At 49.4% G+C, this 71,751-nt stretch overlaps 2 long non-coding RNA genes across 2 annotated transcripts; one reads left to right on the forward strand and one right to left on the reverse strand.

The window, feature by feature from the left end:
• Positions 1–9,513: 9,513 nt before the first annotated feature.
• On the forward strand, positions 9,514–37,303 carry LOC110742794. Its single transcript, XR_002520880.2, has 3 exons — positions 9,514–9,917; positions 35,125–35,201; positions 37,071–37,303. It is a non-coding gene; the product is annotated as an uncharacterized LOC110742794 (long non-coding RNA).
• On the reverse strand, positions 14,107–24,491 carry LOC116274565. The gene is made up of 3 exons (XR_004183334.1): positions 24,315–24,491; positions 14,319–14,433; positions 14,107–14,237 (listed from the first exon to the last, which is right to left on the reverse strand). It is a non-coding gene; the product is annotated as an uncharacterized LOC116274565 (long non-coding RNA).
• Positions 37,304–71,751: the final 34,448 nt, after the last annotated feature.

The following is a 71,751-nucleotide window of genomic DNA, read 5'->3' on the forward strand; positions in this document are numbered from 1 at the left end:
CCAGTGGCACCCATGCCTTCTTCAATGTCCTCTTCCTCTTCCTTGGTGGCAGGGGGCTCAGGCCCAAGTGTCCTCTGCACTGTGTCACGTTCACTCTGGGACATCACAGACCTCCGTCGCCTTTTTGCGATGGTCTCTAGAAGCTACCGGCAAACGTGTGGCCCACGCTGGTGCCTGGACGGGAACTAACTGACTTCATTCTGTAGCTGCTACCTAGGGACGCAGGGTTTATCTACCTCTACTTCCCTCACCCAGATTCCCGCAGGTTTGTGCAGCTTTGCTTCGTATCACATGCCTTTCTCCCAGGGACAGACCCATTTGGAACGAGGTGGGGCACCCAACAGACCAGCTCAGTTCCCGCCCCAGAAAGAAGGGCTGCTGCTGAGACCTGAAAGGTCTGCTGGAAGGGAACAGCGCTGATGATAAAAACCTTCACACCAAAACTCATATTTCATAGGCTCTTCCTGAAGAAAAGTGAAACAAAGTAGGTTTAACTGGATCCACGCCTGCTGGATCCGATGCACACAGCAGCTGTATTTGTTACCAAAAGGGGGCTGGCGAGGGAAGGTGGTCTAGTGGGAGGAGGGAAGCCGTTATGACTGGGAATGTCAATGAATCCGCAGTGTCACAGAATTTTCTAAGAGATATGGACCAATTTGGTGGCTGGGCTCAGAAGTGGCAAAAAGGCAACAGCCATCGACTACCTCCCGCCAGCACTGCACCTCCCTGCGGTGGCCACAGCTACCCTGTCTGGAAATCCTGGGGCCTCTGCACTGCCAGGCCCTTCTCCACCCGCTCCAGCTTTGCTCAGTGCACGTGGGTAAGCGCGTTAGGGTCCGTGACATGCATGCGGGAATACCGGCCCAGAGCTCCCGGAAGCCTCCGCGCACATGAGGTGATGAGAACGCTGGAGGTCCAGCAGCCACGCCGGCCGGAAGCGTGGAAGCCGTGAGCAGGGATGTGCGGCCCAGAAGCAGAAGAGCTCCTGGCCCTGGAGCCCCTGCGAGCTTCACGCTGGCTGCAAGTGCCAGCCGCCATGTTTCTTGTGCGTGGAAGACGACGCACTCCGTCTTGTTTTACCCACTGCGAGCTTCACGCTGGCTGCAAGTGCCAGCCACCACGTTTCCTGTGCCTGGAAGACGACGCGCCCCGTCTTGTTTTACCCACCGCGATTTGGGTTTCTGCTGAGGCAGCTGAACGTAATCACAGAGAATACACCGAACACCACTGCCAAGTGCCCCAGTGATGACACAGCAGCTCCCGCAGTGCAGCGTCTCACGGCCCACGTCAGCTCCCTCTGTGATGTCCCAGGGTTCGCCGTGGCTGCCGGTCCCCAGGCCGCTGTTTCAGGAGAGAGTGGCTGAGGACGTCGAGGCAGCTCTCATGGCCCAGTAAAATCCACAACAGGTATCTTTGGTCTCTCAACATTCCCTAGCTTGTCACCGTTGTCCCCAACCCTGTGAACTGAAGTGGAATATTATTCCCATCGTATCAGTTGCAGACAAGTCAGTCGCACAGCATGGCACCACATCCATCCCTCCCCTGCTGGTGTCTGGGAAACCACGGTCTGTGCTCGCCACGTAAGAGCTCCTGGCCCAAGCCTTTCGAGCATGGCCCTTCCAGGCTGCTTGTCACACGGAGAGATGAACAGAAACAGACCTGGGTAGGCAGGCGTCTCCAGGGACACCTGGCAGAGGGACGGTGCGGCTGCCATCTGGCCGGGTTTGCAAGAGGCTCTTCCCCTGCAGCGTCTCACATGTGCCTCACAGGAGCCCCTGGAGGTGGGCATCCTCGCCCCAGCTTTGCAGATAAAAAGGAGGCAGCCTGCCATGGTCACCCAACAGGTGCTCTGCCCGTCGGATGTGAATTCGTGTCTGCCTGAGCCTAAGCCTCTGCCTGTTCTCTGGAACGTCACTCTGTGTGGACAGGCTGTGACCAGGAGCCACTACAGCCCGGCCCAGGTGTGCCGTAAACCCAGCTGGGCCTTCCATTTCCAGGCTCTCTGAGGGATGTGCCATTGGCCTCTGAGGCCCTGAGCTCCACGTGGGGAGACCTCAGCCCCAGGCTGGCACCTGCCAGAAGCAACCACGGCCCCCAAAGACAAGATGCCCTGCACAGCAGGCAGGTCCGCAGGCCTTGAGGCCTGGCCACATATATGAAGGAAAAAGAAACGAAGCACTGCCCAGAAAATCCATGCCCTTGGGCTAACATTTACTGGAAGAGGCCAGGCAATCCTTCCGGACCGTTTGTGCCACAACAATTAAGCAGTTGGCTTAGAAAGCATCAAGCCCGGGATCTCGGTGATAGCCTCGCTTTCACTGAAATGCATAAGCTGGTCCGTCGCTCGTAATAATCTAACGATGAGTCTTCTGTCGTGTTTACAGCTTGAGAAAGACAGGACAGCAAGTGACAGGTCTTGGTAACGTCTCCAGTAACGTTTCTTTCTTCCGTTGCATCCCTGTGGAGGGTGCAGAGTCGGTGGGGAAGAGGCGAAGCGCTCCTTCAGCTGCTGATGGACGCGAATGGGAGCCTGTAGAGGCTGTTTTTTCATTCCAAGAGAAAAGGAAAAAGAAGAATCAGAAAGCCCCCTGTCCCCTCCCTCCCTCCAGGCCCGACTGTGTCCCGAAAGGAGGCTGGCCACGGCCCCTTGGCTTGTGGGATGGCCACTGGTTGCCTTCCGGGGGATCTTCATCTGCGGTCTCTCCCTCTGACATCTCCAGGTGTTCTAGGACCCTGCAAGCCAAATCCACTCCCGGAAAACAGCTCCTGTGTTTGCAGGGGGCTCTATTCAGAGACAGCTCCGGAAAATCCCTCCTGCGCCGTGAGGCTCTCCAGGCTGATTTCACCACCTCTGTTCCAGGGGAGGGAGGCCTCTGAGGCAGCGAGCAGCCCAGCCCAGGCGTTTGCAGAGGTGACCACTGGGTCCTGTGTAGGGCCAACCTTCTGCCACCTTCAGGAGTGCCCCAAATCCGTGTCCTCCAGCCCAGACAACCCCACACGTCCCATGAAAAAAAGCGCCCCACCGAGGTGCGGGCTGGAAGCCTGTTCAACACTGTCCAGCTCCTGCTACAGAAACCTCTCAGGTCCAGCGGAGCGCAGTGCGGAGTGGAGCAGGTCCGGGACCAGAGCAGGGCGGAGGGTACAGACGGGCCATGGCCGCCCTGGATGGCGGCTGCAGGTGGAGTTCTGGAAAATTATCAGGATGATGACAGACCAGGGCCGGTGGCCACGGTTGAGGACCAGCCCCCAGAGAATGCTGAGGAGAAAGAAACTGTGACGTCGACTGTATTTTACTCTCAGTCACTGCAGCCTCCTGTTCTTCCCATTTCAACGGCCTTATTAACTAGCTAATTCCCAGGTTAAGCCAAGTAACCCGGCAGGTGATGGGAGAGCTGAAGGTTCCACGCCTGCTCCAATTAATGTCTTCTTAGGATGGACTGGAGAGTTCAGATTCACTCTCTAAAGTGACTTGGGGACAGAAAATTCACTGACTTACGAAAAGGTGGGTCTCCATGACTGACAGCTTCATATCACAAAGAAAGGCATTTGCAGAGCAGAGACACTTGATCACTGGGAATTACTGACTCCCAAGCCCAGAAAATGCCACTTGATACACCGGCAAAGGACCTCCATCAGAGCAAAGGGAATCAGACGGCACTGGTGGGATTAGCAGTTCCAGTGGCTCCCAGAGCTCAGAGCTCCCAGCCAGGGCAGCCACGCGTGAGGGACTTCTCACCAAACGAAGGTGAGCTTTCCGCTAAGGCTTCAGAAACAAACCGGTTTTACAGGCAGGCTTTAGGTTAATGGTACACTTTTAAAAATGAAATAAAACATGAAACTACTTTGTATTGGCTCGTATGAGGGATCTGGAGTCATCAACCTCTTGCATTGGTTTTACGTCTGCAAACATAAAATGGCGTGGTTATCTCAGGGTCAAGCTTAAATTGGTAATTCTGGGTCAGTCCCTCTGGCCTTTCTAGAAGTATTTGAAAATACCGATGTGATCCTCACAGGACTTCTCAGATCTCCTGAGGGCAGCGTCCTCGGCTAGGACGTGCTCAGGGAAGACCACACGAGCATCTGTCGAATAAATCAGTGATTTCCCACAATTAGCCTAAGAGTTAACTATAATCCAACTACACAAACCAGGTGTACCACGAAGTAAGTAAACCTCCTTAGAAAGCAGCTGAACGTGATGACCAATATTTGAAACTGTGGTATCTGTATAATTGCAGTAATACTGCAATAGTCAATATCTGTATAATTGCAATACACAACCTACAGTAATTTGATGTAATCAATGAAGATTTTACCTAGTGGGTAAAAAGCAGCATGTGCTGGTAATATATGGGCTGGTAAACATTTCACAGCTGGATCTCAGGAACAAAAACACATGCATGTGTGTACATGGATAAGTTTATTATAAATTTTAGTGAAATAAAGTGTCTGCAGCGTACAGTTTACAAATGTAGCATACGGTACTCATTTTTGTAAATGGTATGTGACCAATTGATTCTCGCAGAAGACGTCTGTTCATGTCTAGCAAACCTGTATCTGCAGGGAGCCTATAGCCGTATTTGACCAGGGAGGGCAGGCCCTACGCAAATGTTGGTGAATGTTCTCATTTGCATTAATGAGTAAGACAAACCAAAACAACAAAACAGTCAGTGTGAGCTCTTGTTTGTCAGCGACTTCTCTGCTGAATTGAGTCATTGTGTTTAAACGCCGGAAGATTTCCTTAATTTTTTCACTCTCACAGCGTAATGGCTTCAACACTTTCAAGTCTCATCTGCATCATTAACGTCTTCTCCACCACTCTGAGTTAAAGGCCAGCTCTGGTTTGCAGCACTTGCTGACGTCTGCAGTGTCAATGCACCCACCGCGACCCACTCCAAGCTTCCACCTCGGCAGGGCCGAACAGGAGCAGGTGGCCTGGGACGCCTAAGAAAGGAGATGTCTCCTGTGGACCGTCCAGGCTGCTCTCAGGGAGGCTGGCCTGTGGACTTCATCCATGGGCTTCCACGGCCTCTGGCTTCCAGTCCTGTTTTGCCATTGGCGATCCCTGGCAGGGACTGGCAGGAGGCAGGAGGATGAGGTCCAGGTCTTATTCTCCTATGGGGTCGTCTTAGTATCTCTCTGGCCCTCGGTGAAGGTCATGGCATCTTTCGAGGTGACTCTGTGCCACTTGACTTCCAGAATCCATTAACTGCTCCTCCCTCTTCCCTTCAGACCAGGGTGAGAAGAGCTCTGCTATTATTAGGCCCAGAACACGGCATTTTTCTGGTAGTTTTCCAGCACTCTGCCTATGTCTCTGCAAACAGTCCCCTTACCAAGCCCTCTGGGGATGACACTAAAGTGCCCGGCATTCCCGCTGGGACACCGACACAGACAGAACCCAGAGAACAGCAGAACTCCCCAGAGGACAGCCTCACGGCATGCACAGTGAACAGCCCGTTCAGGTGCTCCAAGACATTAGAGGGGTCCCAGACAGAGTTCTCCAGAAAAAAATAACAATTCCACGTAGCTGCTAGCGTGAGACGCCGGATCAGCCCGAGCGCGTGGGGGACGGCACCTCATGCTTTGCCATGGTGTGAATGTTTGCAGCCCCCGAATTCCTGTGTTGAAATCCTCACCCACAAGGTGATGGTCTTAAGGGGTGGGGGCTTTCCGAGGTGAGTAAGTTGGGTCCTCACGATGGGATGAGTGCCCTTATAAATGGGGCCCGAGCTGGAGGGCACTGTGAGGCATGGGCCCTCCCCAGATGGCACCTTGGTCTTGGACTTCCCAGTCCCCAGAAATGTGACAGATGAATGTCTGTTATTTTAAGCTTCCCAGTCAGTTACAGCAGCCAGACAAACTTCTACCAAAAAGAATAAAAGAACAGCAATTAGAAGTTTAAGAAATAAAAGATTTTAGTTTAAATACAAATACACTTCAATGTGGCAGGATTTTTAAAGAAATAATGGAGTACAAGGAAAAAGCACATCTGACCTTAAGGCTGGGAATGATCCCTTTGAGTGGCTCAGGGGTCATGGTCCTGGGCCTCAGGGAGGGACATATTCTCCCAGCAGATGGCTCAGCCCTGGGGCACACTCTTCACACAGACATGCACCAGGGGAAATTCAGTTACGGTCACAGGGCTAAATACATACTTCATCAGCTATAAAAGTAATCCTCTGATAGCATCTGGGAGATGAAAGAGGGAGTGCGGAGGGAAGGGTGGGGTTGGAACCTCCTGGCATTAGAGGGTAGTGACCATCGGCCACTGTCAGAAACGATGCAACAAGAAATGGCCTAGAGTACATTCATCTAAAGCAACAAAGGCAACCACAGACAAGCCAGGCCTACTCCCACCACTGCCACTGCTGGCTGCGAGGGAGCAGGCCAGCAGAGCCCGAGTCCCTGGTGTGGCAGTGCCCCTGTGCTGCTGGTCCCTGCTCACCTCTGCCTCGTTTTCCGGCTGTTTGTCCTAACACCTGTGCCTCTCACTTGGTGGTCTTTCCTCCAACCCTTCTTGTTTGCCAAGCCTCTCTTACAATGTAGCACTTTAAAACAGCTTTTCATTGTGGAAATCTGTTTATTCCAAAGCTCTTGGGCAGTCTTATAAATATTGGTTTAAAACATTAGCCAAGGGATTATTGATAAAATATAAAACAGAAACTATTTCCCAAGGAAACTTCATCTAAAAATACACCAGTTTCCCCTCACCTCACTTGAGTAGAGGGACCAGAGGGCGCGCCTGAAGGTCACTTCCTCACGCCTCTTCCACATGCTTCCCAGGAATCCCCCTGAGAATGGCTTGGAAAAAAAAAATCTGTGACAATGGAGAAGAGTTGCCCCAAAGAAATGTGCATATAAACAGGTCTTCCAGGTAGAGAAAAAAAGTTCTGCATAAATAATTCAGATTGCTGAGCTTGGTGGCTCATGCCTGTAATCCCAGCACCTTGGGAGGCTGAGGCAGCAGTTTGAGACCAACCTGGACAAGACAGAGAAACCTGGTCTCTACAAAAAATACAAAACATTAGCCAGGCATGGTGGCGCCTGCCTGTGGTCCCAGCTACTCAGGAGGCTGAGGTGGGAGGATCGCCTGAGCCTGGGAGGTCAAGTGAGCCATGATCACACCATTGCACTCCAGTCTTGGCAATGGACTGAGACCCTGTCTCAGTGATCAATAATAATAATAACTCAGACAAACCAGGTCGAAAGGTGTCCTGAGATGGGGAACTCAGGACCCAGCTACCTGGGGTGGACACTGTGGCTGATGGATCCGGAAAGGGCAACACCAAAGGACTCTAAGAGGTGTCTTATTTCTTGCTGTTGTTACTCCCCTTGACTGCTGAAAGCCTTTCTGCTCCCCAGAATTGAGTAAGGAGCTCCCGGACAGAAGTGGGGAAGGAGCCCCAGTGACCAGGTCTTCCTGCCCAGGGCCATGTTACTTAACTCCATTTAAGTGAGGGAGCATGAACAGGTCACGTTACTGTCACATGCACCCGATTTCATTCTCCATCTGCAACAATGAAAACTGCGTAACGACACCGTTAAATACCCCAGAACTATAATTAATTCTTACTAGCCAACAGAATCTGAGTGCACTAAAATCTCTATTAGCCGGGACTGATGTAGCCACAATGGCCATGCTGTAGAGGCCGGGCACAGTGGCTCACGCCTGTAATCCCAGCATTTTGGGAGGCCGAGGTGGGCGGATCACGACGTCAGGAGTTTGAGACTAGCCTGGCTAACATGATGAAACCCCGTCTCTACCAAAAATACAAAAATTAGCTGGGTGTGGTGGCACACACCTGTAATCCCAGCTATTTGGGAGCCTGAGGCAGGAGAATTGTTTGAACCCGGGAGGCAGAGGTTGCAGGGAGCCGAGATCGCGCCAGCACACTCCCGCCTGGGTGACAGAGCCAGACTCCATCTTGGGCCGGGGTGGTGGGGGGGGGCGCGAGGAGGAAGAGAAGGAGAGAGACCAAGACGCAGTATCATCTATAACAAATTAAATATCATCTATAACAAATTACAATCCAAATTCTAGGTGGTGTTCTGGGACTGGTTCACATCCAGCTTGGTCTGGCCTTGCCACTCCCATAGGGCAGGACACACTGAGGTCTGCCCAGCGGGTCCTGCTCTGAGTGCCGGGCTCCCACCTTTCTGCAGGCCAGGTGCCCCTATTCCTGCAGCCCCTTCTAGACCCAGCCTGTCCTCATCTGAAATTCGGGGCTGCTGGCCTGGGCATGATCCCTTCACTGTTTCTCACTAATACATCACTCTCGCCTCTTAAAAGATGACAAAGACCCTCTCCTTTTACACACTCAAGTCAGGCTCCTCTGAGCCCTCCCTGTGACCAGTCCCTGACCTTGGCCGGTTTAGGCCGATTTAGCAAGAATCCTGCTGAGTCGGTTTAGTGAAAATCCCCTACCCTTGGTCCCTGATCAAAGTCCTCAACTCCCACCCTTGGTCTGTGACCACGCTGCCTGCCTTCGGCAAAACTCCTGTCTATGCAGCCAGAACCCACCTTGCCTCTGACCCTTCCTCTTAGTAATTTTCTCTCCATCCCCGACCCTACGCCTGGGATGTCAAGTCCCACTTTTTCCATGTGGAGTTGAGCTGGATCTGCCTCTCCTAACCCAACATCTCGCTTTAGCAGCCCCCCTTAAATAAAGGCGGCCTTGCCCTCTTGAACAAGCGCAGTCTGGGACAGGACATCCCCCTTCATCCCAGCGCCCATGCACCCTCAGCCACAGTCCTCAGACCTCAAGAAACCCAGCGGGTGACAGGCGTGGGTGTCACCGGGGCCGGGACTGCTGGTGGGAGCACAGCAGCCCGGGAGCACTTTGCAGGTGAGCAGGGCCTGGACAGGGGCTTCTCTGCCGCCCGTCCCTGGGGAGGACTCTAGGCCCCCGCCCTGGACCGAATAACTCGTTTTGCTGTTGCCCTGCGGTCTCCGCGACCTTGGGGCTCCACTTAGCACCCCCAGGCCAACACCTTGCCTCTCCATGCACCCACACCTGGCCTCTCCTAGTCCCCGGCCTGCCTGTGTCTGGACTGTGGGTCACCTAGCGTGCACGTGGGCCTCGGAGGCTGCCCTGTGGAGCCCGAGGGCCCAGGGAGGAGCAAAGGGGGCCAAGTTCACACTCAGCTTCCACTGCCCCAGCGTCCCTGTCCCCTTCTCCCCTCCACGGCCCCCAGGGCCTGCGTCCCCATCTGCAAGGGGCAGGGTGCCCGCGCCCTCCGAAGCGCGCTCTCCAGGAGCCCCCGTCCTGCTCCCTCCCCCTGCACAGCCCTAGTCCAGCCTGCTCGCTGCCCTCAGGACCACCAGTGGGGACCGGCCAGGGCGGTCAGGCCCGGTCCGGGGGGGGGGGGGGGCTAGGTCCCGCGCCCCGCCGAGGCCAGGCAGGGAGCCCCGAGATGACCGGCGGTGCCCACGCGCCGGGAGAAAACCTAAAGGACGAACCTTCCCCAGTACATATAAGGACGGTTACTATTTATTTCACAACTTGCTCTTTTTTTTTACTTGCTAAAGAGGAAAACCTTACGCTAAACATAAAACGACTAAGAGCCCTTGTCCCTGCGTGGGTGGTGGGCGCGCCTTTAAACCTGAGGCCACGGGCGCTCAGCCCCGCACCCGCGCAGGGCGGCTCCTGCGCATGCGTAGGGTCCTGCGCATGCGTAAACAGAAGGGGTCGACGCCAGGCCCAAGACGGCGTCAAGGGAGCGGACCGGCGGGGGAGGAGGGGGGCTCTGCGCAGGCGCAGAGAGGAGCGAGCGACTCCTGCGCATGCGCGGAGTGAAGTGCCGGGAACAGCGGAGCGTGTGAGGAAGTCGTTGGGGGAGGATCCCGAGGCGGCCTCTGGGAGCCGACAGGAACACGTGGTCGACCAGAGAGAGACTCGCATGTGCACGGAGCAGATGAGGTGACTGGGGCGTTGCGCAGGCGTGCTGCAGAGGAGGGTTGTCATCGGCGCAGGCGCGGTGTGGAGGAATCCCCCGCCGGCGCTATGTGGAGGCGGCCGGACTCGGCGCAAGCGCGGTGCGGAGGAGGCGCCGGCGCAGGTGCAGACGCAGGCGGGGCAATGGCCGCCGAGTCCCTAGGGCCGCCCTGCGCTCCTCTCCCGCGTCTCGTGGGCCGCCCTGCCCTCCTCCCCCGCGTGCTCGTGGGCCTTCCTGCTCTCCTCCCCCGCGTCTCAACGGCTGGGCCTGCGGGTCTCTTTCTGGCAGGTGCCGTCTCTGGCAGGTGCCCTCGCGTCGCTTGGGGGCCTGGCCATGTCCTCCCGCCTGGCCACGCCCTTCTGCGCCCCTTTTTTTGTTGAGATTTCCATCCCCTGCACAGAAAGTGTCCTTTAATTACTCCAGTGTTTTTCTACTTTTTAAGAAACAGTGTGCGCTTTTTGAAACAGAAGAGTGTCAAAAAAAAAAAAAGTTTAACCTTCTTCAGGTTATATTTTAGTGACTGATACTAATATATATTCCAAAGTTGTATGGGATTTCTAAAATTCTAATTTGTCTGAGTATATGCTACCAATCGTAATTATGGTTATTAAGTTGTTATTGTGAACCACAGAAATAACCAAATTTCCTTGTCAAGTGTGTCTTTATGAGTATTTACAGTAATTTCCGCAGTTAATTGCTTCATGCTGATATAGTTTCTGAAAATTTCACAAGCACACGAAATCCTAGAACATGGTGTCTTTTAGGAGGTTCATGAAAGGATGGGAAGGACCCTGAAAAGCACTGTTGAATACAGGTTTCTAGTAACTTCAGAATCCCATCATTTGGACTGGGTGAGAATTGCTGAAACTTTAATGAAAAGACTGGCTTATAAAACTGCTAACCCAAATAGAATAAAAGTTAATTGAATACCGAGGAAATACTTCACCAGGTTTGCATACTAAATCAGCCAATACTGAAGTTGTTTAGATATACAATTTGAATGAACTCCATGGTCTAAGTCAAATTACCTGTGGTAACCCATCAGTTATCCACGGTATGCACCCAATTTGGAGAAACAACTGGCATCCAAGAGCACATAAGTCTGATGTTAGTCATGGACTCATGGAGAACCAGAACGGCCACCTTGTCCTTCCTGAGTCCTTAAAGCTTTTGTTATTAAAAGTTATGCATTCCATGACTCATCCTGGAAAAGATAAAATGATCCAAATTAAATGCATTGGTGTGGTGACTTATAAATGGTTAAAATAGTATATAACCAATGTTTTGTTTGTCAAGCCTATATTCCTGGGAAGACAAAGCTTTATGTACATTTGGCTACCTGGTGAGCCATTTAAACATTTATAAAGGGATTTTGTTCAGTTGTCATTTTAAATGTATGTGTTCTGGTTGTATGAAAGCTTTCCCATGCTTCAGTGTATTTCACCAGGTAAAGAGCTTTTTTTTTTTTTTTTTTTTTTGAGACAGTGTCTCGCTCTCTTGCCCAGGCTGGGGTGCAGTGGCATGATCTCAGCTCACTGCAAGCTCTGCCTCCCAGTTTCACACCATTCTCCTGCCTCAACCTCCTGAGTAGATGGGAGTACAGGTGCCTGCCACCACGCCCAGCTAATTTTTTGTAATTTTAGTAGAGACGGGATTTCACCGTGTTAGCCAGGATGGTCTCCATCTCCCGACCTCGTGATCCACCTGCCTCAGCCTCCGAAAGTGCTGGGATTACAGGCCTGAGCCACCGTGCTTGGCATAAAGAGCTTTTTATGGTTCACTGAGGACAATCAACCCCTTTACAGTCTAGAACCCAAAGATGGGATCTTCTGAGAACATCAGAAAAACTGCCCTTGGCATCCACACTGCAACAAAACCTCAGGATCTTGAAACTTGGGGTCGTAATCTCACAACTGAGCAGGGTCGCTCCACACTCTTGGAACTGTACATCCATTGAAACCATTAAGGTAGAGTTAACCAGGGAAGTTTCTCCCCAGAAGAAGATGGCATCCTTGATGTGAGCAGCTCTTTCCGAAGGTCATGGATCAAGACTTCTTACTGTCATGAGAACAATAGAAGTGAGAAGGGGGTCTGTTGTGTGCACCTATGGGTTATGCTTTTATTTGTGAAGGATTTTGCAGCCAGCTTTATACATGGATAATCTTATAACTTGATAGATAAAAGATGAAGGCCCAATGTGTCATAGGTGAGAAACTTAAATGGTACATACGGTGCCTCATAATCATTCAGAAACAGAACATTGGTCCGCTCCTCTTAACCCACGCCATGGGTTACGGAGAACATTGAATCATTCAGAAACAGAACATTGGTCCGCTCCTCTTAACCCACGCCATGAGTTAAAGAGAACATTGCCGGGAGGCCTTCCCTCTTCTAGAAGGGCATCATTTTTTAGGTCCTTTTTCCATGGTTTGGAACACAAAAGGCAATGACTAGAAACGTGTCCCTCAAGATAGACTCTGTAGCAGATTCTACTGCAATGGCTACACAGCAGATGTTAAATTCTCTTGTGAAAGTTACACTAAATAATAGAATTGGCTAAACAGGAAAGTATCTGTGCAGCTGCTAGCACTTAGGACCTATGGAGAAAACATCAGGTATTACAGAGATTCTGTTGTAGGGAATTAACGAAAAGATCACTGAGTTATCAAAGAATGAGCTTTATCTAGCTCATTCGTTGGTCTATTTGAGTTGAGGTGGTTTGGTTTACGGGGACCCTGGGTAAGGAGCATCTTCCAAATCCTTGGTGTTGCCCTCTCAGTAGTCATAATGTCTCCCTGGTGCACTGGATTCTCTCAAAGTTTTTAAATGTTTGCGTGAAGCCATCTTTAGAATGTCAAATGGTGTCTCTTCCACTGGAATGACAAGAGCTGAAAGAAATATGTGACCACGAGGACACCATAACCCATGAGTGACATGCTGAGACCGGAAACCCAAAATGATAGTAACGGAGAGTGGCGCTGACACCCTAAGTTTTGGTCACTCTCTTGCCTAAGTGAGAACCTGACCAAAAGGGGGGAATTTTTAAAACAAAATGGTGGGAGGCCATTGTTTCGGACTGAGCACTAGGTCCCAGCAGACCAAACCAAACCAAAATGGCGTCATTCGTGCTAAATGTGACATAATTTAATTAAGACTTTAAGGAAACATGTGGGTCCTAGAACAGACCAGGTTTTGTTTTTCTGTTGCAAACAGGGCTTTCCAGCATAAGGTGGTATCTTCCACTCAGTCCTTGTTCCTACCTTTGCAAAACTCGCTGTTCTGCTGCTTCCTAGTGAGTTTCAAGACCAATGGTGATAGTGACATCAATAACTCATGTTATGGTCAATCTCTCAAAACTGAGAAAATGACCAAAAAGGGGGAATTGTTAAAGCGAACTAAATATGGCCCAAGAAGGACTCCGTACTTCTGTATTGGAGTCCTTGTGGACAAACTGAGGCTAACTTAAAAGGCAGACAAGATTGAAAACCTAAATTAGGAATACGCACTTGTCACAATCGCTGAGTCTTGGCCAGTCCCAGCAGCCATACTTCAGTCACTCACACACTGCTGAATGTTCAAACTGTGTTTAAATGAGGCAAATGCCAACCTGTAACCGATCCAGGTGCTTCTGTACCTCACTTCCCTTTCTTTGTCTATAAATCTTCCACCACGTGGCTGCACTGGAGTCTCGCTGAATCTGCTGTAATTCTGGGGGCTGCCCGATTTACAAATCATTCATTGCTCAGTTAAACACCTTTACATTTAATTCAGCTGAAGTTTTCTTTTAACAAGAGTAAGATAAGAACGTGTGTTCTTATCGCCCAGAATGGACAGATCAGTAGCGTTCCTTGTCATTCTTTTGTGGCAGGTTTTACGTAAACATTTTGTGTGTATTATAATAGAATTCTATTTTAATGAATATACTTTAAAAGCAACTTTTTTTTACTCTTCCTCACCATGAAGATGGAGAAAAGTAAGAAGGGCTGTCTTCCTTTTCTGGACAGTAAGAAGGGCTGTTTTCTGGTTCCGTTTCTTTTCTGGATAGTAAGAAGGGCTGTCTTGCGGTTCCGTTTCTTTTCTGATAGTGTAAGAAGGGCTAAGCTTGGTTCCGCTTTTCTGGATAGTAAGAAGGGCTGTCTTCTGGTTCCATTTCTTTTCTGGATAGTTAGAAGGGCTGTCTCTGTCTCCATTTCTTCTGGATAGTAAGAAGGGCTGTCTTCTGGTTCTGTTTCTTTTCTGGATAGTAAGGATGTTTATCTTACTGTGTCTTCATTGTCCTCAAACCTCAAGTAGTCACTGATATCCTGGGGATGACAGTTTTAATCGTAGTGTTAAAAGGCAGATTTATTTACTTGGCAAACATTGTCAAGTCTCAAAAAAATTACCCCATGGTCTTGCCTTCTTTCCTCGTGAATTGCCTTCCTCTGATGGAGAGGATTTGATCTGTTCCCTGCTTGTCAGTGTTTCTAGCTTCTTTGGGATGTCCGCTCTGCATATCTCCTGGGGAATTAAGAAATAATGGCTTCAGCAAGAAGCAAGGCAGGAAAGTGCAGTACCTGGGAACCATCCAGGGAAGGGGCTGTCCCCAGTGAGAATGGCCCTGGGCAGGCGTTCTCGCTGTACTGCACTCAGACCAGACCACCCTGACCTTTTCATCACCATGCCTCAGTGAAGTCAGTCGTTGATCCTCTGATCCGTTACTGAATCATCATGAAATCTCCCTCGTATGAGAGTTGCAGAACTCTGCCGTGTGAATCATGCAGGGTTTGGGAGAGAGGACTTTCTACCTCCCTGCTTTTCCTGTACCTAAATGGAACGAAAATCAGAACTGTTGCTTAGTCTTTAAATTCAAATTCCTGTATCCAAACCAGTGTTACAAAAGGACTCCAGTTTGCCCCCCAAATTGGTCTACTGAGAATATAATGATGACTCTTCCTCCAAATCCCACAATATGAGCTTTTCTAAAATAACTCTAGAAACAAGTATGACAATATTCCAGAATTCCTGCGCTCGGGCTTTATTTTGAATTAGAGTTATTTGTGTATCCAATTTGTATCCCCTGAAGGATGATGAGCCACTTGAGGCCAGGTCCAGCCATGGCATGTATGCCAGAGCACCTGCGAGAATGTCTCACGGGCAGTGCATCTCTCCTGAATGTGAAGGGATGAGCACCCACCGTGAGCCACCATCCATGTGACCGGCCCGTGACTGCCTCCAGCTCACAGAACCTCTGCACACAACAGAGAAAGGCCTTCCCTGGGTGAATGGGGTGGGAAACGTGTGCTCCTCCAGGCGGCTGGTGAGCAAAGTGCTCCGCTCGGCAGGGTATGACTTGTTCAGCTCCGCCAGGGGCCCTGTGACGAGACAGGCTTCGACCCTGCCCTCTTGCAGCTGGTGTGTACGACGGGTAGCCCAATAAATCAATAAGCAAATCCATGCTGTCATTTCAGGTATTAGCTAGAGCTTTGGAGGAAAAGCAGGCTGAGGGGAGGGAATGACGCAGACAGCAGGCCAGGGAGGGGCCGAGTAGGGAGTAATAGGCCGTGCCATGTGTGAAACATTAAAAAGTGTGGGCCGGGCGCGGTGGCTCAAGCCTGTAATCCCAGCACTTTGGGAGGCCGAGACGGGTGGATCACGAGGTCAGGAGATCGAGACCATCCTGACTAACACGGTGAAACCCCGTCTCTACTAAAAAATACAAAAAACTAGCCGGGCGAGGTGGCAGGGTAGGCGGAGGCAGGAGAATGGCGTAAACCTGGGAGGCGGAGCTTGCAGTGAGCTGAGATCCGGCCACTGCACTCCAGCCTGGGCGACAGAGCGAGACTCCGTCTCAAAAAAAAAAAAAAAAAAAAAGTGTGAAAACCAATTTTACATGCCGAGTAGTTAATATTTCCGCTTGTTCCCCATGTTGGTTTTAGTTCATTCTAGGTTTCTTTTGAGTTTCTGCATTTCTTTGTCACTAGTTTTGTGCCGGGTCCGACCAGCCCAGGTGAGTCCCCCTGTGTGGCTGCTTTGGGTGAAGATTAAAGCCTTCCCTCCAGAGGCTGCAGCACCGGTCTCTGTGTGTGGCCTGACCACAGCACTCAGGCAACTCTGGCCAGCAAGAGTGTCTTGGGGTCGCTGGTTCTTCCCTCAGGCCTCTGACTTGCTGGGCCTGCCTGGGCGGCCGAGGGGCTGCATGTGTCTGCACGTACAGTGTGAACACAGTGTCTGAGGGCACTCCAGGTTCCTCGACAGACTTCAGGAGAAGATTCTCTAAGCAAAGCTCACAAAGAAGCAATTGGACTGAGGCAGGGTAGGGGAAATGGGTTGATACCAAAATACAGGGAGAAGTGCCCTCGTGTGCTGAGGGTGCTTTGGAAAGATTTCAGGTGACGCAGCCGCGGTCAGGCATCTTGTGAAGACGGGATAACTGTGGGCCTTTCTGCAGCGTGGACAGCAGGTTCCCTCTCCTGGCTGTTCCCTTGCCTTCGGATTTGGGGGGTTTCCCCTGGCAGGACTGGGCCCCCTTGCAGACAGTGGGGACCTTCCAGAGTCTGGGAAAATAAACCAGACCAGGTACTGGGACGCAGGTCACCAGGAGCCTGCCGCGTGGGGCCCCACGGTGAGGCCCTTCCTGGGCCTGTGGCCTCCTCAGTACTGTGAGGCAGCCAGGCTGAGAGTTTCTTTCCAATCTGAAGTCCTGCACTAGAGAACTCAGGAAAACCTGCACCCATGTGGTCTCCTGGTCTCCTTGGGTGTGGTGAGGGCAGAGACCCCTCTACAGGCCACAGAGGATTCCACTAAGGCTCACCCAGACCTGTTGCTCCAAGGGCCCACCCAGTCCCTAGGGTTTGTCCTTGAAGCAGTCACTGCCCACACGTGCATCCTGCCCACGCTACGCTCACACGTGTCACACGCCTGGCCTTCCTTCCACACACGAGTGCTCCCACGTGCTGAGAATTAGCCTGTCCTATGAAGGGCCACGAGTTCTCGTCCATCCTCCTGCCGTCAGACATTTGATGCAATTGGGGCTTGGAGATATTGTGAATAAGGCTGATAAACATTCTTTTACAGACACGATTTTTATTTCTCTTAGAGAAATACCCAGGAGCGTGGTCGCTGGGCACTATCGGGAGAGTGGCTGTTCCGTTTTGCACTCCCAGCCGCGGGGAATGAGAGTTCCAGCCCCTCCGCGTCCTTCCCAACGTGCTGTTGCCAGCCTCTCGCTTTCCAAAATCATGTTGCTAGTGGGTGTGAAATACACCCAATTTCTGTTTATTTTAAGCTCAATTCCTTTGAATGTTTCCTTCGTAGTCCCCAGAGTGGCTTCTGTCCCCGAACGCAGGTGTGAACGGTGCCGAGCACTGGACCACCGAACGCAGGTGTGAACGGTGCTGAGCACTGGACCACCGAACGCAGGTGAGAACGGTGCCGAGCACTGGACCGCAGGGTTAACTCCGGTGGGAGGGTTTCGACCATGGAAATGAGTATTTGAATTAGGCCCAGACTGCAGAGTCAGGAATTGCTGGCACAGCCTGTCTGCATTTTGTTTTGGCTTCGAACTTTACAACATTCATTTTAAGTTCTGAGGCCTTAGGTCCTAAGAAAAAGTGTTATCTGGAACAAATGCAGCTGCCAAAATCTACGATGCCTTTGCTTTGCGCCAGACCCTGGAATGACCGTTCCTGGTTCACAGATGTCTGTCGGGCTTGCCCAGGGACTGGACCCCGTGCTGTGGACTCTGACCCATGCAGGAAGCCGCAGAGCCTGCCTGCCCCGCCTGGCTGGCGTCTGCCCCAGCGCCGTACCGGAGCCCTGCTGCACATGCAAACACAGCGCCCTTGGCTCTTGGCAGGCCGGTGTCTGCTCATCACAGACAAACCTCTAGTCCAGATTGAGGAACATGTGGCCCCACTGTCATCTTCCACCCCCAGCACAGGTCTCAGTGACTGATCATGGCTGTTGCTGCTGTGAGCATGGACGCGGCTCTGCTTCCAGCAAACAGAAACCACTCAGCAGGAGAGACTCACCCCAACAGACACAACCCCAAAACCACCCCACCCCCTGGGAGGCTCCCCATTCAAACACAACCCCAAAACCCATTTCTTCCAGTGGGAGGGGCTCCTCCCAAAGGCTCACAACCCTCAGAGCCCGCTACTTTGGGAGGGGCCCCCTGGGCAGGACACCATTTGGACACCCCACCACTTCCACACAGGAGGATATGCCCCCAAAACAGAACTGCTTCAGACACCTTAAAAGCTCCTGGCCAGGGAATACCCCGTGAGACACAACATCAGTTTGCATGCCAAACTTGGGAGGGCTCCCCTGACAGAGCGACCTCAGAGAGGCAAAACACCAGCAGAGAGGAACTCCCCACAGGCAACACTATCTCAGAACCAGCTTCCAGTGGAGGACTTCCTGACGGGAACACGTTCGACATTCATTTAGTGGATGCTTTAAAGGACGAAAGCACGCCTGAACTGCTGAACGTCCATGCATGGCTGGAGTGGGTGACATTCTGTAATAATGGCAACCTGTGCATAGTGACGGCCTTGAGGTGGGTTCACAGCTCAACGTCCAGGCTGCAACTCCTTCTTTTGCCTTCAAGGGACACCTGCAGTTGGTGGTCTGCGTCAGAAACGTTCTTGCGACCTGAAAGCCACATCAAGCCTTCCTGTTCAAGTCTTTTCTCTGTGTAATTGGAAACCAAACTCCTAAAATATTTTTGAAAGTTTCTTTCTGAGCCAATGGTGACACAATAGACAGACACAGTCCATGAATCCTGAAGAAACATTAAGCCAGGAGGAGAGATGGGATTGCAGTTTGGTTTTTAGCGGCGATCTCAGGGAGGGGAGCAGGAGTCCCCAGACAAAAAGACATACAGCCATGCATGGCAGGTCCAGGCTGGCTCGGCCTGTGGAGATGGGACATCTTGAAGGGTACTTACAGGATGCAGGTGGATCCAGAGACTCTGAGTTCCTGTTGATGAGAGGAGCAAGGCTCTGTCTAAAACTTGACACGTTTAGGTTAAGATAAGGGTGTTGTTGGTGAAACCCCGTCTCTACTAAAAAGTACAAAAATTAGCTGGGTGAGGTGGCGGGCGCCTGTAGTCCCAGCTACTCGGGAGGCTGAGGCAGGAGAATGGCATAAACCCGGGAGGTGGAGCTTGCAGTGAGCTGGAGATCTGGGCCACTGCACTCCAGCCTGGCGATAGAGCTAGACCTGCCCCAAAAAAAAAAAAAAAAAAAAAAAAAGATAAGGGTGTTGTCTAGCAGGATCCATAGCCTACAGGTGTGGCCTCAGGTCCTGTTATAATTTGGTACCTTATGGCCACCAAGAGTCTGCTCTGTCCGTCTTAAGATCTCTGTTTTAACATTCCTGCTGGTCAGTTGTGTCTGAACTCCGAAAGGGAGGGAGTGTGACGAGGCGTGTCTGACCCCCCTGCCTGTTAGGGCCTGGAACTCAGCTTTTCAGGTTTCTCTGGGTCTCCTTGACCAAGAAGGGGCCGTTCAGTCAGTGTTGGGGGATTCAGGGTTCTATTTTTAGTTCACCCTCCAAAACAGGAGGTTACCTTTTAAAACGAAGTAATCACCAGGGATGTGAAAATCGGAGTTGACTTGAAAACCAGACAATGATGGGTGCTTCCGAAAGGCTCAGACCTTTGCATCCCCACCTGCCTCCCATGCTCAGCACTAAAGAGAAGGAGCACAGGAGGAGCCTGACGAGCTGCACGGGGCGGGTGGGGGCCCCTGCCCTTCTCTAGGAGACAGTCAGGGATGCATGGCAGGGTGTGGGGGCACCTGCAGAGGACACCTGCGCAAGCCTTGCCCGAGAGGCGCGGAGGGATGGGGACAGGGCTCCCCGTCAGCCCACCAGGCGGCCGTAGCGCCAGGGTTTGTGAAGGGCTTTCTGCCTTCCCTGGGGCTGGGCACTCCCTCCAGGCTGCAGCTGAGTAGGTGGCACAGCTACAGCGAGTGGTCAGACTTCCCCTCCTTATGGACAGGGCTGGGCTCACAGTCTCCTGCAGGAGCGCTCCAGCCTCAACTCACGCAGCAGGGCTGTCCATCAGATTCCCCTGACCCCCAGTCGTGCCCGAATCCCTGCAGGATGGAAGACCCGTGGGAGACTTTGCTGCAGCTGCCGTAAGTCAAGATCAGCCAGGGCCATGAGGGCCCGACCGGCCAGCGTTCTGGCGGAGGCGCCCAGACACCAAGGCCGCCCGGGCCTCCAGAGCAGCAGCCAACTGCCCCTCATCCCGCTGCCTCACTCACAAACAGCCTTCACCCAGACAGCCTTGCCCTGTGCACCGCGGCTGGGGCTGGAGCGGAGGCAGTGGCCGTCTCCCGTGTGTGCACTGGACGCCCAGACTCTCAACAGCACTCACGCTGGAACTTGGAGGGCTCCCAGGGAAACCCATGGAAACACAGTCGTGCCTCTGGCTGCCTGGAGCCCGCCCCAGTTCCTCCCTGGCAGTCCTCCGTGAGAGAAAGCTGCAATCACCCATTAACAGGCTTTATCACAGAAAACGAAATGTAAATCGGGCCTCCCCTCCCCCTTGGGGGGTCTGGGAGCCCCACTGGGAGGCCTGGGAACAGAAGGTGGGAGGAAGATAAGAGGGAACAAAGAGAAACCCTGCAGATCAGCTGCAGCCAGAGGCTGCAGGTGCAGGACTGAAATTGTATCACCGCCATGCCAACAGGAGGGGCCTGCCTGGAGTTACCCACCCTTCCAGGGAGCACAGGCTGGGTGCCCTCTCCAGGCCCAGGCAGGCCCCTCCTCTGGGGTCCTGGGGTCCCGGTAAGAGCAGGAGTTGGAGAGGGTGGGCTCCTCGCCTCTGCTTTCTCTGTCCTGTTAGATTCTAAAGGGTGGGGCATTTTCTGTAAGTTAGGGAAAGCTCCAGAAGATTTGTGTGACCTTAACTTCAGCTAAATTTCTAATAGGGAAAGTTGGTAAGCTAAACAAAACCCTAAGCCCTTAAACAACCAAAAGGGGTCCCAGAGAAGCCTGAAAAGCTGAGTTCCCAGCCTTGATGGGAAGGGAGGTCCGCCAGGCTTCGTTACACCCCTTCCCTTTTGTAGTTTAGATGCAGCCACGGACCAGCGTTAAAGTTCACAGAGATCTTGAGCCTGACAGACGGACCCTTTGTCGCAATAAGACACCAAATTAGAAACAGGATTCATGCAAGCAAGGGTTAAGTCACAGTTGCAGGTCATCAGTCTTGCTACCCAGCATCCAAGTGTTAGACAGAACCTTCCTCCAACCAAATGCAAATTGAAGAATCTCTGAATCCTGGAAGCCCCTCTTTGAGATGTCCGGCCCTCTCAGGTCAAACCAACGTCGACCTTCTGAGCCTTGCTGTAGGTCTTTGCCTGTGACTCTTGCCTCCCTGAAATGTTAAAACCAAACTGCGGCCGAGCGCAGCGGCTCACACCCCTCATCCCAGCACTTCGGGAGGCCGAGGCGGGTGGATCACAAGGTCAGGAGATCGAGACCATCCTGGCTAACATGGTGAAACCCCATCTCTACTAAAAATACAAAAAATTAGCCGGGCATGGTGGCGGCGCCTGTGGTCCCAGCTACTTGGGAGGCTGAGGCAGGAGAATGGTGTGAACCCGGGAGGCAGAGGTTGCAGTGAGCCGAGATGGCGCTGCTCACTCTAGCCTGGGGACAGGGCGAGACTCTGTCTCAAAAAATGGATCCCTTGGAGCCTGTCTCCCAGGCTGTGGTAGCTGCTATTGGCTCAGAAATAACCTCTTTAAAACATTTTACAGAGTTCGCTTTTTCCATCAGCAAGTTTTTACTGTAAAGTGGACGTTGTTTTCCTTTCATACGGAGCTGGGGCTTCCCGGATGATAATGACAAAATTAAATTTAAATGTTATTTAAAATACGTTTCTTCTTTCATTATGAAAGTAACAAATGGAAGAACACTTTTCCAAAGACATCATGGTTTGTCAGTTAATTTTTAAAACTGGTGAAAATGGGTTAAAAAGGGAGCAAACGTATTTTACATATATTTTTAACTTGAAAACTTATACGTAGCTACTCATTACTTTCTGAAGTAAGCTTATTGAGGTGTAATTTTCATACAGTTGAGAAGAGGAAATCAACTGTGCTGAGGAACGCGAGTCCTTTTAAATCATCGGGCCCAGAGAGGCGCTCAGATGGGGCAGCAGTGACTTCCCACTCCCCGCCTGGGAGCGGCGTTTTGTTTTGGCCTCAGGTTAACCTCCTGCAGACACTGCAGCTCACACCCTATGGCTTAACCATGCAGAGCCAGTCGACAGATTATGTTATTTTAACATAAACTCTTGGTCAACAACTTGGAACTGGCTCTTCTTTCCCTTGAAAAACCCACCTGTAACAGCTGCTAATGGGCGGTGTATTCAGGGCCACTCGAATCTACGTTTCTGGATGGCAGTCCTCAAGCTTCGGCCAAAATCCCTCCGTACATGAATTTTGCCTCAGGTCTTGCCTTTTAGTCCAATTCAACGTAATGTTCAGTTTTCAGTCATACATGTTGACGAGTTGTGACCAATGTAAGCCGTGCAGCCACCGTCCTGGCCAAGATGCACGAGGCTTCCACGACTCCAGAGAGGCCCTCCCACCCCTTCGTAGCCACCTCCCCAGTCCCGGGCCTCCAACCCTCCCTCTGGTCGTCACCATCTGGCCACTTCTGGCTCCATTCATGAATATTCCCACCCCTTCCTAGCCAACGCCCCAGTCCCGGGCCTCCAGCCCTCCCTCTGGTCATCACCTTCTGGCCACTTCTGGCTCCATTCATGAATATTCCCACCCCTTCCTAGCCAACGCCCCAGTCCTGGGCCTCCAGCCCTCCCTCTGGTCGTCACCATCTGGCCACTTCTGGCTCCATTCCTGAATCTAGATATTTCCATATAGGGACAAGCTGTATTTAGCATTGGTCTACTGATTGAAGTTCTTCTTCTTTTTTAGTATAAACCCCAGTCTTCACTCTCCTTCCTAGCCACCCAATTTCATATTTTTTAAAGTGGACCAAGAAGTTGGGCACATTTCAAAACAATCTAAGACCAGAATTTCTCCAAACGTTCAGCAATTATTTTTCATTTTTATGAGTCATCTAGTCTATACCTAATTCAAAAGCAATTTTTAAAGCAGCCTCAACTTGCCTGGATCTTGATTTCCCAAATCATTTATCCAGGTTTATGTAGAAACAACTTTCATTTTGCATTGATGTGTAAAAGGTTACATAATGTTGAATTAAGTTTCACAATGTTACTGGAACAGGGTCCCGATCCAGACCCCGAGAAAGGGGGTTCTTAAACCTCGTGCAAGAAAGAATTTGGGGTGAGTCCACAAAGTGAAAGCAAGTTTATGAAGAAAGTAAAGGAATGAAAGAACAGCTACTCTGTAGGCAAAGCAGTGGTGTGGGCTCCAAACCAAATACACTTACAGTTATTTCTTGATGATATTTCTTGATAACAAGGGGTGGGTCATTCATGAGTTTGCTGGGAAAGTGGTGGGTAATTCCTGTAACTGAGGGCTGCTCCCCTTTTTAGACCACATAGGGTAGCTTCCTGACACTGCCATGCTCGTGCGTTATAATTAGTGTATAATGAGGAGTGAGGGTGACCAGAGAACACTTTCATCACCGTCTTGGTTTCAGCCAGCTTCGTTACCATATTCTGTTTTATCAGCAGGGTCTTTGTGACCTATATCTCCTGCCGACCTCCTACTCATCCTGTGACTAAGAACGCTTAACTTCCTGGGGATGCAGCCCACAGTTCTCAGCCTCATTTCACCCAGCCCCTGTTCAAGACGGAGTCGCTCTGGTTCAAATGCCTCTGACACTAGTAAGGATCACAGGTGGCATCAACAGGTTTGGAGCAAACCTGAGGGTCTTTTGGTCGGTCACATCTCCACTGACGAAATTCACAACCAGCAGAGAGCAGGCTCCTCGGCCCCCTGGGGCTCACTGAGTCATCCAGCCCATTTTGACCAAGATTATGTGAGTTGTGGGAGCAGAGGTTGGTTGATGGAGCTCCCGCTGTTTGTAATCACAGTGTCTTGCAAAAAATAAATTAAAAAACACAAGAATACACTCCCGTGCATGATCCTACAGCCCAGAGGCATCCACTTCCTACATTTTGCGTATAGTTTTCCAGTTACTGACAAATACTTTAATGTACTTACAGTCAACATCGTTGCAGGGATAGAGGGAACCGTCATCCACAAACTGCCCTCAGTTCTGCACCAGTTACAAGGGTAGGGGTCTCCAAGACCACCCTCAGGTTTGATAATTCACTAGAAAAACTCACTGAAAGCTGATATACTCATGGTCACGGCTTAGCACAGGAGCAGGACACAGACAAAAATCAACCCAGGGGAAGGGGCTCAGGCTAGAGTCCAGGAAGTTCCCACCTGCAGAGTGTCCTGTTGTCCCTTCCCATGGAGCTGTGGACGGTGTCCTTTCTGGCACCCAGGCAGGATCACCCGAGCTTAGTGTCCCAGAGCCTTTACTGGGGCCCCGTGGTTGACTGCCCAGGCGGATGGAGGTCTCCAGCTCACTTGGGAGGGTGAGCCGATTACAACGCCCACCTAGTGAAAGACTAGTGAAAGATTAGTGAAAGACTAACGTGGCAAAGACCAAAAATAAAAATGAAAACAGTCTCCAGTTGTCCCGTTGGCTCACCGTGTCCTGGCCCTCTCCCCGGCTTGGCAGAGTCTGTGAGGCCTTCCGTTGTCCCTAAACTGTGTCACTTCTTCAGTTGTGGAAGACACAGAGTGCACATGGTCCTTATCCACTGAAATGCAAGTGAGTGTCGTCTTAGGATGCAGCTGGTTATTGCCTTGTAGGTATTGGCCAGTTTTACGTCTGTCTGTAAATCCATCTCAGCATTCTGATTGCCAGTAAGTGAGAGTGTGCCAGTCCTTGTTGAACTGACTGTAACATCTGACTGGTTTCCTCGTTCACTCACAAGTAAAACCAAATATTTGGTGTGTGTCCATTTTATATTTGTATGAGAATCACGATGTCAGTTTGAAAAATATTCTTTTCCTGTCCCCGTCAGCCCATTGCCTAGAGTCCCTCGTGAAAAGGCGCAGAGCAGCTTCCCTTGTCTTTATTTTTCCTTCTCCTGAAATGCAGCACATTTTGACGGCTTGTTCACTGGACTCCAGGCTCATGAGAGAAGAATCCTCTCAGTCTGGCTTTCTGCTGAATCCTCAACCCCAGAAAAGTTTCTGGCATGAAATGGGGATGTGAAGTGCATTTGCTGAGTGAAGCCTGCGGCCTCAGTCTCGTTTCTGCCTCAGCCCAATCCCAGTGAACCTGGGATCTTCTCTTCCCTTCCTCTCCCTCCCCTTCCCCTTCCCCTTCCCCTTCCCTTCCCCTCTCCTCCCTTCCCTTCCCTTCCCTTCCCTTCCCTCCCCTCCCCTTCCCTCCCCTTCCCTCCCCCTCCCTTCCCTTCCCCTCCCTTCCCTTTCCCCTCCCCTCCCTCCCCTCCCTCCCCTTCCCTGTCTTCTTTTCTTCCTGGTGGCCCACATTTGCTCATTTATATTGTTCATTTCACAGAACAGTTTCACAAAACACCCACATTCCAGCATTCCTCAATGCTGCCTTTTATCTTGGAATACAACAAAAACAGAAGACAGGAAGAATTTGTATCTATAACCTCAAGGTTAAAACAGAGCACAGGCAAGCAAACAAAAGACATAGAGCAATGACCTGGTGGGACTGTACAGTCAAGGTTTACATAGAAAGGTTAAATCCTCTTATTTATTGATCGAGACAGGGCCTCACTCTGTCACTCAGGCTGGAGTGCAGTGGTGTGATCCAGGCTCACTGCAGCCTTGATTCCCAGGCTCAAGCAATCCTCCCACCTCAGCCTCCTGAGTAGCTGAGACCACAGGCTTGCACCACACCCCCCCGCTAATTTTATTTATTTATTTATTTATTTATTTATTTATTTATTTATCTATAGAGATGGGATCTCACTATGTTGCCCAGGCTGGTCTTGAACTCTTGGGCTCAGGTGATCCTCAGGCCTCAGCCTCCCAAAGTTCTGGGATTACAGGTATGAGTCACCATGCGCAGCCATGAATATCCTCAATGAGGATCGAAAAACACCTCAGCAGCAGCAAAATGGACAGAATACTTGAACTGATGAGTTGCAAATGAGGACATGGAGGTGACCACTCAACCGGGGAAAAGTGTTCAGCCTCACAAGTCATCGGATAAATGCAAATTAAAACGACGTTTTTTCTCCCATCAGAGTAGTGATGAACGGCGTCATCACACCCCGTTCGCGGAAAAAATGTAAATGGGCGTTCTGACCGGAGCTTCCGAAGGCTGCCCCCTGTCATTCTGGGTTCCCTGCCTTGGCACAGTCATGACGAGAAACATTACCTGCATCCGAAAGCGTTGCTAGCCCTTGTTACAGTCTTTCAAGAAGCTATCAAAGGGGATTGCATTTGTGGCACATCCCAAAACTTCTTAAAATTGTTTCTCTCTCCTGTCCCCGTCTATGGATCTCAGTCCCCATTTCCATTGCCAGCAGAGTGGAAGCTGCCCTCATCTCTCTTCTCCCAACTCCTGTGGGGCCTCAGCCACTTCTGGCGACTCCGGCTGGGACTCCGGTGCCTTCTGGGGCCGCAGTGATTTCAAGCATCTGGCTCAGTCTTTGTTGTGCAGATTTGGCTTCTTGGACTTCCTTCTGCTGTCCGGGCCCCCCCACTGCCCAGTTCCTCAAGAAAAAGGGCCCTAAGTCTGAATCCTTCCCTCGGGGGCGGGATATGTGGCTGGACCTGAGGTCAGAAGCGTGGCTGAGGCTGCAGACGTGTGCACAGAGTAAACGTGCTGAAATTCTTTACTGCACGTGTTCTCTTTATGGTTTCTTTTCACACCAATTTCAGGCTGAAGTCTTTGTGCATCTTTGCTTAGAGGATTTTGCTATATTGTAAATCAGAATTACCCTGAAGTTTACAGCTAAGCCAGACTGTTATGGAAGAAAAAGCTAGGTGTCAAAGACGGTGGGGGTGGGGGATGCATGGAGAGGGCTTTTGGGAAGCTCTGCCCTACAAGTCTTTCTAGACACGACCATTTCTTCCTCCACCGTCACTGGTCCACTGGAACCGCTGTCACCTGTGACTTCTGTAGACCTGTTTCGTATGGCTGCCCTGCCCTTCCCACCCACCTCCAGTCTATAGACAGACAGGCACATGGGTAGATAGACAGACCGGCAGACGGATCGATAGACAGACCGGGAGATGGATAGATAGACAGAGACAGATAGATAGATGATAGATGATTGATAGATGATAGATAGAGACAGATAGAGATAGATAGATGATAGATAGAGACAGATAGATGATAGATGATAGATAGAGGCAGACAGATGATAGATAGAGACAGATAGATGATAGATAGATAGAGACAAATAGATGATAGAGACAGATAGATGATAGATGATAGATAGATAGAGACCAACTGATAGATGATAGATAGATAGAGACAGAGACAGATAGATAGATGATAGATAGAGACAGATAGATGATAGATAGAGACAGATAGATACAGATAGATGATAGATGATGGATAGATAGCGGTAGACAGATGATAGACAGAGACAGATAGATAGATGATAGATAGATGATAGAGACAGATAGATGATAGATAGAGACAGATAGATGATAGATAGAGGCAGACAGATTGATAGATGATAGATAGATGGATAGATAGATAGAGACAGATAAATGATAGATGATAGATGATGGATAGATAGATACTGAACAATGACGCTATAACTATCCTCTCCCCGTTCGTTCAGAGGTAGCAGGTCACATTCAGCCATGCTGGAACGTGGGTGTTTGGTGAAAGTGCTCTGTGAATGAACGACGTACATGAGCTGTATCTATATCCAGTCCAGTCTCAACACAGCAGCCAGAGGTTTCTTTCAAAAATACATGTCAGTTCAGACCCCTCTCAGCGCCCGTCCCTCCAGCAGGTCCTCATCCAGCTCAGACAGGAAAGGCCACCGTCACCATGGCTGTGGAGGCCGAATTTCTAAGAGGCCCCCAAGGATGTCCCGCGCTCGCCCTCGGAAGCTTGAGTGTGGTGAGAGGCCGCCCTGAAGCACATTGTTCCCTGGACAGTTGGCCTTAAACTAGGGAGGTTATCCTGGGTTCTGGGGGAGCCCTGAGGGCAGAGAGCGTCCTCTGGCTGCAAGTGGAAGAGGGCGGCAGAGAGGACTCCGCGAGAGGAGGGCTCAGGGTGCTCTTGCTGGCTTTGAGAAGGGGGTGCAGCCAGCCTGGAGCTGACGGCCCGCAGGGGAGTGGGGCCTCTGTCCTTCAGTCACAGGGAGAGTCCTCTAGCCCCCCGTGAGCCTGAAGCACGTTCTTCCCTCCAGCCCCAGACAAGAGCACCATCCACCGGCACCTGGACTTTGGCCTGGGAGAGCAGAGGACCCTGCTGAGCCAACCCTCTCCAACTGTGAATAAATGGGTGTTGTTCAAGCTGCCATGGTGTCAGGGGTCTGTAAGAAACGAATACCGTGGTCTGCAAGCCCCCCGACAGCCTCCCACCCTCCTCCCTGGTCCCTCACACAGCCTTGTTCTTCCTGTCAGAGCCACAGGCCTCATACTCCCTCTGCCAGAGGTCCTTCCCCAGAACAGAGCCAGTGGAGCAGACGGCTGCTGGCTGGGCGTGTTCCAAGCCTTGGCGGATGCTTCAGAATAGAAGCGCCCACGCTGCTTTGCACAGTGACTGCGTGGCTCCCCAACATGCCTGTTTTCTGGGAGTCCAGGCCCTTCCTGGAAGTGGTGGGGAAAGCGGCCTGGCGAGCTGCCCACACGGTGTGTACAGGAGGTGAGCCGATCACTGGGCCACAGGCGGCTGAGGGTGGCAGCCACTGAGTGGGACAGGAATAAGTGACCAGCAACTGCAGTAGTCAGGAACGTTTGGCCAGGGCTTGCCTTTGACTGAGGTAGGAGGCAGATGCCGAGTGTCCAGCAGTTTGGGAGCAAGGAGCGTCCCTTCTCCTCCTCCCCTCCCTGCCCCTTCTGTCCTGGGCGATGCAGTAGCCTGTGAACAGCACAGGAAATGCACACGGAGGAGCTCAGGACGTCCAGGAGGACCTCGAGGAGTAGCCATGGAGAGGATGCTTGCACCTGAGTCTGCAGTCGGCCAGGGTGCGGCCCTGCCCTGGAAGGAAGGCTGGACCCCTGATGCAGTGGTGGCTTCAGGGCCTGGTGAGGGTCACTTCCAGGCTGGTTAGACCGGCAGCCTCCCCCAGCGGTGTGCTCAGGCAGCGTCTCTGGGCTGTCACAAACGGGAAGGTGCTGAGGGTGTGTCTGTCTGTGGCTCTAAACACTGGCTTCCACCTGCTGGCCTCCGCATCCCCCCCGCCGGCCGCCTGGAGCTCGTTCTGTGAAGCTGGTTGTGTGTGAATTAGTGGAACTCTTGCACGTTCCTTGTGTCATTTTGTCCTTGGCGTTGCGTTCGCCTCGTGCGCCAGCTGCAGACCCTCTCAGGACCGCCCCAGGAAATGCTGGCAGCTAGTGAGTGAGTATCTTCAGGCAGCTGCAAGCTGTGCAAGGTGATTTTACCAGCGGCAGCCTCGTGTCCATGCTCTGAGCACGTCGGAGGTGAGAGGGCTCAGCCGTGATGCCCGGAAGATGAGGTGCATTCAATGCATTTTGACCTGGGATATTTTTTATTATTATTATACTTTAAGTTCTAGGGTACGTGTGCACAATGTGCAGGTTTGTTACACATGTGTACAGTGCCGTGTTGGTGCGCTGCACCCATTAACTCGCCATTTACATTAGGTATATTCCCAATGCTCTCCTTCCCCGACCCCCCACCCCACGACAGGCCCCGGTGTGTGATGTTCCCCACCCTGTGTCCAAGTGTTCTCATTGTTCCGTTCCCACCTGTGAGTGAGAACATGTGGTGTTTGGTTTTCTGTCCTTGCGATAGTTTGCTCAGAATGATGGTTTCCAGCTGCATCCACGTCCCTCGGGTATTTTAAATTTACGATGGGTTTGTCGGGGTGTGAGCCTCTGTGCTACGATTGTTTATTTTGTTCCTAGAATGTCTCCAGCTTGGCCATTGCAAGCTCTTGCAGACCCCCTCGACATTCACTCCCTGAAGTCCCCGAAGCCAGCGCCCTTCCCTGACATCTTGTGCAAGGCAGGAGGTGTGGGGCCAGCTTCCACAAGGAAGAGGGACTCGCCCAGGCTGTTGGTCCCCGGAGAAGTAACTTTTGCCACTTTTGTAACTTTTCTGTAAGCCTAAAATTATCTCAGAATACAAAGTTAAAAAATGAGTCAAGCGATTAAACTCTGGAATCTGCAGACCCACGCTAATGAGAGCAAGGATGATAATAACAGAGGCCTTTGTGGAGTGCGGCACGCAGTGTGCCAGCACCTCGCATGCGTCTTCTCCTCAAATCCTCCTTAGGAAGCCAGGGTCTTCCCATCAGCATCCTGACCTCGCTCAGGAGGCAGCTGGGCCTGGGAGTGCGGCGAGGCCGCCAGGGAAGCGGAGGCGTTCCAGGGACGCCCATCTCCGCCGCTTGCTGGCACCGTTCGCTCTGTTAGCTCAATGTTTGCACCCTTTAGAATCGCACACTCCCCTCCTTGGAGCCTTCAGCAGCTGATAAAAAAAGAAGCCTTCTGTGTACACATTGGCAATGCTGCCACCCTATTCCCAGTGGAGCTCCGGGAGCTAAAAATAACGGCGTGCTTTCTGTTTCGTGCAGAAACGAGGACGTGTGCACTTTATTTCGTAACACTTGCCATTTTTGAAACTCTGATTTTTCCCACATGTATTTTTAAAATGTCCTTGGAGGAAAAGACATACTGCAGATTTCGCCAGCTTCCTCTTTTTTTTGTAATCCAGCCCAGGTCTACGGGCAGGTCCGGATCTTCAGGGAAGAGCTCCTGGCCACCAGATGTGAAGAACAACGGGAGAGAAAACCTGGAGCCAACACACATGGCCACGGGGCGCACTTGCCAAGGAGTGCCGGGAGACAGCTCCCTGGGGGTCCAAGGCCGAGGGCTTGGAGGAATGCCATCCTCAAGGGCCCCCTGTCCTTGGCAGCCCAGGCCGGGGAGGAGCAGTGGCCTGCCAGGGTCTCCGCATGGCCTGTTTCCTCTGCCAGGAGAGGCCACAGACTAAGACAGTCCAGGGCTCTGTGTCCTGAGACAGGAGCAAGGATGGTCGTCCAGGGCTCTGCCTTCCCTGAGCTTCCAGCACCGTCCTCACCCCGGCCAAGCATGGTCAACGAAGGGAGGCGTTTGTGCCAGGCTTCCATCTGCGGGACACTCACTTGTTCCATTGTAACTGAGTGGGCCCTACAGAGAGGCATTCTGGGAAATTTCCAGTGAGCACAGAGCAGGTGGGCCATGGGAGGGTCAGGGCTAGGCACGGCATCCGAGGACGACCCTGCCCTCTATGGAACACCCTCCTCAGAGGCCACTCGGCAAGTTTTCTGGGTCAGCTCCCTCCTGAGGCTGCCAGGCCAGGCCCGCTCCCTCCTGAGGCTGCCAGGCCCGCTCCCATCTTGCTGCACTCACCCTGGACCAGGGATCCCAGACTTGCCACCTGGCTGATGCTTGGCTGTGAGCAAAATTCCTAGGACACAGAGCCAGGCCAGAAGAGCAGTGGGAGTGGTGTCTGTGGCTGGAAAAGACCCATGACTGCCTCCCACAAGGCCACACAGCCAGAAGGTTAGACAGAGAGGTGGGACATGCCCTTAGACCCCAGTGAATCTGCGCAGTGCTGGAAATACGGCTGGGACCATGCCCAGCACAAACATACACAGGTGGTCAGCCCTAGTCCTCCCAACTGGGATTGAGAGGAGACCCTCCCAACACGCTGCCAGCTGCTACTTCGAGGGGAGCCTCTTGCCTTGTGCACTCACTAGGGCTGGGCTGGCCTCGTCTACTTCAGTGATGCACCCAGGGGTGCCACTGCAATACGGCAGGAACAGGAAATACACGGTAAGAACAATGACAACATGAATGCATAAAATGAACACATTTCCTCTACGAAGTCAGTAATTAGAAAATGTTATATGGACAAACTTACTTCTGTTCTCAATACTATCAACTCACACATGAACTTGCCAGAGAACCGTATGAAGAAAGGTCCCGTCTTACTGAGGTTAAGAAAATTTACCTGTGTAGAGACACGTCATCACCCTGGAGACAAAGACTGATGAGTGAATAGACTAATCCTCCCCTATTTAAGAACTTATAGAGTCAAAACAAAATTATACTTGGATCTCTTAAGACAGGCTAATGGGATTCAAAAGCTTATCTGGAAAGCAACTGAGCTTGAAGAAGCACGAGCCATTTTCCGAGAAGAATATTAGTAGGGGCATTCCCTGTCCGATATTAAAACATAGTGTGAAGCTATCATCACTGAAAACATGTGGCACAACTGCAATTATCAATTATATTGGGGAAAACATAGATTACTCCTGAAAGAATTGGGATTTATGAAATAATTGTATGTGTTTGCATTATAATATAGTAGAGGCTAATGGTATCACATATCTAGAGAAAGATGTATTCAATCAGTGATACGTGATAAAAATAAAATATGTACAATAAGTTAGATCTTCTCATATCACCTTAAAATATGACAAATTCTAAGCAAATTTTATTTAAAAATAAAACCATAAAAAAGCAAGAAGATAAAACAGAACAATGTTCTTTGTTTGGCTCTACACCAAAAATGACATTTTAAGAAAAATGTGCAAGAAAGTGCACAAAAAGATTTGAATTAACATTAAATTTACAATTTAAGACAATAGCAAAAATAAGGATAAAAACAAAGTATGAAGGAAGTCATAAAAAATCTTTCGTAGGCTACTTCCCTTCTATATAATCGTTTCTTGAAAATAATTATTAACGTATCAACTGAAAGATGAACAAGGACACTAGAGGACAAACGTGAAGACTGTCGTCACAGATCAAATAAAGCAAATATAAAAAGAAACTATTACTAATGTTTTAAAAGATAATATGCGACCATTGGTGATGAGGCATTTGCAAGCTCTTTGGGTGGTGGCAGAAACACGTGCACATTTTCTGCAGGCGTTAATTAACGTAAGACGTCAAAATGGCTCCCCTTCTGCTTTCTCTGACTTTCACTCTCTTCCTACAAACTCAGTGCTAACCTTATTAGGCTGAGCAAGGTGGGTATCTGAACAGGAGGTCAAAGCAGAAGCCACAGTGGCTCAGAGCTGGGTGCTGGAGCCCGAGCAGGGGAAGGAAGGCGTCCATGTAGGAGCATGGACCTTACATGGAGCTCTGTGCACCATTCACATAGCACGGTGGAGGCATCATGCGGGACTGTGCACCACTCATGCAGCACTGCGGACGCATCTTGCAGGACTGTGCACCGTTCAGGCAGCACTGAGGACCCTTCATGCAGGACTGTGCACCATTCGTGCAGCACTGAGGACCCTTCATGCAGGACTGTGCACCATTCATATAGCACTGCAGACGCATCATGCGGGACTGTGCACCATTCATGCAGCACTGCGGACGCATCATGCAGGACCCTGCACCATTCATGCAGCACTGAGGACGCATCATGCAGGACTGTTCTCCATCCATGCAGCACTGTGGACCCATCATTCATGTGAGCTATGGTTCCCTGGCGCCCCTCAGGTGGGGCTCTTCATGTGTGTGAGCACCTGTCCTCAGGCCACGAGGGAGGCACCATCACTGTGTCCATTTCACAGAGGAGGAGACTGAGGCTCAGAGATGGGAAAAGGATCAGGCCAGGAGATGTGGACGAAGGATCCTGCGACTTGTGGCCCCGCGCTAGAGTCTGCCTGAAACCATCTGCTCTAAGATTTCGCCTCTCCTAACGGTAATAACGATAATAATAGTAACTCGTTGAAAATAACTTTATGGTCGTTTTCCACGTATAGAAATACATACGCTCAACGAAAAAACATCTGTCTTCCCAGCGCTACGATGCTGTGTTTTCTAGTCTGAAATCTGAGTCTCCATTTATTACTTTTAAAAAGAGGGTTTTTGCCGTTTCCTTCAACAACTCCACCTTGCTCACTGAATCCCCACCCATCAGGATTTCGTGTGTCTTTCTGCTATTGTGAACGAGGTTCTTCCCGCTTTATTTTCCTGTTTCCTAAGTGGAGATCGGGGAGCATTGGCTAGTGTGCGTTTTGTTAGGCTAAGTGCCTCTGTTTCTTGCAGCCTTGCAGTTGATCCTATCTTTTTCCAGATCAACCTCCAACCATCTGCAAAATACGGGAATTTTGCCTCTTTCCCACCTTTGTAGCTCTTATTTCATGATTTTTTTTGGTCTTCTGCGGAAAGGAACAGGCTCAGGGAAGCAGCCAGGCTGGGGCCCCCTCAGGGCAGCTGCAGATCACCCCACGCTGTCCCTCCACCCCTGGCACCCACCCCTCGGGGAGTGAAGGCTGCCGGCCGAGGTGCACGTTTGTTAGGAAGTGCGTGGATGAGGCCCACCCAGGTCCGAGGCATCCCACCCTCCAAGGAGCCGATACTGCGCATCCCCAGCGGGGGAATGCTGGCTGCTGCAATGGTGGCTGTGGGTGTGTGGTGACCGCCCAGGCCTCCCTGAGCGCTGCTGGGATGGTGGCTGTGGGTGTATGGTGGCCGTCCAGGCCTCCCTGAGCACTGCTGGGATGGTGGCTGTGGGTGTATGGTGACCGTCCAGGCCTCCCTGAGTGCTGCTGCGATGGTGGCTGTGGGTGTATGGTGGCTGTCCAGGCCTCCCTGAGCACTGCTGGGATGGGGGGGCCTGGTGCTGCGATGGTGGCTGTGGGTGTGTGGTGACCGTCCAGGCCTCCCTGAGCACTGCTGGGATGGGGGGCCTGGTGCTGCGATGGTGGTTGTGGGTGTATGGTGACTGTACAGGCCTCCCTGAGCGCGGCTGGGATGGTGGGGCGGGGGGGGGGGCTGGCTGCTGCGATGGTGGCTGTGGGTGTGTGATGACCGTCCAGGCCTCCCTGAGTGCTGCTGGGATAGGGGGGCCTGGTTTAGGGTTTATTTCTGGGGTTTCGGGGTCCTCCAGAGGCAGAGGTGATGGCACATGGCTCCATCGTGGCCGGCTGCTCTGCGGCTCACGCTGTCTGCCTTTCCTGCCCTGCTGCAGTGGTTGTTTTTGATGTATTATTTTGTTGAATTATTTTGGTAGATGTCCTAATACTGAATTTGTTTTAAGGTGCTTGAAAAACCTCAGCCGAAGCAGAGAGGTGGCCGTTACTGCTTGTGCCTTCAATCCGCCACGTGAAGTAACATGTGAGGACTTCATCACAGTATCCCGTGTGTTTCATGTCATGTGTGTGTGTGACTTTTCAATGTTTTGGTAAAAATACTATGCTGGAATCCTAAAAAGAATGCAGGGTTCTCTTTCTTTATGCTCACGAATAGGAAATGTTAGTCACATTGTGAAGACTGGTGCACCAACATGTTGAAGTAGTGAATTTGTGATTTTTCTGGGCCTGGAAATTTGGAGGTGGGTGCGCTGGTTTTTGATAGATTTCTCAATTTCTTCTGCAGTTAATAATATTCTGCTTAAATTTCTGTCCCCTTTTGGTCAGTTGGGGCAATTTTGCCTGGGATAATCACCCATATTAGTTAGAATTTAAAGCATTTGCATGGAATTTGTAAGCTGGCGCTTGTGTGTGCTTCTCCATTGTAACTGTTTCCCTTGTTGTTAAACTTGTGAGCATGTGTGTGTCGTGTGTCCCCATGCGTGCATGTGTGTGTCATGCGTGCATGTGTGTGGCGTGCCATCCCTGTGTTTCCTGAATTAGAGTTTCCTGAATTAGAGGCTTATTCACTGAAGAATTTCAAAGACCCACCACGCTTTTGATTCTACTGTTTCAAATCATACACTTTTCCCATTTTATTGTCTTCTTCTTGGTCCTTACATTTATCCTGTTCTTTTTATTTTCTTGAGTCTAATTTGTGAGTTGAATGAATAATTTACTTGTTTGTATTTAGTTGTGACTGGCATAATTGCTATCACTGTGAATTTTTCTCTGGGACGGTTTTAGTCACATCATTTGGGTTCTGATAGATCCTATTCCGTAATTGCTCTTTGTGATGATTCTGAAATTTGGACTCTGTTGTCCCACTTTACCCAAGAATTGTTCAAGAGGGATTTTGTTTGCTGACTTGTTTTTCGGAATGTTAGTGTTTGCTTCTACGATTACTGTTATTTTCTTCCTTTTGTGGATTTGGGCTGAAGAATATGGTCTAAGTGTTCTTGGGATTTGACGTATGTTCCAGTTAAAAAAGAGATTTCACAGTTCTTTGGAGAGAGCAGCGTTCCCCACTCCAGGTGTGACGTGCCTGTCAGGGTCCACCTCTGGCTCTCCCGATGCAGATTCAGGACCCTGGGTTCCCAGAGGGCCACTGAGGTCCCCACTGCTGCAGGCTGCCTGGTCTTTTTCAAATGATTTTGGAATCTCCACTCACGTACTTACCTCCATTCCTAAAATAGTATCATGGTTTTTCCTCTTTATTGTTTCTGCTACTGGGGAGGAGCCTATTAACAGGAAATGGATGCATATTGGATACCCTGGTCTGCTTTATCACTCCCTTTCTTATCACCCCCTTTGCCTGCCCTTCCCCTGCCCCTCTCTACCCCTTTCCCTCCCTCCTTCTCCTTCTCTCCTCCCTTTTACTCCGTCATCTCGCCTTCCCTACTCCTTCTCCTTTCTTCCTTCCTTTCCTCCCTGCTCCTTCCCTCCTCCCTGTCTTTCCCGCCCTCCTCCCTCCCTCTCCTTCCCTCCTCCCTCCTCCCTTCCTCTCCCCCTCCCTCTCCCTTCCTCCTCCCTTCCTCTCCTTCCCTCGTCCCTCCTCCCTTCTCCCTTCCTTTCCCCCTCCCTTCCTCTCCCCCTCCCTCTCCCTCCCTACTCCTCCCTCCCCCTCATCCCTCCCTCTTTCCCATTTTCCCTCCTCTGCTCCCTGGCCCTTAGCTGTGGAGATCTGTGGTCCTCTTCCTTAGCACCTGGGAAAGCTGGCCCCACAGAGGCTTGGGTTCCCTCCACCCACCGACTGGTCCCCCTTCCCGCCAGTGCCTCTCTTGGTTCCCACCCTTCCCCATGGGCAGCCGATTTGCTGTGTTTGACGTCTTTTCGTTTGTACATTTTCTCAAAGAACCAGCCTGACTGTTATGGGTGCAGGAGTCACCGTGCTCAGGAGGACCCTCCGTGTGGCCGCGTGCTCGTCCCGGGCTGGGCCTGCCCCACTGCGGAGCCCAACCTCGAAGCTACCATCTTTCCACTCACACCGAGGACATTCAGGTTGCCTCCCAGTAATGCTTCATCCAAGGAGTCCCAGACCGAACAGGAAACTTTAACACTGATTATACCACATTCATCTTTCTAAAACTTGGTTCTCTCTTGCCTCTGGTTTGTGCTGTTGACGTGCTGTTTAAAAAGCCTGGCCTTGCTCCTTGCCGTGATTATATTACCTTATCTGAGGTTAAATTTGTGGCTTCACCTGTAGGTGACAGCCGTGCCCGGTGTGGCCTGGTGTGGCTGGCTGTTAAGGTGCAGGGCGCCGCCCTCCAGCAGAGGCTGGTCCAGGAGCAGGGTCCAGAGGCAGCCTGCAGCCCCTGTCCAGAGGCCCTGAGGGGTCCGGGCCAGGGAGGTGGCCTGGCTGCAAGCCCAGCAGGGCATCCAGGTGGGCACAGTCTCATGGGGCCCCTCTTTCCTCCCCCACGCTCCCCGCTGCCTGCCCACACAGGTGTGCCGGGCTGAGCCCCCGGTGACTGTAGGGTTTCCAGCCTAAGTGCAGGAGCCACCTAGGAACAAACTCCTGCATTTACAGAGGAATGTAGCTGTGGACGTTTTGAAAACACCGTGTAATGTTCTCTTTCTTCGTTCATCCTTTTGCCAATTTCCTTAACAAATATTGAATTTCCACCATGACTCAGGCACTCCAGAGTGAACCAGGCCAGACCCCGCACCCAGGTGCCTGTGCCAGAAATAACTAGGTTCTCCTGGGCCTCTAGGTCAGTTTAAAGTCAAGGGTCTGTGCATCTTTGCTGTTAGAGAAATTCCTGGAAAAAGTATTTGCATGTCTTTGGGGAATAGAACCAGAGGAAAGGAATGGGTTTTCTCTCTGGACAGCGAGTGCCCTCCCCTGCGAGTGGCCGGGGCCAACGTTCTGCGGCTGGGGCAGCGGGGCTGAAAGAGGAGGGCAGCTGTGTTTGTCGCAGGCCTGGCTGAGGAACTCTCGTGGCTCCGAGCCCTCGGGCCTGCCTCTTGGGGGCTCCTGGCCCCTCTCCTGTTCAAAGCTGGTTTCCCCAGAGGGTGCAGGCAGCGGGACCTGGGTGTGGGCCGGCCTTCCCTGCCCTGCCAACAATGGGTGGGTGGTGGCAGAGCCCCCTAAGGCCCGAGGAATTCTGCTCAGTGCCAGGCTCATCATCTGGCCACCTCGCAGGTCCGCAGGGGACGAGACTCTGGGCACAGGAAGACCCAGCTCCCATGGCCTGGCCCCTGAAGGCTCGGCCCCGGGGACAGACTCCGGGAAGCTCTCTCAGCTGGAAGCCTTCCATGCAGCTGGAGCATGGGGCGCCAGGAAGCCACTATGAAGACTTTAAACAGCCTGAGACTCCCGGCTATCATCTCCACCCAGGATTAGCTGTGAGCCGGAGACTTCCTCCCGCGGACTCCGTGCTGAGGCCGTACCGCTCCCTGCCTCATGCCAGCTCTGTGGTCACAGGACGCTGAGTGGAGAAAATAAAACCCACGCAGGGACGGCAACCACCGCGGGGGTGCGGGGCTGTGCCCGGGTCCGCAGAGGCCGAGGCCAGACGGGGTGGGGGCCCTGCTTCCCCCGTCAGCAGCAGGAGCCCCGTGACCCCCAGCACGCGGTTCAGAGTTGAGAAATTGCCCAGTGACTGCTGAGAGCCCTGGAAACGCGGAGCTTCCCCTTCCCTCCCTTCATCCAGGCTGGGCAGGGGCTCCGGGCTGACCCCACTCTTCCCACTGGAGAGAGCCATGGGTGCTGGGGACTCCAGGGGCCTCCTGGCCTCTGGGTGGTGGTGCGCTGCTGGCTTAGGGTGAGGCACCCAGTGGCCCTTCAAGCTGCCCTCCTGGCCCCCGTGGGACCACCAGGATCCGGCTCAGGGACGTCTGTGTCCCCCTGCTCCCGCTTCCCTTCCACCTCCCCCACCTCCCCTCCCTGCCGCTGAGGATCCTTGACCTCTGCTGATCTCCTCTAAACTCAGTGTTGCAGGGTTCACGGAAACTTCCCGATCATCACATGATGACGATGGCAATGGCTTCTCACGTTCTCTGTGGCCAGGCTGAGCTCAACACTCCAACCGTTATCTAGTTTACCTCGGAAACGTCCCTAAGGGGGGCAGGGGCCGTGTCGGGGTGACTGTTCCTCCCTTCTCCAGGCCACTAACCTGGGGCTCCAGAGGTCGGCCCTTCTCTGTCCTCGTGGACGGCCAAGGGCGAGGTGTCCGACTCGGGACCGGGTGTCCCTGTCACAGGAGACTGGCTGACACCAGCATGCAGGTTATTCCTACCAAGACAGCCATGCCAAAGGACCGCGCTGACGGGAGGAGAGGCGGGTTCAGGTGTGCCGGTGAGGCTCAGATGGCAACTCCACAAAACACTGGCATTAACAGCGTGACTCACACATCCAGAGAGAAGAGGGCAGCCCCCTTGCAGGGCTGGTGGTGGGAAGGGGGTGCTGTCTTGGATGCACACACTCAGCCAGAGGGACAGGGGCTGTGGCCGAAGCCTTCACTGGGTGGTGCACTCAGACCCCAGGGGGTCACGCTGGGACTGGGAGGGGTCTGCAGTGGGATAGCCTTGCGGTCCTACCAGGGTGTGAGATCTGGGCAAGTCCTGTGGGCTGTCCTGTACGGGGGGTGGTTACCAGGAGGAGTCCGCGAAAGGCAGGTGTCTGGAGGGACCACCCTGAGATACTGGGGGAGGCGGAGAACTGGAAACTGTGTCAAGGGTGACTGAACCCCGACTCTGGGAGGACAAAGCCCCAGAAGGCTGCTGAGGGAGTGCAACGTTGTAAGAATTCCGCACAGATGCCTCAGTGCGGCTGATGGGAGAGGGCGTCAAGCCGTGAGTGTGTCAGAGTCTGGGAGTATAAAATTATTGCACGTAAATAATCAGGAAACAGCTGCTTGGAATAACCTTTATATTGGAAACTGGGCTTTGAGGCCATGACGCCGGATTTTACAGCCGTTTCTTGGCTGAGCCCCGGGCTGGCTTATGGCTTTGCAGAAAGGCATCATCACATTTTATGAACGACAGACGGCTTTTATCACACTTCTGCATTATCGCTTATGGTAATAGGGACTGCGGTGCCCTGCAACGCAGGGATCTGCGTGAGGGCCCCGGGCAAAGGCTGCTCTTCGGGACCCCAGGTGAGGCCTGAGGATTTTATTTCTTCCTCTGATCTCCCTGCTGGCCAGGCCACTGTGGCAGAACAATTCCGGGCCCCCGTCCCCCGCATGTGCAGGTGCAGGCCGGTCTCGGGGAGATCGGCGGCTCCCGGAGGCTGGGGGATGGTGCCCCTGTCCCAGGGCTCCCGCATGGGAGGGCTCTGCACTTCCACCCTCCTTCCCTTGACCAAACCGGTTCTCATCCAGCCTTGTCTTTTCCTTTCTTTTTTTCTAAGCCCCCATGGCCCAGGCCAGGGCTCTAGGGTGAGGGCTGGGTGTTCCGTTCCACGCAGCTGTCTGGACACTGCTGGATGAAGGCCTGTCTCCTGTGGGCTCCCACCCACTGTGGCACAGGTTTTCCCAGCACTGCTTCATCAAAACATGACTTTATAAATAAGAGTTATTTCTCAAACTGGGAGAAATCACTGCATTTGGTCAAACAATTATACACACACACATACACACACACACACACAGTCTTGCCCTGTGGCCCAGGCTGGAGTACAATGGCATGATCTTGACTCACTGCAACCTCCGCCTCCTGGGTTCAAGCGATTCTCCTGCCTCAGCCTCCTGAGTAGCTGGGATTACAGGCACCTGCCACCAACCCCGGCTAGTTTTTGTTATTTTTAGTAGAGACAGGGTTTCACCATGTAGGTCGGGCTGGTCTCGAACTCTTGACTTCATGATCCACCCAACTCAGCCTCCCGACGTGCTGGGATTACAGGCGTGAGCCACCGCGCCCGGCCGATTTATATTTTTAAAATCAGCTCGCTCTGCTAAACAAATATTTAAAGAAAAGATGAACAAAGACAGTATAGACTGTTCAGGTGGCACCAAGAGAACCCTGGGAAGAAGAACCAGGGCCAGGCGCTGAGCAGGACGGACACGAGGGGTCAAGGCCACAGCCAGGAGGGCCAAGGTGGGCGCCAGCTGCTGTGGGTGAGGCCAGGCCGGAGGGGGTCGGGGGCGACACTAACCCCTGCTGGAGAGACAAAGAGGGGGACAGGGGGTCAGGGAGATGGGCCTCGAGGGACTTAGTATCTGATGAAAGGACAAATGAGACAGAGGGGCCTGGTAAGTGCCTGTCGAGGGTGGTGTAGAACAGAGAGGCTCAGATTTCACAGTGGACAGCAGTGCAGCATCTCGGAGACGGCGTGGAGATGGGCCTAGATGCTGAGAGGAGGCGTCCACATGGCTGAGGCAGGCCAGGCAGAGGCCATAGTGTGGGTGAAGGACGGGGAACGGGCAAGCTCAGGGAACTGGGGGCCTCTGGGCAGAGCCCGGAGCAGAATGATGGGTGTGGGTGCAGGTGGGGCACGGGCTGGAGGTGTCGGGAAGAAGCCTGTGAGGCTGGTGCTGAGTGGCTGGCCAGGACCGTGTTCACCAGAGAAGCCCCTGAGTGTGGAGGGGAGTGGGGGCTGGACCGGGACACTGGGGAGCCCATTCCTGGATGCCGGGAGCCCATTCCGGGACACTGGTGAGTCCATTCCGGACGTCAGGGAGCCGTCAGGAGGCTTCGGTGCTCAGCAGAGGGAGGAAGCAGGGCCTGGGCAGAGCTCAGCCACAGAGACCAGTCAGCAAAAGAGTCTCTGTGAAGGCAAGGAGGGCGGGGTAGGGAAAAGGGTCTGCTTCATTTTTTGCTGAGGATGTTGAAGGAAGGGAGAGGGCTTATGGAGAAAAGCAGGCCTCCATGTCCAGAACAGGAATCTGAAAGTGGAATGGGTTTGCCAGATGTTCTCTCTCCTTCTATCTCTCAACTTCTGTCTGCCTCTATCTCCGTCTCCTCTTTTTCTCTCCCTGTCCCTTTCTATCTCTGTTCTCTCTGCAGGAGCCCATCCATGTCCCACATCCAGCAAACTCCATGGCTGGGCAGGGCTCTTCAGGACACTGCAGTTGTGCCCTGTTTAAAACAATAACTGTGTCTCAAGTTTCTTGGAGTGAAGCCACCATGACCTTTGCAACAGACGAAGCATATGCTTTTTCCAAGTGTGACTCAAAGGACAAAAGGTTCATGCACAAGGCAGTTCTAAAAGTGGACGGGTAATTGCTGGTTCTGCTTCCTGTGAGGGTTTTGTAAGATCACACCAAACCCACTCCCTCACAGAAAACAGCTTCAAAATCTGTACACAATGCAAACAGGCTACTTGTGGGCATTGGAGAGTGAACAGCAAGATGGACCTGGGTTGCACACGGGGGATAAAGGGGTGGCAGGAAGCACGTTCTCATTGACTGTGGCTGTTATCCTGGGCCCTGTGTAGTTAGGGTATGAGGAGCTGGGGGTCCTCAGGGAAGACTACAGTCTTCATGGCCTGGAAGAGGAACAGAATGAAATTGGGGAAGCTGTGGTCACTGGAGAGGGGGAGCATCCAGAAGGGGAAGGATTACAAAGGGGAAACTTCAGACTCTACTCATGTTTCCGACTGGCCCTGAACTGCACACACACAAAGCAGATGAAAGAAGCCCAGCTAAAGGCAGAAAGTCTGAGTTCAGGCTGCGGCTGTCATCAGGACATTTGCAGTTCAAGCCCAAACACAATCACTACCTACTACACCAAAAGAAACAGTAGTTGGTGGAAAATCACAGAGTGCAGAACCTCCACATCACATGCATCGTGTCCAGGACCCAATTCAGGATTACTCAGCACACAGAGAGACCAATGGAGTGGAACACATTCTTAGGAGAAAAGAATGTCAACTGCAGTGAGTCCCAGATGACCAGGTGTGCAATAGGAGATGAGGACAGAATGTCAACTGAGGTGGATCCCAGATGACCAGGTGTGCGATAGGAGATGAGGACAGAATGTCAACTGAGATGGATCCTAAATAACCAGGTGTGCGATAGGAGATGAGGACAGAACGTCAACTGAGATGGATCCTAAATAACCAGGTGTGTGATAGGAGATGAGGATAGAACGTCAACTGAGATGGATCCTAAATATCCAGGTGTGTGATAGGAGATGAGGACAGAACGTCGACTGAGGTGGATCCCAGATGACCAGGTGTGCGATAGGAGATGAGGACAGAACGTCGACTGAGGTGGATCCTAAATAACCAGGTGTATGATAGGAGATGAGGGTAGAACGTCAACTGAGATGGATCAGGAGATGAGGACAGAACGTCGACTGAGATGGATCCCAGATGACCAGGTGTGTGACAGGAGATGAGGACAGAACGTTGACTGAGGTGGATCCCAGTGACCAGGTGTGCAATAGGAGATGAGGACAGAACGTCGACTGAGATGGATCCCAATGACCAGGTGTGCGATAGGAGATGAGGATTTTACTTCAGTGGCTTGCAGCTGGATTCAGGGGATAAACAGTGTTATATCCTCTTGACTAATTGACCCTCTTGGAATTACAAAACGATCTTCTTCATAATACTGGTTGTGTTCATTGCTCTGAAATCCACCTTGTCCAATATTAATATAGCTGCTCCAGCTTTTTTTCTGACTAGCGTTAGCACAGTGTAGCTTTTAAAATCCCGTTAGTTTTCATGTATTTGTGAATTTACATTTGAAGTGGATTTTGGGTAGGCAGCAATTCATTGGGTCTTGCTTTCTTATTCAATCTGACAAACTGCCGTTGAATTAGACCAATGATTATAGATCATTTTCGTCTAACAGTACTGTTGATAATGGTTGGATTTAAACCACCATCTTGCTATTTGTGTTTTATTTATCCTGCCTACTTTTTGTTTCCTGTTCCTCTTAGCCAATCTTCTTCTGGACTGGGTATTTTTAAATTATCCCACTTAGTCACTTTTGTTGGTTTATTCCCCATAACTCTGTTTGTGCATATGTAAGTGTGTGTGTACGTGCATACATTTTAGGGTTTATAGTGTGCACCTTCCACTTATTGCAATCTATCTTCAAATAATATTATACCACGTCATGACAGTTTAATAACCTTACAGAAGCACACTTCCATTCCCCGCCCTCCTTCGTGTCCTTGTGGGCACACGTTTTATTTTTCTGTATGTTCTATACCCAGCAAAACATGCTATGCCTTCCTGTGCTTCTATCGGGTCTCCTATAATGTCATTTTCCTCTTGTCCAGAGGACTTTCTTTAACATCTCTTAGTGCTTATCTGCTGGTATGATTAATATTTTAGCTTTTATATGTCTGAAAAAGTTGATATCTCACCCTGTTTCTACCTTTGCTGCCAGGTATGGAATCATGAATCAACAAGCTTCTCCCGGCAGGACTTTGCAGAGCTTGTTCCACTGTCCTCTAGCTCGCCTCATTTTCAAGGAGAAACCTGCCATCATCCTTGTCTTTGTTCCTCTGTACCTAGCACGTCTCTTGTCTTCTGCCTGCTGTTAAGATTGTCTCATTCTCACCCAATTTAAGCAATTTGATTAAGATGTGCCTTCTTCATACTTCATACTTTTTGGATTGGGATATGTAGCTTTTAAAAAACAAATTTGAAAAGATTTTGATCATTTTATCTTCCTTTTTTTCTGTTTTTTTTTCTTTGTTTTCTTTCTGGGACTCTAAATGTATGAATTTTAGGCCAATTAAAGTTGCCTCCCAACTAGCTTCCTGCTGCTTTCGAAGGGGTCTGTTTTCTGTCTGTTTCACTTTGGATGGTTTCTATTACACACCTTCAAGTACATTGATCTTTCCTTTTGTAGTGTCTGTCTAATCTCATAATCTCATCCAGTGAATTTCCTTTATCTCAGAAATGGTTTCATCTCTAAAAGTTTGACTTGGGGCTTTTTAATGTCTTTCATATCTCTACTTAACATTATCATGTGGAGCAGAGTGATAATAACTACAGTCCATCTTTATCTATGAATTCCTGCATCTGTGCCATTTGTGAGTCAGTTTTCAGTTGTTGATATTCCTCCTCATGACATGATATGTTTTCCTGCCTCTTTGCATACTTGGTAATTTTTTACTGTATGCTAGACATCACGTACTTTTCCTTGTTAGATCCTGGATAGTTTTGCACTCCTAAAATTATTTTAAAACTTTTATGGGATGAAGTTCCTTTACTTGGAAACAATTTGATACATTTGAGGCTTGATTTTAAGCTTTATCGGGTGGGGCCTAAATTAGTCTCAGACTGATTATGTTCCACTACTGAGCTGACACCACGCTGATAAAGCTGAATAAAGAGAAAAATCAATCAATAAGTATTCACACGTATTCACAAACCACAATGAGGAGAAAAATCCATCTAAATATTCACATAATCCTAAAAAAAGAAATGAGGAATAAAGGGGAAAACTGGAGGATATGTATATAGAGAACAAGGCATAAAATTATAGACCCAAACATAACCATGTCAATACTTATTTAAATATTAATGGACCAAAGATTTCAGCTAAAAGGCGGAAGTTGTCAGAATAGATCTGAAAATAAGACCCACACACATGCTATCTTCCAAAACTGCACTTTAAAGACAGAGACACAGGTAACTTTAAATAAAATTACAATTAAAACATAAACATGGGAAAGGAAGAAGAAGAACTGCCTCTTTATGCAGATATCATGAATCACGTATGAGGAAATATCTTAAGAAACCTACAAACAATTAGCATAGGCACTGAGAAAGTGTGGTCGACTCACATGATGGAATATTACTCAGCAGTGAACAGGAATGAAGCACTAACATGCCACAATACGGATGAACCTTGAAATTGAAAACATGATGAGTGAAAGAAGACTGACAGAAAGGGCCACAGGTTATATGATTCCAGGTCTATGAAATGGGCAAATCTAAAGAGGCAGAACGCAGATTAGTGGTGCCAGGAGCTGGGGAAAGGGAGGAAGAGAGAGTTCCTCCCTTGATTGATGTGGTGTCTCCTTTCATGGTGATGCCAATGGCCCAGAACCGGACAGTGGTTACGGCCGACAACGTTGTGAACGCACTAGATGCCACTGAATTGTGCACTTCCAAATTGTGAAAATAGTGAATTTTATAATACGTGAATTTTACCACCACAGAAACCAAACTATTAGTACAAATAAATTAGTTTAGCCAAGTTGCAGGATTTAACTTCCATAGAAAAATCGATTGTATGTCTGTATGCTAGCAATGAATACTTAGAAAATGAAGTTAAATTGATTGGAGTAAAAAAAAAAAAACCCTAATTAAAGAATTGAAAGACGCTTACACTGAAAACCATAAGACATTGCAAGGAAAAACACAATAAATGAAGACATATATTCTGTTCATGGATTGGACAGCTCAATACTGTTAAGACAAAAATTCTCTCCATGTTGATACCAAATCGATGTATATATTAAATACAATTTTCATTGGAATCTTAGTGGTCCTTTTGGAAGGAAGCTTTGCTCACCAGTGTCCTACCTGTGCCACTTATGGTCCTTTTGAATAGGTGAGACAGCTGATGCTAAGATTTATGTGGAAAGACAAAATGCTTAAAATATCCAGAAACAACTTTGAAAAATAAGAACAAGGCTGTGGGGCCCACACTACTTGATTTCAAAAATTCCTCTGCAGGTATGGTAATCACGACCATGTGGTTTCAGCATCAGGGAAGACTCAGAGGCCAACTGAGCTGAAGGGGAAGTCAGAAAGACCCACATTTATATAGTCCCTTGATTGCTGGTAAAGGTATAAATTTAATTCCTTCAGAACTAGCTGCTTCAATAAACGGTGCTAGAACAAGTTGATATCTACATGAAAAAAAATGACCTTCAGGCCTTACCTCCCACCATATGCAAAATTATCTTGAGATGGATCATGGACTGAAAATTAGTGCTAAGACTTTTAAAGTTCTAGAAGAAAACACAGGGAAGGATTTTTATGACTTGGGCTAGAATAAACATTTTTTAGAAACAAGATGTGAAAAGCACAGATGATAAAAATGATAAAGTAAATTCAGCAAAATTGAAAAGGTTTTCTCAAAATTAAAAATACAGAGTTAAGGAAATGCAAAAGCGGACTACAAACTGGCAGAATAATTTACAAAATACACATCTGACAATGCGCTTGTACTCAGAATATATGAAGATATCTTATAAATCAATAATTTGAAAACTTCAATTAAAAATTGCAAAGGACTTGGACACATGCAGGACAAAAAAGATATATGACCCACAGGCACATGACAAAATGACCAGCATCACTTGCCATCAGAGAAGCACACACGAAAACTGGTCTAAAGTTAAAAAGATTGGCAATACTAAGTGTTGGCAAGGATATAGAACAATGGGAATTTACATACAATTTACCTTGGAAAACATGTAAATTTAGCTGGAATTTAAATGGAAATACTTGGGAAAATGGACTGACACTATCTGAGAAGTAAAACATTCACTTACCACAAGACCCAGCAATTCCAACCTAAATATTTACCCCAGGAAAATGAAAGCATATGTCCACACAAAGACGTGGACACAAGTACTCTCACCGGCATTATTTGTAACACATCCAAACTGCAAACAGCCCAAATGCCCATCAACAGGCAAACTGATAACCTGTGGTTCATGTATATTATGAGATTCTACCCATTGATAAAAAATGAACAAAATATTAAGCCCACACGACATGGAAGAGTCTGGAAATCATCAAGTTAAGTGCCAGGAAAGGCAAAGTCACAGGAACAGGAATCCAATCACTGTCTGCCTGGGGCTGGGAGCTGGAGGAGGGAATCTGAAGAGGCATGAGAACACTTGTTAGGAGAATGAAATATTACACATCTTGACTGTGGTGGATATTACATGACTGCATACAACTGTCCCATGAATGGGCTTTACTGTTTGTGAATGAAACCTAAGCAAGCTGGGGAAAGAAACAGAAGGAGCTTGGGCCGGCTGAAGCCGTGTCTGCAGGTGGGTGCCGGAGGCCCCAGAGTTGCGTGGCACAAACCCCAAACCTCAGGTGTCTCCTATGGGTGCCTGGGATGATTGAGGCAACCCTCAAGGAGCCCACCAAGGCGCCACTCGGGGGCTCCTATCTTGGGGCTTTGTGGGGCCAGCATGGGGAGGCAGGAACCTGGTAAGAGTCCCCTGAAAGCTACTTCATTTCCAAATAGAGAAGGGGGTGGGGGTGGCGGGCGCAACACAGAAGGGTCTTGATGGAGAGGGTGTCTGCACAGCACAGTGATCACGGCCCAATCAGTGGTCAGACTTCCTTCGTGGACAGCCTGGTTTTCACCTGTATTTGCTGTGTGACCTGCTGAAAGCAAACTATTGTCTCTGTGCTAGTCTGCTCTTCAATACAAGATGGCTAATGAAGTGGCTGCCTTACTGGGCCCTTGAGAGAGCGAGGTGAGAGAATATAGGTGCGGCACGGAGAGCAGCACTGGGACACAGGAAGTGCTCATAAATGGCACCTGCTATCATTATTAGTGATATCGGAATGGACCTTAACTTCAACCCCACTCTGGGAAACAGGGAAAACCAGGGAGGAGGGACTTGTCCAAGGCAGCAGTCCCATCTTCCAGACACCAGGCCAAGGGCTCTGGAGCCCGAACACAGGCGTGGCACAGAGCCTTTGCTGCCCTTTCAATGCCCACAGCCGGAAGGGGAGCTCTCGGCCCCACGGCACCTGAGCAGGGCACGGGGGTCATCCTCAGCACTGGCAGTCAGGAATAGGATTGAGCCCAGGTTCCTTTCCTTATCACTTGGAGGCCGATGGCACAGTAGCTGCCTGAAGAACACACAGCCTTGTCTTTGGGCACCAAGAGAACTGTCTTCCTTTCTCTGAGAAGCACTCAAGCTGATGGACAGTGGTGCCACCACTTGCTGCTATTTCTCTTCAAACTTGGGAGCTGCAGCCGCACCAGGGATCTGACATCACTGGCCCCATCCCATAGGGTGGGCTGTGGGCAGGGAACAGCAAAATCGCCACGCCACACAAAGACGTGGACACAAGTACTCTCACCAGCGTTATTTGTAACACATCCAAACTGCCAACAGCCCAAATGCCCATCAACAGGCAAGTTGATAACCTGTGGTTCATGCATATTATGAGATTCTACCCATTGATAAAAAACGAACAAAATATTAAGCCCACACGACATGGAAGAGTCTGGAAATCATCAAGTTAAGTGGTTCTGGCTGTTGCTGGAGGGGGAACACAGACTCCACCTGCGTGGAACGTGCTGCTGCCCGTTCTCCATCTCTGTGTTCCCACCCCGTCCCCGCGCTTTCAGCTACCTAAGGGTCGCCGCTTACCGTCCCTGCAGAGCGCAGAGATTTCTCTTTGAAGAAAAGGTTCTGGAGCAATCGGAGGGATGCGTGTGGGTGCAGCCAGCCCCAGTCCCATGCTGCCCCTCAGAGTAATGGTGCTGAAGGCTAAGAGAATGAATAAATGGTAGTGAGTGTTTTTCTCATTAGGGTTTTAAATCCTCCAAGTAACAGACCATTTTGTAGCATTTTTCATGTCCTGCTTATCCTAATAATGTGTTATTATTGAACCTGAATAATTTTAGTGGGGGAAATTCTTTATCTTATAAAAATGTGACGTGGCTATCCATTTAAAAAATGTTACTGAGGTAACTCCACGGGTTTGGATGAACAGGAGGCCCTTAGCTGTGGTGACCTAGTGCCCGCGTGTTTCAGACACCAGCTGAGATCTGCATGCTGGAGCCATGGCCGTGGAGGGAGCAGTGGCCAGGACCTGCCTCCCACAGTCAGGGCCTCTGGTGCTCAGCCCAGGCTTCTGTGCGGGGAGGCAGAGCCAGTCTGTTCACACAGACCGGGATCGGCCCTGGCCGTGTGCACAGACAAACCCCCACAGGGGTTCATTTTATCTGGGGTGTGGCAAGAAATTGTGAGCCGAAAGGAGGAGACGCTGGATGCTGAAAACAGCCTCTGTCCCTGCCTCTCTCTGCCAGGGCTTGCGGTTTGCCTGGAAACAATCGCTCTCCTTCCTTGGCTGCAGTTTTCTCACCCATGAAGACATGTTCGGTGCAGACATACCGAGTTTCCTCTGGGTCTTCTTGGCTGCCTGGCCTCTCCAAGTGCTCATTCTCTTCCTTGCCCACCCTGCGGGCCCTTCCCTGGTGAGCGAGCGAGCTTCACGGACACACACACAGACACTAGTGGTTTGGGGTCCTTGGTTGAGGCCCTCTGAACTGGTTTCCCTCGCCTCCTGAGTGGCAGGCTAGGAGGAAGCAGTGCTTTATTACAGGGACAGATCACACTGCACCAGGGAATGCCAGGAAAATATATTCCCATTTTGCCTCCTCTAATAATCTCCCATCTTCATCGGTGGGTGAATGAACATGGCTTGTTCTTCCCAATGATGGTGCAAATGTATAATTTCTCCCAATGAAATCTGGTTTTAATGAGAGACTAAATCAGAGGAAAGGGTAATTATTTAGATAGTATGCACATGTCCGGTTAATTTAAAATCAGCTTTTAGGTCAATCTATCTTAATTATTCTATTAACTGTTTTTGACTAGCAATTCCAATAATTGTGTTAGCATAATACTTGGCAGTGTAATTGCTTTTTGGATTTTGTTCATTGTTTTGTCAGAGTCTGTTCCTGGGCCTCTCTCCCTGGTGGACAATGCTTGGGATGAGTATGTATGCATGGGTGTGCCTGTATGCACGAGTTTGGGGCGAGTATGTGCTTAGGTTAAGTGTGTGTGCACATTCGTGCAACTGCATGTGTGCTTGGATTGAGTGTGTGTGCAAGTGTGCATGTGTGCACGTGTTTGGGTTGAGCATGTGTGCATGCATGGATTGGGTATGTGCGTGTGTGTGCATGTGTGCACTGTGCTTGGGTTGAGTGTGTGTATGAGTGTCCTGGGGGAGGTGCTTCCCTGATTATTCATGAATGTATTTTCTTTTTTTTTTTTTTTTTTTTTGAGACGGAGTCTCGCTCTGTCACCCAGGCTGGAGTGCAGTGGCCGGATCTCAGCTCACTGCAAGCTCCGCCTCCCGGGTTCACGTCATTCTCCTGCCTCAGCCTCCCGAGTAGCTGGGACTACAGGCGCCCGCCACCTCGCCCGGCTAGTTTTTTGTATTTTTTAGTAGAGACGGGGTTTCACCGTGTTAGCCAGGATGGTCTCGATCTGCTGACCTTGTGATCCGCCCGTCTCGGCCTCCCAAAGTGCTGGGATTACAGGCTTGAGCCACCGCGCCCGGCCCATGAATGTATTTTCATGGGGTTTATTGATATCAAGGAGCCTTGTCTTTATTTTTAAAATAAACTTCATTTTAGAGCAGTGTTAGATATACAGAAAAATGGTGATGATAGCACAGAGTTCCTGTGCACTCCACACCGAGGTTCCCCTACTGTTACCGTGTTACATTATATTGTACCTTGGTCACAGTGAATTAGCCCATGTTGATATAGTAGGAGGAACTAAAGTCCATACCTTATTCAGATTTCCACAGTTTTCCCTTAATATCTATTTCTACCTCAGAATCCCATCCAAAGGATGATGTTAGAGTTGGTCCTCGCATCTCCTTAGGGCCCTTGTTGTAACTGTGACAGAGCCTCAGACTTTCCTTATTGTTGGAGATCTTGACAGTTTTGAGGAGGACTGGTTGAGTATTTTGTAGAATGTCCCTCATTTGGGACTTGTCTGACCTCTTTCCTGTGATGAGTTCGGGGTCACAGGCTGTGGGGAGGATGGAAAGCACCCTTCCCACGGCCTCACACCAAGGTCCTTGCTGCCTGCGTGGCTTGTCAGCAGTGACGTCAACCTCGGTGATGCGGCTGAGGCAGAGGTTTCCAGTTTTCTCCACTGTAAAGTTACCTTTTTCCCTTTTCATACTATGGTATTTGGAAGGAAGACACTATGCAATGCTTATATTTTTAATTGTTTATTGATGCATAACATTTTTCAGATTTATAGGGTAGTATTTGGAAGGAAGACACTATGCAATGCTTATATTTTTAATTGTTTATTGATGCATAACATTTTACATATTTATAGGGTGCATGTGATATTTTGACATGCACATGCCCTGTGTAGTGATGGAATCGGGGTATTTAGGACGTCCATCACTGCGAACATCTGTCCTTCCTTCATGCTGGGAACATTTCAAATCTTTTCTTCTCACTATTTTGAAACATACAGTATGTTGTTGTTAACTATAATCCCCTCACTGTGCTGTCAACACTAGAACCCACCCCTCCTACCAAACTATTTATTCGTACCTGTTAACCACCTTCTCTTCATTCCCTCCACATGCTTCCCACTATTTTTTAAACAGCTTTATTGGGTTATAATTCACATGCCATGCATTTCACCCATTTAAAGTGTACAGTTGTTTTCAGTATATTCAGAGTTCTACAGCCATTACTACAGGCAATTTTTAAAAATTTTCGCCACCTCAAAAAGAAACTCCGTACCCTTTAGCTACTCACAGGCACCGGCACTACCCCCAGCCCCAGACCTAAAGAACCACAAATCTTCTTCCTGTGTCTATGGGTTCTGCACATTTCTCAAAGTGTAAACATATATGACATGGTCTTTTGTGACTAGCTTCTTTCACTTGGCATAATGTTTTCAGGCTCATCCACCTTGTAGCATGTGTCAGCACTTCGTTTCTTTTTTCTCTTTTTTTAATAAGTACTTCATTATTTTCCATGGCCAAGTAATATCGTGTTGTGCAGACACACCACATCTTATGTAGCCACTCACCAGTTGCGTGTATTGGGGTAGTTTCCATTGTCTGGCTTTAGGAGTGGTGCTGCTACAAACATTTGTGTTCAAGTTTTTATTGGGATATACAGGGGTTTTTTTTTTTTGGTTGTTTGGTTTTTGTTGTTGTTGTTTGTTTGTTTGTTGGAGACAGTCTTGCTCTGTCGCCCAGGCTGGAATGCAGCGGTGTGATTTCGGCTCACTGCAACCTCTGCTCCTCTGCCTCCTGCGTTCAAGCGATTCTTCTGCCTTGGCCTCCCGAGTAGCTGGGATTACAGGCACCCACCACTACGCCTGACTAATTTTTGTATTTTTAGTAGAGGTGGGGTTTCTCCATGTTGGCCAGGCTAGTCTCGAACTCCTGACCTCGTGATCCGCTCACCTCTGCCTCCCAGTATTCTGGGATTACAGGCGTGAGCCCCTACTCCTGGCCCGATGTATGATTTTAATTATCTGGTACACACATCTAGGAGTGGGATTGCTGGACCATACGGTCACTCTGTTGAACTAATTTTCAGTGCCTTTTCATTGTTTCTGTCTGCACTATTTTCTTTCCCAGAGAAGGTTCCTATTTCTCGAGTCCTTGTCAACACCAGTTTCTGTCTTTTTGAGGATTACCCTCCTGGCGTGTGAGGCGGCATCTCCCTGTGGTCTCGATTTGCTTCTTCCTAGTAACTAATAACGCTGAGCATCTTTTCCCGCCCTCACTGGCCATTCATGCATCTTCTTTTGAGAAGCGCCCATTCAAATCCTTTTCCCATTTCAACATGGGGTTGTTTGCCCTTATTTTATTTGAGTTTTAAGTGTTCCTTACATATTCTGTATATGAGTCCCTTATCAGATACAGCAGGCCCCACTTATCTGGTGTCTTGGTTTCCTCAGTTTCAGTTACCTGTGGTCAGCCGTGGCCTGAAAATATGACACAGAACTGTGCATTGTTCCGAGTAGCACAGTGAGATCTTGTGCCAGCCCAGGCTGTTCCCCCTGGGTGTGAGCCTGTGTCCAGTGTATCCACACTGTATAGACTGCTTCTTCCTTAGTCATTACACTGCCTGCTCCTGACATCCAGCCATTGGCCTCATTGTGGCTTGGTGATCCTCCTTCTGACATTCGTCAGAAGGTCAACAGCATCCTAAGGCAACGTCACAGTGCCAGTGTCATTCACCTCACCTCCTCTCACCTCCTCCTGGAGGCCAGTCCATCATCTCACATCATCACAACAAAGAGGGGTGAGTACCATATAATAAGGTATTTAGATGGGTGAGTACAGTATACTAAGGTATTGAGAGAGAGAAAGAGAGGTCACATTCACATAAATCTTGTTACGGCATATTTTTATCAGTATTCAATTTTTATTATAGTTATCCTTGATAATCTCTTCCTGTGCCTACTTTATAAATTAAACTTTATCACAGGTATGTATATATGGAAAAAACAGTATACACAGTGTTTGGTAATCTCTGTGGTCTCAGCCATCTACTGGGGGCCTGAGATGTGTCGCCTGCAGCTAAGAGGGGATTACTGTAGATGATTTGCTAATATTTTCCCCCTCGATGTGGGCTGTCTTTGCACTTTCTTAATGGCATTGGTTGCAGCAGTTTTTAATTCTAATGAAGTATAATTTATCTCTCTCTCTCTCTTTTTTTTTTTTTTATCATTTGTGCTTTTGGTTGAAGAAATCATTGCCAAATTCAGGCCATGAGGATTTCCTCCTATGTTTTCTTGTAAGAGTGGTTTTGTAGGAATCCATCAACATGCTGTATTACATGGATTGGCGTTTGGATGTCAAATCAACCTTGTGTTCCTGGGATAAATCTCATCTGGTTTTGCACAGAATTCTTTTTATATGTTGCTGGATTTGATTTGCTAGTATTTTGTGGAGGATTTTTGCATTTATATTCTTAAGGATATTGGTCTGTAGTTTTCTTGCAATGCCTTTCATCTCAAAGTATTTTCTAAGTTCCGTTGTGATTTCTTTTTTGATCTGTTGGTTATATAACAGTGTGTTGTTTATTTTACACATTTTGGTGAATTTATCAAATTTCCTTCTGTTATTGATTTCTAACTTAATTCCATTGTGGTTATGGAGCCTACTTTGTATGATTTCAGTCCTTTTAAGATTATTGAGACTTTCTCTGTGGCCCAACATGTGGTCCCTCCTGGAGCAAACCCCAGCACACTGAAGTGTGTGTGCCCTGTGGTTGCTGGGTGGAGTGCTCTGCGGTTGCTGGGTGGAGTTCTGTGCGGTTGCTGCGTGGAGTGCTCTGCAGGTGCAGTTGCTGGGAGGAGTGCTCTGCGGTGGCTGGGTGGAGTGCTCTGCAGGTGCAGTTGCTGGGTGGAGTGCTCTGCGGTTGCGGTTGCTGGGTGGAGTGCTCTGCAGTTGCTGGGTGGAGTGCTCTGCAGTTGCTGAGTGGAGTGCTGTGCGGTTGCTGCGTGGAGTGCTCTGCAGGTGCAGTTGCTGGGTGGAGTGCTCTGCGGTGGCTGGATGGAGTGCTCTGCAGTTGCAGTTGCTGGGTGGAGTGCTCTGCGGTTGCGGTTGCTGGGTGGAGTGCTTTGCAGTTGCCGGGTGGAGTGCTCTGTGGTTGCCGGGTGGAGTGCTCTGCGGTTGCCGGGTGGAGTGCTGTGCAGTTGCCGGATGGAGTGCTCTGCTGTTGCTGGATGGAGTGCTCTGCGGTTGCTGCGTGGAGTGCTCTGCAGTTGCAGTTGCTGGGTGGAGTGCTCTGCGGTTACTGGGTGGAGTGCTCTGCGGTTGTTGGGTGGAGTGCTCCGCGGTTGTTGGGTGGAATGCTCTGCAGATGTGGTTGCTGGGTGGCGTACTCTGCGGTTGCTGGGTGACATGCTCTGCGGTTGTTGGGTGGAGTGCTCTGCGGTTGCTGGGTGGAGTGCTCTACGGTTGCTGGGTGTAGTGCTCTGCGGTTGCGGTTGTTGGGTGGAGTGCTCCGCAGTTGCTGGGCGGAGTGCTCCGCGGTTGCTGGGCGGAGTGCTCCGTGGTTACTGGGTGGAGTGCTCTGCGGTTGGTGGGTGGAGTCCTCTGTGGTTGTTGGGTGGAGTGCTCTGCGGTTGTGGTTGGTGGGTGGAGTGCTCTGCGGTTGCTGGGTGGAGTGCTCTGCAGTTACTGGGTGGAGTCCTCCGTGGTTGTTGGGTGGGGTGCTCTGTGGTTTCGGTTGTTGGGTGGAGTGCTCCGCGGTTGTTGGGTGGAGTGCTCTGCAGGTGCGGTTGCTGGGTGGAGTGCTCTGCAGGTGCGGTTGCTGGGTGGAGTGCTCTGCGGTTGCTGGGTGACGTGCTCTGCGGTTGCTGGGTTGTGCGCCTTCATGCTCTGCAGATGTGGGCAGACTGTTCCATCTGACATTTCCTTGTTGATCTTTTGCTTACTTGTTCTACCCGTAATCAAAGTGTGTTATTGAAGTCCCCGATTTACTACGGAATTGTAGTCTTGCCTTTTTCCTCAGACTTGGAATTGGCGTCGAAACTTCTTGATGGGAAACATGGGATTGGCTCTCAGGTCTAGGCCTCTGCTCTCTCCCCTCACACGCCTGGAACGTCCTGAGAGAGCTCAGAGCGGGCGAGGCCCTGGCTTCATGCTTCAGATATGCTTCCATTACTCCCATGTTATAAATGAGGAACTGAAGGGCAGAGGGGTCAAGAGCACTGCTGAGGACAGCTGGCTGGCTCAGAGCTGGACTTGAACCTAAGACAACTCGGTCTCAGATTTATGCCCAGCTCCAGGTGGGTCCGTGCCCTGCTGGGGTAGCCAGAAAGTGTCGTGATTACACCAGAGACGAAGTAGTCGGAATACGGACCCACTCCTAAGCTGCTATGTGGGGAATTCCAGAAACGCACACCAATGGAAGCATTAAATGTGGATTTTTATTGTTTTCCATCTGGCTTCTGCCACCTCCCAGGCGTGGACCTGATCACAGCCAGGTGACCTCCCATCTGCCGGCTTCTCCCAACGTGGCTCGGGGGCACCTCATGGGGACCAGGGGTCCTCTCTACCCCAGGCGCCTTTCCACGGATGCCCTTGGACTGTCCTGCCTGGTCTGCCCACCGTTCACCCTGGCCTCTCTCCAAAATCCCCCATGGCTGCCTTTCTCTACCATCTGGCCCCAAAACCTCAGTCATTCATTCAAGGCCCTTTGTAATCCAGACCTGACTTGGGTCACAAATCCGCAAGTGTATCCATGGCACCGGTAACCCTTGGCCCCCCTCTGTGGCTTTGGTGAGTGACAGGTGACTGCTGAGTGACTGAGCGATGGTGCAATGGAAATCCCAGGGAATGAGACCCATTTGGAATTTCCTGAAGAAATAAACCCCTGGGCACAGGAAAGGGGCATCCAGGCATGTGTGGCTCCCTTTTGCCTTGAGATCCACGAAGCTCTGAGGCTTTCTCCGGCGTGCGGGCTGTATACAGGGCCCTTTGGCCTCTTCAAGGGCAAGGAGTCCTCAGCTTTCTGGGCCTCCTTAATGAGCCTGAGGCCTGCTGCCTCCAAGCGGGGCCCCCTCTGTGCTTTTGCAGGCTGTCGGTGAAGTCAGCCCTGCCTTTAATAGGCCTGCTTGCTACTAACATGGAATCTAATACTGAAGAAAACGCTGTAAAGCACTTGGCCTCTCAGGATCATAACACTAAATGTTGGTGCACAAAGGCACTAAACAACGTGCATAATTAGGCAAATAACTCTCCCCTAGTTTACAAGGCGGAGAAAGGCGGCAAGTTAAGGAGGGTGTGTCCAAGCCTGTCCGATCAGTGATGCTAGGGAGAGGCCTGGAGCTGGCTTCCTAGGGCCCAGGATCCCGCGAATGACTGGGGTGAAGCACCCTTGCCATGTGCCTTTGGAACACGCTCAGTAAAGGGTCACAGGGAAAGGGCACACACTTCAGTTCCTTAGGCAGGTGCAGCTTACAGCTTTCCAGGCTGATCTTTATCCCCGGACAGAAGGGAACAGCAGGCCCAGACAGGGAACAGACCTGCCCAGGCCTGCGGAGATGGAAGAGCCTCGGTTCTCCTGCAGGTGAGGCTTGAATCTCTTGGGTCCTTTAGGAAAGTAGGTCTGGAGAACTTCAGGATGCAAACAGGACACAACCATGCAGAGTTACAGTTTTTCCCATAACAGGGTGTTGAATTTTCTCAAGTCCTTTTTCTCTATCAGTTGAGACGGTCGTATAGTTTTGTCCTTCATTATGATACTGTGGTGGATTATCTTGATTGACATTCATATGTTGAGCCCTCCTTCCACTCCAGGAATAAATCCCACTTGGTCAGGGTGTAGAATCCTTTTAGTGTGCTGTGGACTATGGTTTACTAGTATTTGGTTGAGGATTTGGCATCAACAGTTACCAGGGAAATCGGTCTGTAGTTTTCTTTTCCTGTAGCTTTATTGTCTGGGTTTGGCGTCAGGATAATGCTGGCCTCATACAATGAGGTTCGAAGTGTTCCTCTTGTTTAGCTTTTCAGAAGAGTGTGAGGAGGATTGCTGTTAATTATTTAAATGTTTGGTAGAATTCTCCAGTAAAGCCATCTAGTCCTGGGCTTTTCTTTATTGGAAGATTTTTGATGACTAATTCAATCTCCTTACTAGTTACAGGTCTTTTCTGATAATTATTTGTTCATGATTCAATCTTGGTAGGTTGTATATTTCTAGGAACTTATCCATTTCTTCCAGATTACCCAGTTCGTTGGTGTATAGCCATTGTTCATGGTATTCTCTTATAATATTTTTTATTTATGTGGCATCAGTTGTAAGGGGCCTCTTTCATTTCTGATTTAATTGAAGCTTCTCTCTTTTTTCTTAATCTGGCTAAGAGTTTCTGTCAATTTTCTTTTCAAGAATCCAACTCTTCAGTTTGTCGATTTTTCTATTGTTTTCTACTCTCTATTGTGTTTATCTCTGTTCTAATCATCACCATTTCCTTTTTTCTGCTAATTCGTGTTTAACTTGTTCTTCTTTTTCTAGTTTCTTGAGATATAACGTTAGGTTGTTTATTTGAGATCCATCTTCTTTTTAAATGTAAGTTTTCACCGCTATAAATTTCCCTCGTGATACTGCTCTCATTGCATCCTATAAGTTTTGGTATGTTGCATTTTTGCTTTCATTTGTCTTAAGATAGTCTCTATTTTTCCCTGTGATATCTTCCTTGATCCTTTGGTTTCTTAAGAGTTTGTTTTTAAATTTTCACTAATTTGTGAAGTTTCCGGTTTTCCTTCTGCTATTGATTTCTAGTTTCATTCCTTTGTGATCAGAACATATATTGTCTATAATTTCAAACTTCTTACATTTGTTGAGACTTGTTTTGTGGCCTGTCTTATGGTCTGTCTTGGAGGATATTCCACATGCCCTTGGGAAGGATGTATTATATATTCCGCTTTTGCTGAGTAGAGTGTTCTACATGCGTCTGTTAGATCCGATTGATCTACAGTGCTGTTCAAGTCCTTTGTTTCCCTACTGATCTTCTGCCCAGTTCTTCTATCCATTGTTGAAAGGAGAGTATTGAGGTCTCTGACCATTACTGTGTGTCCTGTTTATTTCTCCTTTCAACTCTGTCAGTGTTTGCGTCATATATTTGTTAAATCATCCTGGTGAATTGACCCTTTTATCATTATATACTGTCCTTTATCTCTTGGGATAGTTTTTGAGTTAACATCTATTTTGTTTGCTGTAAGTTTGGCTACCCCTGCTCTCTTTTGATTATCATTTACATGGAATATCTTTTTCCATCATTTGACTTTCAGCCAAGGTATGCCCTTAGATCTAAAGTGAGTCTTCTGTAGACAGCACATAGTTGGATCTTTTTTTTTTTTTAATTTTTGATCAATTCAATCTATATCTTTTGATTAGAGAGTTTAATCCATTTGCATTTAAAGAAATTACTGGTAAGGAAGACTTACTATTGCCAATTTGTTGTTTTCTGTATGTTTTATAGCCATTTTGCCTCCCTTTTTCTCTCTTACTCCTTTCCTTTGTACTTCTAAAAATTTTTATAGGCCAAGCGCAGTGGCTCATACCTGTAATCCCAGCACTTTGGGAGGCCAAGGCAGGCAGATCACGAGGTCAGGAGTTTGAGACCAGCCTGACCAACATGGTGAAACCTCATCTCTACTAAAAATACAAAAATTAGCCAGGCAAGGTGGCACACATCTGTAATCCCAGCTACTCAGGAGGCTGAGGCAGGAGAATCACTTGAACCTGGGAAGTGGAGGTTGCAGTGAGCCAAGATTGTGCCACTATACTCCAGCCTGGGCAACAGAGCAAGACTCTGTCTAAAAAAAAAAAAGTTGGTCAGGATGATATATATATATATATATATAGAGAGAGAGAGAGAGAGAGAGAGTGACATGCTTTGATTTTTTACTTCCTTTTGTATGTCTTCTATAAATATTTTCTTTATATTCACCATGGGATTACATAAAATATCTTAAAGTTATAATAATCCATTTTAAACTGATAGCAGTTTAACCTCAACTGTACACAAAAACTGTACTCTTACATCTTCACTCTCCCACACTTGGCTATTGATGTGGCAAATTATATCTTTTATATTGTGTAACCATTAACAAAGGTGTATGCTTATTTTAAAATGTTTTCATCTTTTAAATTCTATACAAGAATTAAAAGTGACTTACACACCAACATTATGGTAGTACAGCATTCTACATTTGTCTATATATTTACCTTTTCTAGAGAGTTTTATATTTTCATGTGGTTTGAGGTTGTTGTCTAGTGTCCTTTTATTTCAACTCAAAGAACTCCTTTTAGCATTTCTTGTAGGGAATATCTCATGGTGTTGAATTATCTCAGCTTTTGTTTATTCGGGAAGGAGATTTTTGAAGAAGAATTTTGCTTAATATAGTGTTCTTGACTGGCAGTTTTTACTCTTGTAGCACTTTGAATATATATCATTCTACTCCCTTCTGGCCTTCAAAGTTTCTGATCAGAAACCCACTTATAATCTTATGGGAGCTCCCTTGTACTGATGAGTTACTTTTCTCTTGCTGTTTTCAAGATTCTCATTTTGTCTTTGACTTCTGACAGTTTCAATATAATGGGTCTCTTTGGATTTATTCTAGTTGAATTTCTTGAACTATGATGTCCATTCTTTTGCTCAAATCTGGGAAGTTTCCAGCCATGATTTTTTCAAATAGGCCTTCACCTCTTTCTCTCCCTATTCTGGAACTCCCATAATATGTGCTCAGGCATATCTTTTATTATTGTGCTTTTCTTTATTGCACTTCACAGACATTGTGGGGTTTTTGTTGTTGTTGTTGTTTTTGTTTATTATTTGAGATGAGGTCTTGCTCTGTCTCCCAGGCTGGAGTGCAGTGGCATGATCTCGGCTCACTGCAACCTCCTCCTACCAGGCTCAGGCAATCCTCCCACCTCAGCCTCCCAAGTAGCTGGGACTACAGGTGTGCACCACCATGCTTGGTTAATTTTTTTTATTTTTTATAGAGACAGTGTTTTGCCATGCTGCCCAGGCTGGTCTTAAACTCCTGGACTCACACAATCTGCCTGCTTCAGCCTCCCAGAATGCTGGAATTACAGGCATGAGCCATCGTGCCCAACTGACAGTGTGTTTTTGTTTTGCAAATGGAAAGTTTGTGGCAACTCTGCATCCAGCAAGTCCACCAGCACCATTATTCCAACAGCACGTGCTCGCTTCTTGTCTCTGTGTCACATTTTGGTACATTTATAACAATAATTTGGTACATATATAACAATAATTTTCATATTGTTCTGTATGTTATAGTGACCTGTGATTGGTGATCTTTAATGTTACTATTACAATTGTTTTGGAGAGCCACACACCATGCCCATACCGTATAAGATGGTGAGGTGAACTGACAAATGTTACGTATGTTCTGACTGCTCCACCAACTGGCCATTCCTTCACCTTTCTACCTCTCCTTGAGCCTCCCTAGTACCTGAGACACAATAATCCTGAAATCCTACAATGACCTAAGTGTTGAAGTGAAAGCAAGAGTCACACATCTCTCACTTTAGGTCAAAAGCCAGAAGTGACCTTAGTGAAGCTTAGTGAGGAAGGTGTGTCAATAACCAAGATAGGCTGAAAGCTAGGCCTCTTGCTCCAAGTAGCCATGTTACAAATGCAAAGGAAAAGTTGTTTAAGGAAATTAAAAGTGCTCTTCTAGTGGACACATAAATAGGAAAGTAAAATAGCCTTGCTGCTGATATGAAGATAGTTTTAGCGTCTGTGTGGAAGATCAAACCAACCACAAAATTCCATTAAGCCAAAGCCTAACCCAAAGCAAGGTCTTAACTCTCTTCAATTCTGCGAAGGCTGAGAGAGGTAAAGGAAGCACACAAGAAAAGTTTGAAGCTAGCTGTTCGTGATGCTTAAGAAAAGAAGCCATTTCCATAACATAAAAGTGCAAGGTGAAGCAGCAAATGCTAATGCAGAGGCTTCAGCAGGTTCTCCAGCAGATCCAGCTAAGCCACTTGGTGACGGCAGCGACACTAAACAACAAATTTGCAATGTAGATGAAACAGCCCTCTATTGAAATAAGATGCCATCTCGGCTTTTAGAGCTAAGGGGGAGGTGTTAATACCTGGCATCAGTTCTTCAAAGGACAGACTGACTGTCTTGCTAATTACTGACGCAGTTGGTGATTGTAAGTCAAAGCCAGTGCTTATTTACCATATTGAACATTCTAAGGCCCTTCAGAATTATGTCAAATCTACTCTGCTTGCTTCTATAAATGGCACATGAAGCTTTGATGACAGCACATTTGTTACAGTGTGGTTTACTGAATATTTTAAGCCCCCTGTTGAGACCTATGTACAGAAAAAATATGTGTTTCAAAATATTTGTGGTGATTGATAATGCACCTGGTCACCCAGGAGCTCTGATGGAGATGTACAAGGAAATTCATATTCTTTTCCTGCCTGCTGACACAATATCCTTTTGCAGCCCACAGATCAAGGAGTAATTCTGCCTTTCAGTTTTCTTATTTAAGAAACACATTTCTTAAGGCTACAGCTGCCATAGATAGTGATTGCTGTGATGGATCTGGACAAAGCGAATGGAATGCCTTCTGGAAGGAATTCACCACTCTAGATGCCATTAAGAACATTCCTGTTTCATGGGAGGAGGCAAAATATCAACATGAACAGGAGTCTGGAGGGATTTAATCCCAGCCCTCACAGGTGACTTTGAGTGGTTCAAGACTTTCATGGAGGAAGGAGCTGCAGATGCGGTGGGAACGGTGAGAGAACTAGAAAGAGAAGAGGAGCCTGAAGATGTGGCAGAATTGCTGCAATCTCAGGATAAAACCTTCATGAAGAGTTTCTCCTTATGAATGAGCAAAGAAAGTTGTTTTTTCGATGGAATCTACTCCTGGTAGAGATAAACATTCTTGAAGCGACAAGAAGTGATTCAGAACTTTGCGTAAAGCAGTAGCAGGGTTTCAGAGGATTGGCTCCAAATTTGAAAGAAGTTCTACTGTGGGTCAAATGCTGTGAAACCACATTACATAGTGCAGATAAGTCCTCTGGGAAAGAAAGAGTCCGCTGATGAGGCAAAATTCACTGTTGTCTTAAGAAATTCTCACAGTTACCCCAGTCTTCAGCAACTACCACGCTGATCAGTGAGCAGACATCAACACTGAGGTAAGAGCCCCCATCATGAAAAAAGTATGACTTGTTGAAGGCTCAGATGATCATTAGCATTTTCAGCAAAACAAAAAAGGATTTTAATTAAGGTATATACTTTTTTTTAGACATAACGCTATTGCACAATTAACAGACTACAGTATAGTATAATCATCACTTTTATATGCGCCAGGAAACCAAAATATTGTGTGATTCACTTTGCTGTGATATTCACATTATGGCAATGGTCTGGGATCAAACCCTTAACATCTCTGAGGTTACCCACATTATTCTGCTTGATGGTTTCCTGTAAGTCTCGTAGGCTCTCACTACTTAATTCTTTTTTTTTTCTCCTCTCACTCAATAATTTCAGATAATTTTTCTTCAAATTTGATGATTCTTTCTTCTTGATCAAGTCTGCTGTTGAACTCCTCTACTGAGTTTTAAAATTCAATTATTCTTCAGTTTCAGAATTTCTGTTTTGTTCTCTTTTTATAATTTCTATCTCTGTTGATATTCTCGTTTTTGTTCATAAATCATATTCTGAAAGTGATTAGTTGTCTGTGTTCTCATTTAGCTCACTGGGCGTCTTTAAGATGGTTATCTTGAATGGTCAGTTAATTCATCTCTGTTTCTTTAGGGTCATTTCCAGAGATTATTTTGTTCCTTTGACTGGGCCTTGGCTTCCCGTTTCTTTGTATGCCTTGTGATCTTATATTGATATTTTCGCATTTCAAATAAATTGCCACTTCTCGCAGTCTTCATTAACTGGCTTTGTACCTTCACTAATCAGCCCAGGTAGAGATTCTGGAAACTTCTCAGCCTTTTCTGGGGATGCATCTTCTTTGGGCTTGTGTAAGTAACTTCCCAGTGAGAATTTTGCCCCTGATTTTCAGGAGGCCTCGGTCTTCTGGTGTCTGTGGCTCTGCAGGCTCCTTTGTGCTGAACGAAAGCGCTCATCTTTGCTCTCAGCAGCCCCTCACCCGACATTCAAACTCTGCAAGTTCCCCTCAGTGCTCTGAGTCAGATGAGGCAGATACAGTCCCATGGGAAGCCCCCTGAAAAGCGAGAACATGTTCCACTCTTCTCTCTCCCTCTCTAGAGAGAAGCCAGGCATTGAGGGCTCCTCTCATGCCAGGGAGCAGTAGGCACAAGTGCACAAAATGCAGTGACATTTTTTTCTTACCTGCTTAGATGTGGTGCTTCTGGGTTTTGCACTCACAGCGGGTGCTGCAACTTCCTAATTGGATCCTGGAGTTCTTACACCGGCTGTTCTGCCCATAGATTATTACTAACCAGTGTTTAGGTCGGGGAACGAGGGCTCCCTGGGGCTTCCTAGTTCACAATCTTGCTGGTGTCCCTGTATTTAATTTGTTCTTAGATTATCTATGTTAATTTATAAATTCTAGCTCATTCATTTTAATATTCCATTTAATTAGATAGTATACCATGATTTAGGAATCTGTTCTGTGGAAGAATCCACATTCATAATGCCAGGTTTTAATGTTTGCTGCACTCTGGGTGTGAGATCGTAACCTTCACATAATAAGACGAAGGAACCTCCAGGTCACACTGAGTGAAGGACAGACCAAGATGGGTCCTAGGCAGCTGGATTTCCTACTTTAAAGTGGCTGAGCTGTCAGAAACCTAGAGCCTAGCAGTGGTGTTCTTCCAGGAAAGTAGGAGGAGAAATAGCCACTGGACTAGGTGAGAACGGCATCAAATTTAAGAAGCACTGATTGTTTCCTGCAGGACTGGAATGGACCATTTTCCTTTAGGTCATGTGGCTTCTCTCCTGTGTGTAAATTTCACTTTCTGCAGGACGGAATGGACCGGTCACCTGGACCCTCTCCTGTGTGTAAATTTCACTTCCTGCAGGACGGAATGGACCGTGTTCCTTTAGGTCAGGTGGCTTCTCTCCTGTGTGTAAATTTCACTTCCTGCAGGACGGAATGGACCCTGTTCCTTTAGGTCACGTGGCTCCTCTCCTGTGTGTTAATTTCACTTCCTGTAGGACGGAATGGACCCTGTTCCTTTAGGTCAGGTGGCCCCTCTCCTGTGTGTAAATTTCACTTCCTGCAGGACGGGAATGGACGTGTTCCTTTAGGTCAGGTGGCTCCTCTCCTGTGTGTAAATTTCACTTCCTGCAGGACGGGAATGGACCCTGTTCCTTTAGGTCATGTGGCTCCTCTCCTGTGTGTAAATTTCACTTCCTGCAGGACGGAATGGACCCTGTTCCTTTAGGTCAGGTGGCTCCTCTCCTGTGTGTAAATTTCACTTCCTGCAGGAGGGAATGGACCGTGTTCCTTTAGGTCAGGTGACTCCTCTCCTGTGTGTAAATTTCACTTCCTGCAGGACCGGAATGGACCCTGTTCCTTTAGGTCACGTGGCCCCTCCCCTGTGTGTAAATTTCACTTCCTGCAGGACGGCAATGGACCCTGTTCCTTTAGGTCAGGTGGCTCCTCTCCTGTAAATTTCACTTCCTGCAGGAGGGAATGGACCGTGTTCCTTTAGGTCACGTGGCTCCTCTCCTGTGTGTAAATTTCACTTCCTGCAGGACTGGAATGGACCCTGTTCCTTTAGGTCAGGTGGCCCCTCCACTGTGTGTAAATTTCATTTCCTGCAGGACCAGGATGGACCCTGTTCCTTTAGGTCAGGTGGTTCCTCTCCTGTGTGTAAATTTCACTTCCTGCAGGACGGAATGGACCGTGTTCCTTTAGGTCAGGTGGCTCCTCTCCTGTGTGTAAATTTCACTTCCTGCTGGATGGAATGGACTGTGTTCCTTTAGGTCACATGGCTCCTCTCCTGTGTGTAAATTTCACTTCCTGCAGGACGAATGGACCGTGTTCCTTTAGGTCACGTGGCTCCTCTCCTGTGTGTAAATATCAGTGCATGTTGCTCCTTTAGTATAAATCGGTCTTGTGTTTTAAGGCAGCCATCCCCAACCATTTTGGCATCAGTTTCGTGGAACACAATTTTTGCACGGACTGTGGGATGAGGGTGGGGTTGGGGGGATGGTTTGGGATGAAACTCCTCCACCTCATACCCTCAGGCATTAGTTAGATTCTCATAAGGGATGCGCAACTGGGATCCCTCGTGTGCACAGTTCACAGTAGGGTTCATGCTCCTGTGAGAATCTAATGCCCCCGCTGATCCAACGGGAGGCTGTGCGGCCCCGTCCCTAACAGGCCACGGGCCAGTACCTGTCCACGGTTGGGGTTGGGCACCCCTGTTTTAAGGTGCCTTGTTAATCTGCCCAGTCTAGTCCCAGAGAACGCTAAAGGCACGTGTTCATGCCAAACTGTGTGTTCATACCTGGAGACATGCCGTGGACACCCCATCCCTGGAGGCGGAGATCAGAATTCTCTTATCTGCGGGATGCTTCCAGCAGAGTCTGAGGGACGCAGAGCTGCTTTCATGAGGAGACAGGCCAGCACCTGGCCCAGAGCAGCAATGGGCCTGCCAGTTCCCAGGGAACGAGGAGGAGTGGGGGCACAAGCCGTGCCTGGTGTGGGTGGCCGTTCTGGAGGCAGCTCGCTCTGCAGGGTGCTCGTACCGTGCTGTCCTAGGTGTGTCCTGCCCTCAAAGCCCCAGGGTACTGGATGATAAAATCTGTAGTTACTACATATATTCTCTTGCAGTTCTAACATACCCTTTCCTTCTTACTATCAGATTTTAAATGTAAAAATTAATTCAAGTGAGGACAGTACCTCTGTTTTCTCATTAAGTTCTAAGAAATGAACCGAGGTGGATTTTCCTGTTCTCCCCGGAAGACCAAGAACCTTGCGAGGGCGTTGGCTTTCTTCCCTTCTCTTTTCTTTCTTTCTCTTTTATTTTCTATTTTTGTGCCTTTCTTTCAACCCCAGTCTCATGACTTAAGACCTCAGTGCTTTCAGGTTCCAAACATCTGGGCTGGTTCCTTGCTGAACCAACAGCGGTGTCCAGCCAGGTTCCTTCTCCTGGGGCCCACATAATCCCATTGTGTGGTCCTGGCAGGTGGCCAGGAACTTTTCCTGCACTGGGGTCTGCTAGTGAGAGCATCCTAAATACAATTAATTCCCTAATCTCTTTATTCCAGCACTTTCCGTCTCTGGTATTGAAAGACGGGCATTCACGATGCTCGTTTTTAGTGACTCGCTGTTTTGCACCCATTTGGTCACAGCTCTGTTGGGTTTTATTGTCAGCGGGTAAAACACCTGCCTCTGGGCTGTGCAGATAAACTACTGAAAACTGCGTGCTCCCTCTCCCTCATCCAGCAATGAGCCCAGGCAGGCAAGGGAATTAAAATGCACAACTTAATTGGATTTTCATCGTGTCCTGCTGGCTGACAGAGGAGCTCCCCTCTCTTCATTATTGCATTCAAATGCCAGGTTTAATTCGAAGACTGCAGCTTGGAAGGTGAAAGGCATTTCACAGTAAACAGTTCATTAAGAGACACTTCCAGCCTCTCCACCTCCTCTGAGTGTGGAGAGGGGCTTTCTGTGGAAGGGGGTTTTGATTTAATTGAGAACTCAGTGGATGCCCGGGACTGTGCTGTGGACCCAGGACCATTGCCGCAAACGCACTGTTGCTCTGCCCCATTTGCACTGGATTTTCTGAGTGCAGCCAATTCAGATGCCCAGGACCCAGGAGCCCTCCCCAGTGACTCACTCCACGGCCACCCTGGGCCACCACCCTGGGTACCGGGTGCTGTTGCCTCACTGAGAGAGGTAGGATCTGAGGCTGGGAGATTCATGAATGCGACTAGGATCACCTGGCTGGAAGTGGTAGAGCTGCACTCTGCCCTGAGCCTGGCGGATGGCCAGAGCCTTTCTGAATGAATGAATGGGGACTCTCCTGCCTGAAGTGATGGCTGGGGTGAGCCCAGGACTGGAGGTGGGGGGTGCCTGGGAGGGCAGAAGAGTTAGGAGCAGGGAAGGTGGGAGCCACAGTCCCTGATATGCATCTGAACCTGCAGGGTCCTGGCAGAGAATGGGGTGATGCAGGCACCACATCTGCACGAGACGGGAGCCACCTGCCGACGTTCTGGCCCCAGACCTGGAGCCCCTGCTCCTGACCCTACAACTGAGAAGGTTTTGGACTCAAAGCCTCAGCACTGAACTCCAGCTGAGGATATGGAATCTGCCTCCGAAGGAAAAAGAGTGTGGCTCTGGGAGCAGATGCCCCCATCCCCTCTGCAGACACCATGGGCTAAGGCCACCCCCCCGCCGATCTGCACTCCAGTGCCCACCCCCACCCACTGTTCTCCACACACAATGTGAGGGCAGGTCTCCCTACGCTCAGGGGGTGGGGCCTCATAGGGCCTGGAGGAGCACAGGCCTATCCTCACAGCACCGAGTGAGCCCATCACACAATCACAGACACATACACACGCACACACAGGCACACATACAGACATGCACTCATACACATACCTATACTTGCTCTTGTACCACACACACCCAGAGACACACACACTCATGTACACACAGGCACTTACATACAGACATATAGACACGTACATACACACAGACACATATACACATACACATGCACAGACACACATGCATGCATACATGTGCACATATAGAAACAGACATGCAGACATACAGACATGTACATGCACAGCTACATACACATGTGGAGACGTGCACACACATAGAAACACATGCACACACATACAGACATGCATGTGCACATATACACACATATGGACACACATGAGTATCCACACAGACACATGCACACATACGTGCATGCACACATGCGCACAGATAGACACATACAGACATGCAGACACATACAGCACCACATGCACAGCTACATACACATATGGAGACATGTGCACACATACATACAGAAACACATACAGACATGCATGTGCACACACATACACATACAAACACGTGCACACACAGAGACACACATGTATAGGGATGTGTGTGCACACAGAGACACATATAGACACACAGGCACACATACAGAGACACACATGCACACATATACACAGGCACACATGCACACATATACACAGGCACACATGCACACACACGTAGACACATGCGTGCACATGCAGACGCAGAAAGACACATACACAGGCTTGAATGTACACACAGACACACATACAGACACACCGTAGAGAAGCACACACATGCACACCCCCTTCAGTTTGGTGTCCACATTGCCTGCCATACCCTTTTCTGTGAGAGGAGAACAGAAAACCCCAAAGCCTGGTACTGACGGCATTTGGCTAATCGTGCAAACTCCACACTCACCTGAAGCAAAGACTTCTCCGAGTTTTATCCTCAGATTAGAATGGATTAAAGTCATTCCAGGCTGAACTCATCCTAGAGTTTCACAACTCCTGGGGCAGCATCTGGGCTGGGCCTCGCTCGTCCTTCCCTTGGGCCCTGCCGCCCTGTTCTCCTGTGGAGTTTCCCTTCCCACAAGAACAGAGCAGTCACTGGGTGTGGGAAAATGATTTTCCGTGTGGAAAAAGAAATGAGATCCCTATTTCCCAACATACACAAAGCCAGCCCCAGACGGCACAAGAACTTATGTCAGAGTTTTCCTTTAAAACTTTGGCTGGAAAATGTAGGTGGACAATTTATGACCTTGGCATAGGGAAGGGTTTCTTAAATACACTATAGGAAGCCCTGGCTATGAAATAGGAGTCTGATAAACTGTGAGTACATTTAAAAAAAAAAAAACTATTGGTCAAAATAACCTCAAAGAAAGTGAAAGAGAAGCTAAAAATGAGAAGACACTCACCGGGGACATAACTAACGAAAGGTAGACCTCGGGAATATGTAAGGAATTTCTACAAATCAGTAAGAATGGGAAAAAGACCCAGAGACGTGAAGGGGCATCTCCCTCGGGAGAAACAGATGCGAAGCCGTGTTTGCAAACTCGGACGTGTGCAAATCGAGACCCAGTGAAATGCCGTCTCGCTCACTCGGGGGTCAGCACCGGCCAGGGTGAGAGGCCTGCATGGCTGCCCCACTCACAGGCCCTTCCCAGTGGTCTTGGGCCTCGGGCACAAAGGGTTTTGGAGGCCTCCCGTCCTGTGAGAAAAGGGCTGCCCAGTGCCACTGAGCAAGCTGGGTGCAGGCCCAGAGAGACCCTGCCTGGGACCCTGCCTCCCGTGGGCTCCTCCCTGTCCTCAGCTACCCTTCCTGGGCAGTGGCCCAGCTGGAGGCCAGCAGGTGGGTGAGTCACAGCTGCGGGTCTGAGCTGTGGGCGCCTGTGCTCCCCAGCTGTGGGGACAGGGAGGGCATGAGGAAGTGGTTCTGTGAGTCAGAGACCCCTGGGGGACGTGTTTTCCAGGACACTGACCTCCCCGTGACCCTGAGAGAAGTGGGGCTCTGGCTTCTGTCCTGTGAACTTTAGACACAGGCAGAAAGACACACAGAGACACATGGACACGCACACAGAAGCACATGCACATATACACAGTGACACACAGTGACACAGAGACACATGCAGACGTGCATGTACACATGCGGACACACAGACACACATGGACACAGACACACAGACAGACACACATGGACACAGACACAGACACACGGACACACACATATCTACACCGAGATGCACACATGCAGACATGCAGAGACACATGGAAATAGACACACACACACACACAGACACATATCTACACAAGACGCACACATGCAGACGCTCACACGCACCTCTTGACACATGTGGACATGCACAGACACGTATATCTACACAAGATGCGCACATGCAGACACGCTCACACGCACCCGCAGACACTCGTGGACAGGCAGAAACACACGTATATCTACACAAGACACGCACATGCAGACACGCTCACACGCACCTGCAGACACTCGTGGACGTCAACACACATCACCTTGGGGAGGTCGTGAGATGTGTGCTGCTGGCTGCTCCCCTGCGGCACCCTCCCCACCAGGCTGAGACACTGTCAGATCAGGGCCACGGTGGGCCCTGCAGGCTCACAGAGCAGTGGGAAGGGAGGGGTCCCTGATGGGGTCTTCCCAGGAGAGGAGCCTGCTGGGTTGGGTTTGATTCTGAACCCTAAAACCCAATATGGGGATCCTCCATGACTCCACATAAGAATTAGGAGAAGCAGGTGAGACACAGGGCCCCAGAGAGTCCGCTAAATCTGGGAATGGTGAGAAGCTGGGGCTGAGGCCATGACCCGGGCTTGGCAGCAGGAAGGGGAATGGCCGGCGGGGAGGGCAGAGCTGCAGCTGCGGAGGT

Source organism: Papio anubis, chromosome 4 (assembly GCF_008728515.1).
Source record: "Papio anubis isolate 15944 chromosome 4, Panubis1.0, whole genome shotgun sequence".
Taxonomy (NCBI): domain Eukaryota; kingdom Metazoa; phylum Chordata; class Mammalia; order Primates; family Cercopithecidae; genus Papio; species Papio anubis.